The sequence below is a fragment of the Scardinius erythrophthalmus genome (assembly GCF_964197995.2).
Source record: "Scardinius erythrophthalmus genome assembly, chromosome: 19".
NCBI classification, from domain to species: domain Eukaryota; kingdom Metazoa; phylum Chordata; class Actinopteri; order Cypriniformes; family Leuciscidae; genus Scardinius; species Scardinius erythrophthalmus.
The window spans coordinates 23,287,062-23,359,150 of record NC_138239.1 but is presented as its reverse complement, the minus strand read 5'-3'; the positions used below and the strand labels follow the sequence as shown (position 1 = coordinate 23,359,150).

Below are 72,089 nucleotides of genomic sequence, written 5' to 3'. Positions count from 1 at the left end.
AACTATCCATTTCATAATGTGTAATTTGATCATGAATATCCTGGATTTCACTGAATTTTGTTACCTCTTTTGTTGCTTTATTTTGCTTTGACTGACTTAAAGTGAGTGGTCCAGTTATGCTCTCGCTGCAGACTGAGACGTACCTCAGGCGAGATGTGATGTCAGTGGTTCAGCTGAAATAAGAGAGGAGAAGACGACATCCTAGAAAATGAAGTGACAGGAAAGAAAGGTCATTCCCAGTGGATTGATATACTTGTGCTTTATTTAGGAAAGATCTATTGAAATGACAACAGTGGACTTCAGCTCAACTTCAGGGCGGTGATTCTAAATGTCATTGTAATATTGCTTTCTGCAGTTTAAGGAGCATAATTGAGTCCTGGAAACGGGAATGCTTCCGAGATTGTAATTACAACAGGGAATTTCTCATGAATTAAGACCTTAATTAATCAAATAGTTTAGCCCAATTAGTGACAAAAGCATGACAATACAAAAAAAAAAGGAAATAAATCAAAATACCATTTCAGGACACTACTTAACATGGTTCAAAATATCGTTCTTGCAAACATTTTGCCTTGTTCACGTCATTAATTAGTACAGAAACTGATTTGATCTCAAAAATAATTGTATTAAATTATCTCAACGTTTGTTGTCTTGCATTGATAAAAAGTAGTAAACTGTCCTCAAATGTGTGTTTATGTTTGCGTCAAATTTGTAGAACATGAGGAAATTTTAATGAGCGCTCAAACCTTTCAGCGTTTGCTTTTTCCCCAATTCCTCCTTTTTGATGTTTCACGATCAGTTTGTGAGATCACAGCCACATTAAATCTTCAAAGCTTTTCAATGTTTCCTATAGATGTTTAATCATTTCTTTCGAGCTATTTGAAGCCATAGTACTTGTGTGATATTCTTCTGAAATGTATGAGATTTTACTGTAGTGAGCAAATCAGGTGCAACCTGCTGGCTGAACCATCAGTCACCCTCAGATGGGTACTGCCTCTCATGCTGGCCTCAATTACCATCTGTTTAGAAAGGATGTCCAGGACTTGGTCATGCTGACATGCCATCTATACTATATGCGAGTGACATGACGTGACAAAACTAGCATGCTCCAGTTACAATCAAGTAGTGTGAAGTCAAACTGCTAAAGCACAGTCTAGGCAGCTGTGTCAATACAGTGTATCGGTAGTTTTGTTGTGTTGTCAAGCATTGCTCATGTAGATAAGTTCCTATAGGCAACAAGAAACCAATGAATATGTATGAAGTATGAATACTTTTTTGACTACTAAATGGATAAAAAAAAAATGCTGTTCTTTTGAACTTTCTATTCATCAAAGATTCTTTAAAAAAAATGTATTGGTATTGACACAAAAATATTGAGCAGCACAACTGTTTTGATGATAAGCAATACCTACATTTTAAATAAAATATATTAACATTGATCAAATAAATGCAGCCTTGGTGAGCATACTTCTTTTTATGAAAACATTTTCAAAAACATAAAATCTTTGAACAAAAGTTTATAGATCTATATGTAGTACTTGGTAAAACTGGGGGTTTTATTGTGTTTAACATATTGCATTTAGACATTTTCAATATACTTTGCTTGGATTTTTTTTTTTTTTTTTTTTTTGGTTGGATGGTTGAAGTGATTATGATGGCATTAACCTTTTTATGCCATTTAACAGCACATACATTGATATTGAATATTGACTAAGTTCTTAAATATATTGATATATCTCTTTCTAAATAATTAGTTCTGACTCTGTTTTAATTGTATAAATCACATTTGAAGCCATTGTAAACTGTTAGCAGTTAATCTATGTGCCTAACACCCCTTATTTATGGTAAATTTAATGTAATGCACGCACTCATTACTTTAGTTTAAAATAATGTTTTAATGCCTAGCTCATGACCATCTGCTGATTGTATAATGTACTGCTTGTACTGAAGTATGTTTATGCACCTCAATGTGAGCTTCTGTGTATATTTATAGTTTGCTTGCTGTGTTTTTGTGTCACGGTTGCCTCTGCCCATATTATAGACAGTTATGAGTCACTTCTCACTTCAATCTGAGAAATCATGATTCATTCAAGCTCTGTTTCAGCAACCTGTGCCCAAAATACTCTGGCATTGAGTCACCCCCTATCTTTGCACTGGAAAGTCTGCTTAGGAATGCCCTCATTGACTTGAGGAGTGATATTTCAGCTCTTTAGCTAACACCTCTTTGCCTTTCAATGAACAACTATATTTTGCATAACTGTAGTTTATTTAAATAGGCCTATGTGAACTGGCACAAGTGTATTTACTCACTCCATATTGACTATAAGGACTTTTCATTGGCATTTTGTGTCCAACTTGCATCGGGACCTGAAGCAGGGTAGATGTGAACGCAATCGTGAATGCATTGTGGGACATTTCCCACGGAGTACCAAAAAATAGCTTGCATTTTTTCAATGAGATCCATTCTTTCAAACACCATTTGTTCATGTCCTTTATCCAGGCTTGTGAATATGACAGTGACCCTCTGAAAGAGAGACAGCTAACCTTATTTTGAGCACAATAGTTCATTGTTGAAACTAATGATGTCATTGTTGAATCTCCTACTGGAAAATCCCCCCAAGATGAGCTCTTATCTGAGGTGTGTTGTGTCATTCTGCTTGGTTCTGTGTGGTTTTCTCTACTGACCTGCAGGTTTAAAAGCAATAGCCAGCAGGCAGCACTGCATCGCTGCTCCTGCAACCTGCCACGTCCTGCTACAGAAACCATGAGCTCATGGAATCTGCAGATAGCGGTTAGCCTATATATTTTACGAGGATATGCTCAAGTATTCATCAACTGTTCTCAGCACAAGAGCATCGGAGAGGCATAGAGAATCCTATCCAATAACTGTCATGGAAATTCATTGGTCAAGTTTTAGTAACTTGCTTTGGATACACGTTTTTAAAGAACGTTTAATCATATTAAAGTTGTTGACTCATAGTTTCTCTTTTTTCCGCATGGTAAACTATCTCACCATCTCGTAAGCTTTTATTTTTACAAGACAGCACTCATATTATTCTCAGAAAGCTCTTCGGTGGTTGGAACTGAAAGAAGAGCTGCTGTAATCAGGTCAGTATGAAATTAGGCCAGGCTTCTCTTGGTGGTCATAACGGCCATATTACCCCCTGAAGTAGGAGGCCTTGAATTATATGTACTTTTTAATTAATGTCTTGGTGATTGTGTGGAAAATGGGGTCACCGCGTTTGTGCTGTGTAATCAATTATTTAATGTTTTTACATGTGGGATCTAATGGACTTCTTTTCTTGAACTTAATTTTTGTTGAGTTTAAATTAGAAACACTAAAACACATTGCAAGTAATCGGACTTACTGTTTTGTCTGGCGGGCGATTAACTTTTTCATAAACTTATGGGTAGTTGACAAATAGCCAAGAAAAAGTACTTTTTTTGGAAAACATAACTTTTTAAGAAAAAATACATATATTTATGGAGTATGAAAACTGCAGTTTCAGAAAATAGTAGTGGTCACTCATTTTGTCAATGAATTCACATATTTTTTTCACGTTTTCACTCAACAGTACTGTAAATGTGTCCTATGGTGTGACATTTAAAAAGTACTAAGGAATTATATTAAATAACATAAAAAAATACTTGAGACAGAATTGTTCACATTATTAAAACATTATTTTCTTAAAGTGATATTTATTTTACATGAAAGTACTAATTAGAATCATTTTCACCATGGATAGATGGACTTGATAAACTTTTCCCTACGAATGTCAATAAAACTTTTTCGCCAACCTTACAAAACTGTTTGAAATTGTACCCATCTAAGAGGAGATATTATTGTAACTCCCTTAATGCCAAACTTGACTCTTTTTTTTAAAGATATTTTAAAATAAGTATATTTTTCTGTTGTTTTATGTTTGTCACACCATAGGACAAAACGTCACACTAAAGGACAAAGATAGTCATTGCATAAAAAGAGTCAGAATATATAGTGTTTATTGTAACAATAATAAAGGAGGACATTTGTTTTTTTGTTGAAACTTTATATATTCGTTTTAAAAGCTTCTTAAGGAGGTCTTGTCCTATGGTGTGACATCTGTGTCCTATGGTGTGACAGGCTAAAGTGTCACACCAAAGGACATTTTCTGTCGCACCAAAGGACATTTGAGCTTTTGTGGCAGTTAATAACCATGCTAATACTAGCTGAACTGTTATTAGCAATTGGCATGATACATTTGCATAATATTACATAGTCCTGCTGTTAAAAATACAAATTTTAATTAAAAAATTAAATTTAGGAGTGCCACACTAAAGGACAAAAAAAATAACTTCAGTGGTCTGAAAACATAGTTAAATATTTGAACAATTCTGAGAGAAATACTTGCCATGTGCACTGCTCATGGGCTTCATAGGGGTCTTCAGTCACATGACCTTGAATGGGGTCTTTCAACTAAATGTTGTTGTCCATGATATTGCCTTCTTAATATCATGTTATTGCATATCACCAAAGGACATTTTTTTCTGTGACAAACTTTATTAAATTTCTACACTTTTAGAAATGTATAGGAAAAGTGATGGCCACTTAGTGAAATAGACACTTGCACAATTATGCCAGGAGTGTTCATTAAGATGTTTAAACATTATTTTCTTTATTTCTAAAAGTTAATATTTATGAAATAATGTTGTCTACCGTCACACCATAGGACGATTTTGAGATTTGGCTCAAAGTTGTAAAAAAATAAAAAATAATTCAGGTATTTAAACAACAAATTTATGTAAAACAAGAAAATGTTTAACCATTTATAGTATTCTAAGTGATGAAAATGTCAAATAAATTATTTTTTATCTTCTGTGACGGTGAAAAAGTGTTGAATGTTGAAGTAGAGCTTTTATCAGAGCTTGTTTACGTGTCAAGTTGCAATACTGAACACAGGACCACATGGAAATGCCTAAAAAAAAAACTAAACCAACCGCGTTGACCTGACTGCATTAAATGCCTAGTGCTACAGTACACGGATTTATTCAGAATTACTAAACACAGCAACATACACATAATAGATAAATTGTTCTGAATTTGTACATTGTAGCCTACAGAATATCACAGAGCTTGTGTTTTAAAGCTAAACACTCACTGGAATGAATAATTCACTGAAAACTGTCCATCAAGTCACTATTTTCTCTGCCATCACTGATGAAATAAGCCTGTTTTCTTTAAATTAGCGCTGTTTTGGAATGATTGTTTGAATGTATTTGCTTACTGGATAATTGGACTAAAAACTTTCCCGGAGTGAAACCGAAGCGAAGTCGGGTTAAGGGGTTAGAATAGAAATGTCTGATACCATGGTTGCGTCTAAAATGCTTGCGCCATTTTAGATGCTCAGTGTGATAAACTCACGACTCCCAATATCATCTAACTGCATGAGGTAAATTACGTTAATGACGCAGTTTCGTGTGCTTCATTAAGTTATTTGCGTTAAATTATTTTAATTAAGGAATTACATTAACGTGTTAACATTGACAGCCCTATTAGGAATCTGAGCCATATGTCTCAGAATATCAGAGATACTTGTGAGTTCTTTTGACTTGAACCAATAAGAAACCACAAAGGAATACCCTAGAAACAACAAAGCAATGTGCATAAAAACACTCAGAACACACTAACACTATGGTGGCATGTTACTCCACTCGCATTTTCTTCAGAAAATTTGAAATGTAGTTTTTGAAAATATTTGTGCTGTAAATAAATGTCTAAAGTCTGTATGTAATAAATTCTGCTTATTTATTCAGATTTTTACATTTTATACAAGGGCGCGGGAAGATGTTTTAGGTTGGGGCGTGCTATTTTGTTTTTATGAGTCACCACTTTTGAATAAGAAACCATATCAAGTCTATAAAACTCGCCAAAACTCTGCGAAACACAAGTGTATCGGTGAGAACACTCATTTAAACAGCATAGCTACACACACGGACATTTGACTGCACATCACATTTTTGACATTAGCCTACTGATTCAATCGTAATGCAACGGACCGGTCTACGGGACATATACTAAGCCTTTAAATGAAAGGGTTATTGAACTGTTTACACTAAAAGAGCCTGCACAGCAACAGGAAATAGAAATGAACACAAAAAACCTTACACAAGACTGACGGTGGACTTGCGCTCAGGAGTAGTGCGGACAAATTCTTTCTATGGACAGACAATATGACATCACACTCTGCGCGTGTGTTTTAAAAAACATAATTTAACACATGAATAACACTTTTTTTTAATAGCCCACTTTTTACGAAATGCTAAAAATTAATAATTGTAAATGAAATTTGCTACCACATCCCTACTTCCCGCGCCCCGATTTCTATCTACATTTTATCTAATTAAGTGTGTACATGCTCATGACAGTATTTTCCATCAAATAAATTATTACTCCATAATATAAAGCCATATTGGTTTGGGCAGTGGATCTAGGTCGGGGAATTAGGGGCTTTTTTCTAATTATATTTCCATTCAGTCTGGAGGAATAGAAAGGGAATAGGCTAGTTCGGTAGTAGAGACCACAATGGTCTGTTTCCACAGCGACCATTACACCTAGTTTTGCACTTGAATGAGTTTACAGTGGATCACTTTTCTAAGAGTTGTTTTTTGATAACATATTTCATTGTACTGTTTGTGCAGCAATAACAATGCACCTTGAGCTCCATTGTGAAAACACTCATCTGTATTATAGTCATGGTTGTCTGACATAGTCATGCATCTATGTCGATGATGAAACATGCTGTAATTCCCTGTGTTTATTTGCATGGTACTTTTCTTTTTCAGAGCGGCATCTCTGAATGAATTGACATGGTGTTGATATCTCATTAGTGTGGGCAGAGCAAGCGAATGACAGCTGCTATCAGACATTTTTCTCTGTATGTGGCTCTGTATGTGATTTATTGGGAAATGTGTTAATGATTCACAAGCTGATGTTGAGATTACCAAAGCCAAGATGCAGAAATATGCTGTGAAAAATGCTGTGTTAGAGTGAGCAAATGCTATTCAACAGCTCATCTTCACTAGACTGGTTCAAAATAATTGGAATATCCCCCTTTCTAGTTCCTCCTTTCAACTTTTCAATACCTCTAGGATTGAACTGAATAACAGAGAGAAACCATATCTAGTTTTGTAGAATCGCTAAATCAATCTGGATCAGGTCTTCTATCATCCTCAAGGGGTTTATTTTGCATTATTAACAGGCTGACTGTAAATATTCTCAATTATGACATGACTGCTTATCAAATAATGTTGTTGAAATTCACGTACACTGTAAAAAATATATATATTTTGATTTATCACAAAAAAAAAATATTTTGTCAAATCAACGTAGATAATTTATGTGGCTCAGATAACAATATTTTGAGTTTCTGTTGATTAAACCAATCTCCATTGTACTAACTAAATTTTTTTTTAATTTCAATTTCAAAATTTAAGGCAACCAGGTTACTTGCTTTTTTAAGTTTGGCTAAACCACCAATATTTTTTTTACAGAGTTTTATCTTACTTATAGATTAGCTTTCGCTTAGAAAATAAAATAAATAGTACAATATAATTTCACAATATAAATGTATATGTATTAATCTGCAATCCAAGCTTATTATTTAGATTAGTTTAACATATTTAACTAATGTAACATTCTTTACATGTAATTTTAATGTAACACAAATTTTGTGTTATCTGTGTTTTCATTTTGGGTTTCTAACCATCATCAAAAGGTTTATGCTCACCATATAATCATAACTAATACTGAAAGTATTTTATATATAAATATATATAAAGTTTTGGGACAGTAAGATTTCTTTGTTATTGATGTTGAAAGAAATACACACTTGTTTAGAAAAAGTGACGTTAAAGACTTTTATGTTGATACATAAAATTACTACTCTTCGAAATTTCCCATAAATGAATTTCACTTAATGATGTTTGGATCTGATTATTTTGGAGGCCACAGAAGACATTTGGCTTCAAGTTGGTGTGAATGAAACTTTTTTTTTTTTTTTTTTTTTTTTTTAGCAATGGCAATGTTATCATCTTAAAAATGGTACCAGCAGGAATAGTGCAACAGAGGCTACCAAATTGCAACCTGGTCTTGCAAAATAGGCTCATATGCTTTTGCCATTATATGGCCATGCAGAGCCATCATTAGACTCCCTTGAGATGGCTACCCATATACCCTATTATACACTTACATTTGTTTACAGTTGGCAACACATTTTTGGCTTTCTATATGTAGCAACTGCCCTGTAAAGTAATCATCTATCCTTATTTATGAGCTTCAGTGTGCTTGTTTGACATATTCTGTCATTATTTTTGAGACCATTGCCCTTGTTAAAACATTTGCTGTTTATGTGCAACTACGGCCTCTTTGAAGCTCTACTAGCTGTCTTGTTACTTTGGGAAATCACATATCAAAGTTCTAATTATCAGTCCACTTTTGGAGCTGACACATGCTGCTAATTGGTCATCAGCTTGAATTGAGACATATCTGTGCACTTGCATCAGCAATTGTGATATAATTTTTTAAATGTTTGTGTTATGCATTCCTCCCTTGCAGCAGCTTTCGTCAAACTTGCAATTAATAATTTTTGAAACCTGAATAATGTGAAGAAGTCGCGTAACCCGTTTTGTCGATTTGCTTTGGTCCCCAGGCTCTGAGCAAGGGATGTCTACGGAGAAGCCTGAAGCTCCCATGTATGTGTATGAGTCGACGGTGCATTGTGCCAACATCCTCCTGTGCCTGAATGAACAGCGGAAGCAGGACGTCCTGTGTGATGTGACAGTACTGGTGGAGGGGAGGGAGATCCGTGCCCACAAGGCAGTGCTGGCAGCTTGTAGCCAGTATTTCTCCCTGCTGCTCAGGGGCCAGACCGAACATGAGCCGGTCATCAACCTGCCACAGAAGGTGAGTGTCCTCATTTGGCAGAGGTACAAAATCAGAATACATTAACAGCCGGCAAGGATACACCTAAATGACCTGCACTGCAAACCTCACAAACCTCACGTTTTTAAAAAAAAAATTTAAAGAAGCTTTCTATTCATCAAAGAATCTTGAAAAGAAAAATCCCACAAGAAAATTAAGCAGTGCGACATTGAGAGTAGTAATATTCTTATGAATAGTAATAGAAATATTCTTATGAACACCAAATCAGCATATTAGAATGATTTCTGAAGGATAATTTGATACTAGAGACTGGAGTAGGCTACTAATGAATGCTGAAAACTATTTCTGTTTTTCCTGTAATTTTGATTAAAAGATTTCTCTTTTAGGAATGTTGTGTTTCAACAACAAGTGTTTTATTGTGCTGATAGATAGAGCAGTCTGGCAGGAATGTGTCACTGGAGAAAACATGTTTCATCATCTGCAGCTTTGAGTTGATATAATTGCTTATGTTGTTGTGTTTGCCAGGAGTGTTAGCAGAGTTCCCTCTCCGAACTTCACTGTGCTTGATAAAGTATGATTTATTCATGGTTGATTCTCTGTGTTGTATACTTTAGGTGCTTTGCGATTTCAAAATCTCAAACTTGTATTACAATATCCCAGATATGTCAGAAGCCCCCCCATTTGCCTCTACTTATATATTAATTATCGTTCATCTTCAAAACACTTAATGTCAAATTGTATTCTGTAATGACCAGGAAATTGGCTTCATATCTCATTCTCTCCTCAGAGTCATGCTGAGCTGCTGCTCTCTTGCTTTATAGTGTGGAGTCTTTGCTTTCTGCTTTGTGTGTGTGTGTACATGCGTCCCTGCCTGCTGCCCTCATTAGGATTGCTGGTTATAACATTAAAGGAGTCTCATATGGCGCTTGGCTTCCATAAAGACATGCTTCTGCAGGCGGCAGCTGCTGATGCCAGCTGAAAATAGATCTACAGAATGCTCAGCATTTCTTCCCCCCCCCCCAAGCTTTTCTATTTATTAGCAGCTCTGGGAGGACTGACTGAATGTCTGGGGGAGTTGTATTTTCAGCAGGATGACTTTCTATTTTAAAGATGATGTTCTTGATGTAGTATCACTGCCCCGAGCATTCGTGGATACCTGCGAGAGCGATAGTGTGATTGAAAGTGATGAGAAGGGTGATTTATTTTTGGTCCTGACACTATGCGGTTCACTTCATTTTATTATATGACATAAAGCTTGTAAGACCTTGATAGGAAGCTCACACACTATATAGACACAGTTGCTATTTTTTTAAATTTGATTTGAGGATAAGCATTTTTGGTCATTTGTGGTCAAAACATGCCTTTTGACTGTGTAGCCTTTCTGAATATAAAGAAGATATCATGGGGTTCATAAAAGGGGGTTCATAAAAGGGGTTTCCTTCCTTACACTTTTTGAAATGCGGGTTTCAGTTGCAAAAAGATTACAAAAATCTTTTTTATTTTTTTATTTATATTTTACCGTTCAAAATTTTGGGGTCAGTACGATTTGTATTATTATTTATATTGAAAAGTTACACAGGAATAAATTACATTTTAATATATAAAAAATAGAAAACATTTATTTTAAATAGTAGTGATATTTCACAATACTACTTTTTAACTGTATTTGTCATCAAATAAATGCATCCATAAGAGACTTCTTTCAAAAACTTACTTACTTCACACTTTTGTGTGGTTGTCTATAAATATCAATCGATATTAATTTGTGTATGCTCATTTCCTTATTTTTTTACATTACACTTGTCATCATCCAACACTCACTTAATTGTTCAAAATGATAATTTAACTAGATGTACCGCATTGCGGTACAAAATATGACCGCCGCTCAGGCCTGCACTGGCTTTCCACAAAAATAAATGACGTGGAGTAATTTGGCTGTATTGCGTGTTTATGTATATACCTAAAAAAAGTAATAGTATGTGCATGTCTGTCTGTGTGTGTGTGTGTGTGTGTGTGTGTGTGTGTGTGTGTGTGTGTGTGTGTGTGTGTGTGTGTGTGTGTGTGTGTGTGCATGTGTGTGTGTTTGTGTATGTGTGTGTATGTGTATGTGTATGTGTATGTGTGTGTGTGTGTGTGTGTGTGTGTGTGTGTGTGTGTGTGTGTGTGTGTGTGTGTGTCTGTGCGTGTCTGTGCGTGTGTGTGTGTGTGTGTGTGTGTGTGTGTGTCTGTGCGTGTATGTATGTGTGCGTACATGTGTGCGCATGTGTGTTTGTGTGTGTGTGTCTGTGCATGTGGATTTGTATGTGTGTGTATGGGTGTGTGTCTGTGCGTGTGGATGTCAGTGTGTGTGCATGCTTGCGTTTGTTTGTATTCCTGCATGTGTGTGTGTGTGACAGTATCATCCTAAACCAGCAACCCTTCGCTCAACAGCACCATCTACAGGCCGATGAGTGTACAGTCGCTAAATGTGCACATAAATGAATTTATTTTATACCCCCCCCATGGATGAAATTCTACAAAACTTAGCAGAGGATACCCCCAGAGGATGTCAAGTTAATCATACACATGAAATATGGTGCAGTTCTGAACATCTCCACTGAAGATAGGGGCGATTAAAGCAGAATAATATTGCATTTTCATTTTTTATGGGAGGGGCGCAAATCACAAATGAGTGATTATGGGCTAGGTTGATGTGGGCCCTTAAGAGCAACATACCATAAAAATTTCTTCATCCTCGGTGCCACGGTTCAGGTAGTTATTTAGGAAAAACTGCATTTTTTGGGGTTTGGGGGGGCCCAGCACGGGGGGGGGAGTGGCCCCCGGGGACCAAACGAAATTTTTCTGTAGAAGTCTAGTGGGGCTACATGCCCACCAAATTTCATGTTCCCCGGTGCTTCGGTGTCCCTGGTATCGTTGACGAAAAATTTACGGGGGCCCCAGCGCGGGGGGGGAAGTGGCCCCCGGGGACCAAACAAAATTTTTCCGTAAAAGTCTAGTAGACCAACATACCATAAAAATTTCTTCATCCTCGTGCCACGGTTCAGGTAGTTATTTAGGAAAAACTGCATTTTTTTGGGTTTGGGGGGAGTGGCCCCCGGGGACCAAACGAAATTTTTCCGTAGAAGTCTAGTGGGGCTACTTGCCCATCAAATTTCATGTTTCCCCGGTGCTTCGGTGTCCCTGGTATCGTTGACGAAAGATTTACGGGGGCCCCAGCGCGGGGGGGTAAGTGGCCCCCAGGGACCAAACGAAATTTTTCCGTAAAAGTCTAGTAGACCAACATACCATAAAAATGTCTTCATCCTCGGTGCCACGGTTCAGGTAGTTATTTAGGAAAAACTGCATTTTTTGGGGGTTTGGGGGGGCCCAGCGCGGGGGGGGGAGTGGCCCCCGGGGACCAAACGAAATTTTTCCTTAGAAGTCTAGTGGGGCTACATGCCCACCAAATTTCATGTTCCCCGGTGCTTCGGTGTCCCTGGTATCGTTGACGAAAAATTTACGGGGGCCCCAGCGCGGGGGGGGGGGGAGTGGCCCCCGGGGACCAAACAAAATTTTTCCGTAAAAGTCTAGTAGACCAACATACCATAAAAATTTCTTCATCCTCGGTGCCACGGTTCAGGTAGTTATTTAGGAAAAACTGAATTTTTTTGGGTTTGGGGGGGCCCAACGCGGGGGGGAGTGGCTCCCGGGGACCAAACAAAATTTTTCCGTAGAAGTCTAGTGGGGCTACATGCCCACCAAATTTCATGTTCCCCGGTGCTTCGGTGTCCCTGGTATCGTTGACGAAAAATTTACGGGGTTCCCAGCGCGGGGGGGGAAGTGGCCCCCGGGGACCAAACGAAATTTTTCCGTAAAAGTCTAGTAGACCAACATACCATAAAAATGTCTTCATCCTCGGTGCCACGGTTCAGGTAGTTATTTAGGAAAAACTGCATTTTTTGGGGTTTGGGGGGGCCCAGCGCGGGGGGGGAGTGGCCCCCGGGGACCAAACGAAATTTTTCCTTAGAAGTCTAGTGGGGCTACATGTCCACCAAATTTCATGTTCCCCGGTGCTTCGGTGTCCCTGGTATCGTTGACGAAAAATTTACGGGGGCCCCAGCGCGGGGGGGGGGAAGTGGCCCCCGGGGACCAAACGAAATTTTTCCGTAAAAGTCTAGTAGACCAACATACCATAAAAATTTCTTCATCCTCGGTGCCACGGTTCAGGTAGTTATTTAGGAAAAACTGCATTTTTTGGGGTTTGGGGGGGCCCAGCGCGGGGGGGGGAGTGGCCCCCGGGGACCAAACGAAATTTTTCCTTAGAAGTCTAGTGGGGCTACATGCCCACCAAATTTCATGTTCCCCGGTGCTTCGGTGTCCCTGGTATCGTTGCCGAAAAATTTACGGGGGCCCCAGCGCGGGGGGGGAAGTGGCCCCCGGGGACCAAACGAAATTTTTCCGTAAAAGTCTAGTAGACCAACATACCATAAAAATTTCTTCATCCTCGGTGCCACGGTTCAGGTAGTTATTTAGGAAAAACTGCATTTTTTGGGGTTTGGGGGGGCTCAGCGCGGGGGGGGGAGTGGCCCCCGGGGACCAAACGAAATTTTTCCTTAGAAGTCTAGTGGGGCTACATGCCCACCAAATTTCATGTTCCCCGGTGCTTCGGTGTCCCTGGTATCGTTGACGAAAAATTTACGGGGGCCCCAGCGCGGGGGGGGAAGTGGCCCCCGGGGACCAAACGAAATTTTTCCGTAAAAGTCTAGTAGACCAACATACCATAAAAATTTCTTCATCCTCGGTGCCACGGTTCAGGTAGTTATTTAGGAAAAACTGCATTTTTTGGGGTTTGGGGGGGCCCAGCGCGGGGGGGGAGTGGCCCCCGGGGACCAAACGAAATTTTTCCTTAGAAGTCTAGTGGGGCTACAAGCCCACCAAATTTCATGTTCCCCGGTGCTTCGGTGTCCCTGGTATCGTTGACGAAAAATTCAGTAAGGTGACGGAAAAAAAAAAAAAAACAACTTTGACAATCCCTATATGACCGCTTTCGCTAGCTACGCTAGCGGCGGTCATAATAACAGTTAAATCTAATCTTTAGCAAATCTCAAAATTAACTTCTATTTTTCATACTGTACATTAGAATGTTATGATGACGAAGTTCATGTTTGCATTTAAAATCATTTTAGATTTTTGTGTTCTTTTTCATTTATTGTTTTAGACAATGTAGTATTAAAAAATATGTCTGCCATTAATTAGAAATAACATTGCATCTCTATTACTTTAAGGTCTTAAAGGTAAAACAGCATTTTGTAATTCTAAGGATCATAAAGAGGGTGAAGAATGTGTGGAAATGATGGCAGGAAACCTTGAGTAACAATATAAGTGGTCTTTGGGGAACAAATAAAATGTTACAAAAGTGTCTCTTTTGATTAAAATACTACTGAGGACCATGAAATATTGTATTGTTTTCTTTCTATAGATCACGGAGAAAGGCTTTGCCCCGCTGTTGCAGTTTGCTTACACAGCCAAGCTGCTACTCAACAGGGACAACATCCAGGATGTCATGTGCTGTGCAGAATTCCTGGGGATGCACAACCTCGAAGACTCCTGCTTCCACTTCCTACAGGCCCAGATGAAAGGTGAGATTGATGGCATGCACACCAGCCAGAGTCCCCCATCAGAGGACGTAAACGTGCGACCGAGTGACTCCAAACCTCCACTGTTCGGATCAAGGCTGCACCCTGAAACTGAGCAATTGAAAGTCACCGACAACCTCCATCTTCCAACCTTCGACCTCCCTCGTTATCCCAAATATAGAAAGTACCATCAGGTTCATGCTAAGCACAACTCAACCACCTCCTCACACAGCAGTACCTCAAGCTTTCTTGGCTCCTTGCAGGATACCGTCACCAGCAGCAATGCCCGGGGCCTGGATCTTTCAAAGGTGAAGGCAGAGCCAGCCAGTGGAGAAGTCTGTATACCACTAGAATTGTGTGAGTTGGAGCAGGATGGTCTGGGTAGGGGTAAAGGTTGTGAGATAGAGATGGACATGGAAATGGAGTTTGATGGAAGGCAACTTAGTTCAACACCTACTGAATTGCCTGTGAGCAAAAGTTCACCAGTGTGCCTACGCTCCCTTGTTAAAAAGGAAGTCACTTCTTCTAATCATTATCTTACCACTGATCTGCAACCTGCCAGCAAAACCTCTCCGTTTCGAGAACAAGAAGTTGCTCCTGGTGACTTCCAAAAGAATTATCAGGCTTTTGTTGGGGGACTTGATGTGATGTCTTCAAAGAAGGCTGAGAAATTAACTGATGGGGTGTCGTTTTCCTTCGAGAGGATCTGTTCGCAGGAAGCTGAACAGGAGAGTGACCGAAAAAGCGTCATCTTTTCCTCTCGGACCTCCCACCATCTGGTGGCACCTGCACACTCTTATCCGGGTGAGAGCTGTTTGGGACAGGAAACCCCGGAAGACCTATGGGCAGGTTCCAGCCAGTCATTCCCCTGCTCCCAAACACTGTCCCCTACTTCTGTCTCCCAAGAGCCCCCGTTGCCCTACCGCCGGCACCTAAAGAGCAGCTGTCCTGTGCCCATTAAAATGTGTCCCCGCTCGTCTCGTGCCGAAATTCACATCAGAACCTCCAGCTCTTGCTCTTCCTACTCCTACGCTGAGGATGGCAGTGGAGGATCTCCCTCCAGCCTGCCCCAGTTTGAGCTCTCTACCTCTCCTTGTTCCACCATGGCACGATGCCTGGCGCTCGAACACCGGGAGCATAGCACGTCGGGGACACCAAAGATCAAGTGCGAGAAGTCTTATGACACTAATTCCAGTGATGAATCTGGATCTTTTTCTGATGGAGATAGCGAATTGTTTCCCACCAAAGAGCGCAGTCAAGAGGTTGGTATACACTTTGGAAAAATTTGTTTCACTTCATTGATTCTTTTTTTATTTATAACATATTTTTATTGGAAAACTTGGAGGCTAACAAGAAATATTTTATTATATTTTAACTACTCTCCCCACCCACCCTCAGCATCCAAAAAATCAATTACACAGGTAAATAAGTTATTATACAAAGGCTTTTTTTCCAGAAAATGTAAAATAAGATCCCACATTTTATGGTAGTCTTTTAGTTTGCCCTTTATATACGGTAGGTTATTCTTTCCAATGCAATACAATGTGACAGATCTTTCAACCATTGATCAATGGATGGACCTTCTATGTTCTTCCAGTAAAATGCTACTAAACCTCTTACAAGAACTTTACAAATGCCAATAACTTTAGTGTGATAACCTGATAATGATAAACTTACAGGAACCCAAAGCACATATTTCAGGGGTCATTAGAATTGGTTTTGAGATAATTGAGGATATTAGTGGTGTCACTTTTGCCAGAATCGCTTTGTTGATTCTGTTTTCCAAATAATTAACAATAAATAGAATTTAAAACTTGTGGTGTAGTAGCACAATTAATCAAAATAAAACCAAATATATTTAATGTTTGTAACATTGCAATCACAATTTGTATCAGAAATAACGCAATTAGATTTTTTTTTTCATTCCCAAAAATTATGCAACCTTGTTGCAGTGGTTAGCGCACTTGCTGTCTACATTTGAGCTTTTGATAGGCACAAATGCAAATCTAATGCTTAATCCCATTAAAAAGCAAAATCTTCATGAATAAATACGAAAAATGTAATCATTGCAAAACATTCCCACATGATTCCCCAGCTTCTGAGATTGAGAATAAACCTGCAGGAACTTGGCAAACACTGGAGGGTTGCCATGGCAATAAGCTCTGAGCCATTCTTGTTCCTTAGGTCTCAATGACATAATTGTTCCTCCTCCTGACAACACTGACACATTGCCAGTTCAAGAATCTGTGTATGATAATTTGCTGTCTCATTCAAATCTCGTTTGATTTTTGAGGACCCAATTTGTCAGTTTACAAGTGACTACAGAGATAATGCATTTTTATGGGATTCTCAGATATATCCCAGATATTTACACAGCAGCATTATGAAACTGATAGCTTCAGATTCTACAATCTTATTGGATGACCTTTCTAAGCCACTGCAAAATGGCTGATACTGTATATTCACAGCTGTGACCAACAATTAGCTCTATATTAATGTGCCAAGTTTCTGCATTCCCAAAAATCTATAAAACAAGATAAATTTACTTAAAGCCAAACTGAATAAGATATACAAGTACTGCAAGATACATAATCAGATTACTGATTTCAAGGAATGAATAAAGTAATTAAATCTAACCGATGTGATTAGAACGTTCAGCGCACCAAACAGACTATATAAATTGACAATGTATTTTATTCATATCAGATACACATTGTGCAGGTTTGGTAACTATAAAATTGACTATTTCTTCTCCCAATTTTTATTTTATTTTGATGGCTGCAACAGACTCCAAAAAAGTTGGGACAGAGGCACTTTTTTTCACATCACCTTTCCTTTAATTACACTTCTTAAATGTTTATCAATTGAGGATACTAATTGTTGCAGTTTTGAATGAGGATGTTTTGCCCAATCTTGCCTGATATAAGACGGCTGCTCAACAGTCCGTGGTCATACATTTTCAATAGGAGACAGATCTGGACTGCAGGCAGGCAGTCAAGCACATCCCTTCTAGGGTGTAGAGTGTCTAGAAACCACTCTGTTGTAGCACGTGCAGAATGAGGCCTGGCATTGTCTTGCTTCCCGGGAAAGATGTCTCCACATCAGTGTTACCTTCACACATATGCAAGTCTCACATGCCGTTTGCACTGATGCATCCCCATATAATGACAGATGTTTGCTTTTGCATCAGTCATTGATGAAAGTCCCTTTCATCTTTGGGACTGAGAACTTGATGTCCGTTTTTTCACAAACACAAGTTGAAACGTGGACTCATCTGACCACAGCGCACATTTCCACTGTCTTTTAGACTCGGGCCCAGAGAACTCGGCAGCATCTCTGCATTGAACAGATGTTTCTCCTTGCGTAACAGAGATTTTAGTTGCACTTCTTAATGCAGTGGCAGACTGTGTTAAGTGGCAATAGTTTTCCAAAGTACTCCCAAGCACATGTTGCTTTATTTGACAATGGTTTCTCATGTAATGTGCGGGACTCTGAGGTCACGCACATTCAACAGAGGCTTCCTGCATTTCCCTATGCGGACTGAGATTTCTCTGGATTCCCTGAATCTTTTCACAATAATATGTATGGTAGATGATGAAAGACCTAAATACTTTGCAATCTTGCATTGAGAAATGTGATTTTTAAATTGTTTGGCAATTCTCTCTTGATATTTGGCACAAAGTGGTGAGCCGTGACCCATCTTTGCATGCAAACACTGAGTCTTTGGTGGATGCTTATTTTATACCAAAACACGTTACCTTCACCTATTACTAGTTTTTTTGCTAATTGTGGACTGTTTCAAAGCGGTTTAACTTGGATATTCTATAATCTTTTCACTTTTATTTGACCTCTGTCCCAACTTTTTTGGAGTGTGTTGTACATAATACAATTAATTTGGCCAGTGAAAACATTGGAATTGTTTTCTTTGTACTTTTATCAGTTAAATAAAGAGAATCAACAAATCGCAGATTCTTGATTTTATTACATTTTACAGATATATATAAATTACTGCACTGGCAGATAGATTTTTTTACATAGAAATAAAGTGCAAGGAAGATTGCAAGGTGCAGGAAGAGTGCAAGGTGCGCAAAACTTTTTCGGGTTTAACCCTTCATCAGTGCCATGTTTCTTCATGGTGCGGTCATTTACAAGCTTATTACCGTAATCAATATACCCATATAAAATTAATTACATGAATATCCTACATAATCATACATATACTGTACATTATAACAATCATCTACTGTATTCAAAACTTTGAAAATACTAAAGATATGACCATAAATATTCTTGTTTTCATTATTGAATATCACGAAAAAAGTACCATTTATAATATCAATACAAGAGTCACATAATTGGACATTGAAATGCATAATGGTTACATGATTTTTATTATATATCTCACTGTGTAAATCGACAGATGCACATTGCAACATTTATAGAAAACAATTGAGAGATAATTCCTCATTCATGTCCAAAGATTCCGGCATATTATATTGATTATGGTAATAAGCTTGTAAATGACCGCAGGTGTATGCTTGGAAACACATGACACTGATGAAGGTTTGAACCCGAAAACAGTTTGTGCACTTTTGCACTTTATTTGGCCTCTGGACAATACAATCTTGTGAGCTTTTGGGACAATTTTCTGATTTTCAATCATTAAAAAAAAAAAAAAAATCCACTAGTAGGACAAAATAAAGATATGTTCTCTGAAAACAAGTCTTAATGTCTTAAGGAGTGTTGCTTTTTAAGTAAATTTATCAAGTTTGGGGTGTTATTAGATTTTTTTTTAACTGGGAAATGATTTATTATCATAAATAATAATTAATTATTAATAATTTCCAATAACAATAAATGTCAACTATTTTATTATTGTAAGAATACAATAGTACATGTCCAAAACACTGATAATACCATGCTACTATTTGATGTTTTTTTATTTTTATTATTAGTCACAAATAAAAGGAAAATGAGGTTAAAACAAAATGCAAAATTTCAGCCCAATATAGTGTAGAAATCTCTGCCGAAACAATCTTTCTATAGCCGTCTTTATTCTGCCCTTCACTCAAAGCTCCCAGCTGCAGGTCCCCAGACAGAAGTGGGGCAGCGGCCCCCAGGCTCCCATCTGATGATGGGCCGCTTCACCTCACTGGCTAACAGATGAGCCCTACTTCACAGTACGAGTGTCTTCTCCCAGAAATGACCTGACTTCAGAGAGAAGGAGAGGAGAAAACATGCCTGTGCTGCTGGAAGCCTAATCTGTCATTCTAGCCTTATTACAGAGCTCTCTGTAGTAGAGTGGTTAAATATAGACCTCCATTTTACACAGACTGAGCAGTGGCACAAGGTCACAGCAGAGAGAGGGAGTATTCGTCATGGTGAACACTATGACGGACTCCCTCGGCAGTGTTATACATGTTAATATGCTGACATTCCTTCTTATTATCAGTGCTGAAAACAGTGGCGCTACTTAATATTTTCTGGAAACCGACCCCGTTTTTTTTTCAGTAAAATCTTACTGACCCCAAAACTTTTGAGTGGTAGTGTACCTACCTAAAATCTATTTTGACACAAAGAATCTGATATCGAATAATTTCATCGTCATTTAGCCTATGTGAAAATCTTTCAAGAATTTTACTAATAACTAATATATATTCTGATATTCTTCATGATAATTTCTTCCTAAAATTTTGTTTTTTATTTGAGTTTAAGTTTGCTCATTTTAGCCGACGAGGCCTTTACTATCAGTGCTCTGAACAAAAAATCATACAGGTTAGATGGCAGTGTCATCTAGTGGTGAAGCAACATATACTCTGTAACCTGTTTTGTAATTTGTTTATATTTGCTTTTTCTTGTATGTTAAGTAGCATATGTTGCAATAAATGCATCTAACTATAATGCTCTGTACACTTGCAGGTGAAACTGCCTTTCTCAGTCGACCAGATCACAGAGCTTCCACGCAACGACTTTCAGCTGATGATAAAGATGCATAAACTGACCACGGATCAGCTAGACTTCATCCACGACATGAGGCGCCGAGGTAAAAACCGCGTCGCAGCTCAGCGCTGCAGGAAAAGAAAGCTGGACTGCATCCAGAACCTGGAGCGTGAGATTCACAAACTGGTAGGCAACACCAGAAACAACCCTACAGTGTTTGCTTGCGCACACCACCAGAATCTCGATTTTTCTGTCCACCTTCATTACCGCGTGTGCTTCTCCTCCATTAGGTCTGCGAGAGACAGAAGCTCCTAACCGAACGTAGCCATTTGAAGACCTGCATGGGGGAGCTGTGGGAAAACTTCTCCTTTCTGTCTCAGGAGGTCTGCAGGGAGGAACAACGGAGTCCGGATCAGTCTCTATCTCTGTATAATCTACAACAAGACCCAGTTTTATCCGGTTCAACCGGTACAGACTTTAGAATCTCTCCCAGTCCCACCAGTATAGACATCACCCTCACCTCACATGGCAACGTGGTGTCGTCCCCTGACTGTCACACCATAGCTGAACCTTCACACCCACACCTTAGAGTGGACCGAGAGGCTGTGCCGCCCCAGGACACTGAACCCTCCCAGACGGGCAGCTCAAGTGTGACATTTGATTTTTGCCAGGAAATGACCGTGAAGTGTACGACAGAAGAGCTCCCTGAGAGGAACTGAGTCTGGTAAACTGCATTTTTATCTGTAGTATTTGTTCAATACATGTAAATGTTACTTTTTTATTTTCTTTTTTGCTAATGTTGTTTTATATTTTTCTTTTTTTAAATTTATTTTTAGGGAACTGTTCTGTTTTCATGGTGCACCTTATGTGTTTTTGCTTGTGTGTGCACATGGATGTGTTCTCATACATACTGTATAGGATGCTAAAATAATTTCTTGGTTTAATATCACTTTCCTTTCATTCATATATACAGTTCTCAGATTTATCTCAGGAATTTCAAACTTAGTTTTTGGTGGCAAGGCAACTTCAAATCAAGCAGAATATGCAAATATAATATTGAGTGTTTGAAAGTTGTTTGTACCTATTGTGCATTCAAGCATTCCTAATGTGCATAAAGAAAAAAACGAAATTGAATAACAGAGAAACTAAACAGATTCTCACCTGAATTTGCAAGAAGCCAAGCAATCTGTTTTTCAGCACTGAGAAATGAACATCTGATCTCTTTCTTTCTCTGCAAAATGTCAGAATAGATCATAAAGCAATCCAGTCAGGATTGACGATTAGCTGCCTATATATGATTGTCCCCTCAAATATTTTGTGATGGAGCACCATTTGATACGGTCCAGAGTTTTTCTACAGATTTTTTCGAAGCTCAGTTTTCTAGACTGTTAACATGTTTGATAAGGGATGTCTGTTGTATATAAAACTCTCATTAGTAAAACTCTCATTAATAAATTAACCATTCTGACCTTGTACATTTTGGCAGCTCACATTTAGATCTCTCTGATCTGTTTTGATTCCTTAAGGGCGTTACGCACATTATCCTTTTGCTGTTGTCAGATATCAAAGCAAATCAATATTATTTTTCTCTCTTATGTTTGGGTTATATATTTTAAGTGGGGTGGACCTTTATCATTTTGTAAATGTTAACAAATGTGTAAACTTAACCACGCTCTTACTTATTTTCCTGGTCCTAATGTTTTTACCATTAAAAGATTCCCATACATTCCCTTCAATTCAGTGTAATTCTAAAACTTTTACATGTTTGATTTAATAACATGAGGTGAAAGTTCAAGCCTTAAGGTGACAACAGTTGGAAAAATCTCATTGCTGCATTACATTGTTGTTGCTTTAAGTGACTCGCATTTATATCGTCACAATACTATAGTTCAAAGGTTAGATGGGGTATATGTTTTAATTAAGTATATTTACTTGAATTTATTGTGAACTGCATGACTTTAATGAGAGATAAGACATGATTAAAGCTGATTTTTTTTTTATATATTTTGTTCAAAAAATGATCGATCGATCTGATCGAACATGTCACATGTTAGCTTAAGTCTGTATTGGGCAAAAATCAAATAGATTTGGCCTTTAAAAAATCTCATATTGTCATGTGGGTTCATTTGTGCACCATAAACAACGACACTCAAATAATTGACTGTCAAGAATTCAAATATGACTTCATAATGTTTACAAATTACCAGATAAAATTTTATATATATATATAATATATATATATATATATTCTCATGACCTTTGAATTTGGATAAAGCATTTTATCGTGGCTTTGTTATATGATGCATCACAGTTGAATAGTTGTAATAAGGGCAAATATGAATCTTCATTATTAGTTTACATGCAGTAGGGAGAGTTTTGGACATTCACAGATCTACCTGTAAAATTGATATACCTCTCGTCTCGCAGAACTGGTTTACAACCTTTTTAAAAGACGTTTTACAATCATTTCTTTTATGTATATTTTGTATGTATTGTACATATTCTGTTTATAGTTACAGGTTTTGTGGGATTCTTTGAAAACATTTTTTTTTTTTTGCTTTCTCTTGTTAATCAAATCTTGAAAAGTTGTGACCTCAATGTTCATAATCTGTATTTGTTACATTCTTGAATGTGTCCACATTGAATTTGTCTACTAGGATATTAAATAAATTGCCAAGCATGTTTTATGCAGATTGAATGCATTTTGCATCATTTGCTCTGAGGAGTATAATATTTGCATGATCGGTATTCACCCTGAATTCAAACACAAACACTTTTGGAAATAAGAAAACTTTTATTTTCTTCATAATTTTATGTAAGAATCCATCAGCTTGCATCACATTTTATGGATGTAAGCTAAATGATTTAAAAATGTTCTTTTTTTGCCAGCTGTCTGAAGGTCTGAAGCTTTTATAAAGATGCACAGATGTCTTTTGGCTTCCATAATTAGACATGGAAAATAATTACACAATGCTTTACTGGTAAATTAAGGTGCTTACAATAAAAAAAAAAATGAATGGTATAAAACAGCACTGTTTATACCACAATAAAGCTGTGTTAAACCAGTGCTTTCCGAGCAGAGCAGACCAGAGTAAAACCATTTGTCGCTGATATCTCCATTCATTTCTGCTCATGAACGGCCTTGTTACATTCCTGTTGTCCTTCTCACTTTCACTTTTTCATGATGGAAGAGATATCCAAGAATACACTCTGTAAAAAAAGGACATTTTTTATATCAGTAAACAAATTAGGCACACATTTGAAAAATAATAATGTACAATTTATTATTGAGAATGATATTCATTATTATTGTTTTTTAGTGGATGATTTTTAGAATTTACTCAATTTCTTAATAGTTTCAACAGATTTTTTTTTTTTTTTTTGGTAATAACCACAAAATCAATCAATTGTACTGTTACAAAATAAATATGTAAATGGCATACATATATGCACAAAAAGTCATTCTGGATAAGAAAGCTTTTATATGCCTCTATATGACCAGCAGAGTGGTTGTGTGTCATTTGCGTCTACTTGCCATAGACATCCGTCGTCCACCCCCTGGTGGTGGGTTCATGGGCAGGTCGTTGAGGGAGCCCAGCTCGGACTCCGAACTCCTAGTGGAGGGACAGGACGGACTGCCGGACATGCTGTCCGAGGGCATACGGGCCATGAAACTGGCTTTTCTGTTTGGTGGACAAAAGTCACTCTCGGAGGACTCTAAAGCATCGCCCCCCAGGTCCGGCAAGCGGCTGGGCCTGTGCAGAGCGTTTCGAAGGCAGGCTGGTATTTCGGTATGACCCGAGTTAAAAGGCCTAACGTCCCTCTCTGATCCGTTACAGCTCCCTAGATGCTGGTCTCTGTTTTCCCGGTCCTCTAGCATCTCCATGGATGCCTGGGAGTGCAGTTCATGGATCATTCCCTGGCTGGGCTGGCGCATTTGGCGGGGTTGTTGGGTTATGCAGGACACCGGGAGGGTGGCCGCAGCGAAATTGTTGTGCCGCAGTATGTCGCTGCTCGAGCCGACGCAAGCGCTGTTTAAGAACAGCGGTGGGTCCATTTGCCCCTGCGGGATAAAAGTTTTCAACTGCGGGTTTTTGTGAGGCGACAAGTCCGTCATCACACACAGTTGCTGAATAGTCGAATGCTTGGGTTTGTAAAGACTGTCGTCCTCGACAAACTGGAGACCGCTTAGAGTCTGTTTAATTTTTTTCACCCCCAGGTGGGATATTTCCAAAAGGTTCAGGAACAACGAACCCCCTGCAATGACAATCATGAAAACCATGAAGATAGTCTTCTCCGTCGGCCTGGAGATGTAACAGTCCACGCTGTTCGGGCAAGGCACCCTCTCGCACTTGTACAAAGGATCCAGTCCCATGCCATATAAGATATACTGCCCCACAATGAACGCCACTTCCACCACTGATCTGGTAAGGATATGAATAATATATGTACGTAGCAAGGAGCCCCTCAGAGGAGCCTTCTTCACTTTCTTCTGCTCTTCTAGCTTCCTCAGTTCCTTCTCCAACTTCTTGTGCTCATCCAAGAGGGGTGCCGTCTCTTCCAGCTCGGCTCTTAGCTGGATTTTCCTCCTGTGCCTTTCTTTCTCCAAAGCCCTCAGCCTGTACAGAGCATGTCCCATGTACACCAGCGAAGGCGAGGAAACGAAAATGATCTGCAGTACCCAAAAGCGAATAAGCGATATCGGGAAAGCCTGGTCGTAGCAGACGTTCTTGCATCCCGGCTGATCCGTGTTGCAGATGAATTCGCTTTGCTCGTCCACCCAAACGTCCTCGGCCGCCACGCCGAGAACTAACATCCGGAATATGAACAGGATGGTCAGCCAGATTTTACCCACGATGGTGGAGTGAATATGAACCTCCTCTAAAATGCCCCCCAACAAGTTCCAGTCCCCCATCTTCACCGCAACATGTTCGTGCTTAGTATGAGACAAAAAAATATGAGGTTAGCCTACCGTTCAAGTTGGTCTATATTTTTTCTGCATTTATCTATTAGCCGTCATGCATGAGGCTTTTTGCATGGATCCGACATACAAAGGAAGGATGTTTGACATAAATCACAATTCTAAAAGACATGCACATGCAACAGCAAACTGGTCGTATTTAATTTAGCACAAAGTGATAGTTCAAAATGACATAACTAAGCGAATCAAAACATTATTTGCAAATCCAATCTAAAATGCACTTACATTTCAGTGGGATTTGCTGTCAAGTTTCCTTGGTATATAAACAAGCATGTTTTCCCCAACGAGGAAAATCATTCCTTCATTTTACAGCCATGGAGTTTGCACATTAAAACGCAGCCAGTCTCTCCGCATAATGTCGGCTACAGTGAATGTTCCCCACAGTTGTTGCATGCAGCGAGTTCACAGGATTTAGAAATTGATCAGAAACTGACAGGACAATGCCCCATGGCAGATCTTATCAAGCAATTGCTGAAAACAGCACCCCCACACACATAAAAAGTTGCCCGCGATGCCAACCAACCGAATGTCCCTCATGCAGTCAGTCAATACAATGTTCTGCCACACAAAATTTCATGATATTGCTCTCTAGTGAGCCATATTCATGCAATCCCACTCATTTTAGCTCAACTACCGGGTTGACTCAAACAACAATATGGGTCTCAAACTTTAGTAAGCATGCATATTCATCCTATTTAACCATTAATCGTATGTGTAATCTATAGTCAAGCCCAGTTTTAATAGCAAATTGCGTTTATTGTGCATGTCTCTCGTATGGAATTTTCAAAAGTTGATCTTTTTATCTGACCCAACACCTATAGCACAAAACCATACATGTGGAATGTATCAACTCCATATCACCATTTTCCTTTGTGTTCCCCTTTGAGTTTAGGCAGAAGCTTTCTGTGTTATTTACGTTTGCGAGCACTCAATGTCAAATGAAAGACCTTGCGCTCGATTGCATCAGGCCCCCCCACCCCACCCCCTCCTAAACTCAATCCCCCCCACCCCACCCCCTCCTAAACTCAATCCATCAATACTGCAGTGATTTGTTTAGCATGTACTTTTTTTTCTGGTTTTATGTGCCACAAATCTCATTAAAAGCATATTTGCACAATATTGTGCATTTACCCTATAAATCCAATAGAAATTGATTCAAAACAAAACAAAACATGGGTTTATACTGGAACAACAGGAGGGAACGTGGCAAGCCGTGATCCACCAATCAGCATGTGCACGTGATTTTGTTATCCTGATTCGTCCCTGTCCGAACCTCTCAGCTACTGCACAACTGGATCATTTCGCCGATCACACTACATGCTTCATAAAATGACCAGCCATCCCTCAGGGCCTTTAATTAGCTTTCCATCACATGCTGACAGAGTCAATGGGGGATTGATTTGATTTTCCCTTGCAGAAGCTTGAACTGCAAATGCCAGAAGTCACATCAGGGACGTTTCATTACATAATGAGTTAATACGGAACCAAGCGAACGGCGGAACACCATCTATTGGTCTTTGTTCTGTGGTGCTTCATTTGATCTAATTGCCTTGACTGGGGCCAAAATGTGCACAGTGAATTCTATGCATTTTTTGAGGAACTGTTTGTAGGATATTTCAATTGGGGGAAATTGTACTCAAAGTGCAAATGTGCAGAAATAGTCATATGTGCTGAAACCATATGTCCGCTGGTCATTTTTCTAAAATAAACCCTGACAGTCTTGCTCCATTGTGAAGGTGCGACTGTCTGTAAAAAAAAAATCACTTATATGGCTGCTCTTAAAATAAATAATAAAATGACACTCTCCAAGAAAATCTGTCCCTGGGGCAATACCCTTTCAAGAGCTAGTTTTTACTTCCACCTTTGTTCAACTTAACCCTAAACAGTGCCTATTATAGGGTACAATGGGTCTAAAGGCACACCTTAAGAAAATGTGCCTTTTACTACACCCATAATGTACAATTGCAGAAAAAGTATGTGTTTGTTAAAGATTGATGGAACAACAGATTTTGTGAGAAAATAAATCATAAAAGGGGTTTGTTTGTTTGTTTAAAAATCTTATAAATGTATGAGGTGCAAGGTGGGCCTTTTACCCCACACACAGAGTCATAGGCTCACCAGCATGGGGCAAAAGGCACAAAGTATTAATACAAATACTTTAGCTAAAGTAATATGTTTTTAATAATGTCTAAGTTAATACTTGTTCAAAATAATCCCTTTAGCAAAGTTTGTACTATTTTCTGTTTATTTTGATAAATAAAATAATACAGTTTGTTCAATAATAATCCTATATAATCATTAAAATGTTCTTTTTAAAAATACAAAACAAAAATTATTTTAATAAGATTCTGAAAGCATTGAATGAGATCCTATTATAATTTAACATTATTTACAGTAGTAACAATAAATATGTTATTTATATGATTAATATCATGTTTTAAATATAATGGTTTCATTATAAAGATGGTGATTATCTTTAAGGTGGAAACCCAACTTAATATAGGCTATGATATTTACCATCTGAATCTAACCACAAATGATTCTCATTTGTTATACTTAAATCTACAACATTTAAAAAAATATTAAATATTAGATCAATTTAGCACAGAATCAACTTTGCGTTGCTGCCTGCGATCGCGTAAAGGATCAGACAAATTTCCACGTGCATCTTAAAAAGCGGAATTTTGGGACAGTGCTGCGGCAAGGTTTTGTGTCAAAAAAATTAGCCGTTTGCGGAGTGGTTTAGAGGAGAATAAAATCAAATGTCCCTTTTACCGCGGTTTACCCCTTTTATGCTGTTAACCCATAGACACATAGGCCATCTTGCAACGGTCAATGTGTCGTCACTCACAGTAAGAATGAACAGTTTGTTGATGAACATACACTTGTTAAAGCTGATGGTGAGAAATTACAGTTGCAACATCTCATAATGTACCTCTAACTGAGTAGAGTATCACATAGAAACGTTCTGCTCAAGTCGTCCTTGCAGTGGAGGTTCAGGCTGAATTACTAGTTCTTCCAATGTTTCATCATCGGACTCGCACTCGGATTGATATGGTAAAATTGATGTCACTGTTACTGTCTTTACAGTGTGTACAATCACTGAGCTTTAGGAAGCCTCCGGAGCTGAAATTCAGTTATGGTAATGTGCGTTTAGCTTCCGACAAGCGCCGTAAGCGGTAGACCAATCGTAACAGACTGGGCTGTCTGGACAATCAGAGCAGCGCAGGCTCTCGGAAAGGAGAGATTTAGAGAGACTGATTCATCCAACAAGTCGTTTGAGAATCATTGAAAGATGTGCAATATACATTATGTGAAAATGAAAGTGTTTTTTGACCTTTGTTGCATGTAAACCTGCAAAACAAAATTAGGAACCTTTAAAATAGCATAATGGGGCACTTTAACTCAATACTTTACTAGTACTTTTAATGTTTTTTACTTTTACAACTTTTAGATGTGTGATAATTAAACTAGTGTTATACTTTCCGTGTGCGCGAGAGAGTGCATCATAGAGTTTTTCCAGCGCATGCGCAGTTGGTGCTTTTGCAAGGGCACTTGTCCGCATGGTCAAAAAAAATGGGAGGTACGAGGATGTCCACAAACAGCCTCCACGTACCTCCCATTTTTTGTGACCATGCGGACAAGTGCCCTTGCAAAAGCACCAACTGCGCATGCGCTGGAAAAACAACATTATATATAGAATTTAAATAGAGGCTGTGTGAAGAAGTCCGTCGCTACCTACACCTCTATAATCCGTCGTTAAAACAATACTAAGACAGCCAGATGTGCAATGATTCGTGGCGGAAAATTGTGTGTGTGGAAGCGTACACACCGTGTGTGTGGAACTGTACATGTCGATCTACTGCGAATGTGTGGAACATATCTGACGAGCGGACCCTAGCATACACATTCAGTTGTATAATACAAGTAGTCCATGTCCGAGCTGTCCGCAGTTGTCCGGGTATGCCTGCATAGCCTGAGCTTCTTCACGTCACCCCTGCTGAGCCTGAGCTTCTTCACGTTACCCCTGCCGAGCCTGAGCTTCTTCACGTCACGCCTGCAGAGCCTGAGCTTCTTCACAACACGCCTGCTGAGTCTGAGCTTCTTCACGTTACATCTGCAGAGCCTGAGCTTCTTCACGTCACCCCTGCTGAGTCTGAGCTTCTTCACGTCACGTCTGCAGAGTCTGAGCTTCTTCACGTCACCCCTGCTGAGCCTGAGCTTCTTCACGTTACCCCTGCCGAGCCTGAGCTTCTTCACGTCATGCCTGCCGAGCCTGAGCTTCTTCACGTCACGCCTGCAGAGCCTGAGCTTCTTCACAACACGCCTGCTGAGTCTGAGCTTCTTCACGTTACATCTGCTGAGCCTGAGCTTCTTCACGTTACGTCTGCAGAGCCTGAGCTTCTTCACGTCACGCCTGCTGAGCCTGAGCTTCTTCACGTCACGCCTGCTGAGCCTGAGCTTCTTCACGTCACCCCTGCTGAGCCTGAGCTTCTTCAAGTCACCCCTGCTGAGCCTGAGCTTCTTCACGTCATGCCTGCCGAGCCTGAGCTTCTTCACGTCAAGCCTGCCGAGTCTGAGCTTCTTCGCGTTATGTCTGCAGAGCCTGAGCTTCTTCACATCACCCCTGCCGAGCCTGAGCTTCTTCACGTTACGTCTGCAGAGCCTGAACTTCTTCACATCACCCCTGCCGAGCCTGAGCTTCTTCACGTCAAGCCTGCCAAGCCTGAGCTTCTTCACGTCACCCCTGCCGAGCCTGAGCTTCTTCACGTTACGTCTGCAGAGCCTGAGCTTCTTCACGTCACGCCTGCTGAGCCTGAGCTTCTTCACGTCATGCCTGCCAAGCCTGAGCTTCTTCACGTCAAGACTGCCGAGCCTGAGCTTCTTCATGTCAAGCCTGCCGAGCCTGAGCTTCTTCACGTTACGTCTGCAGAGCCTGAACTTCTTCACGTTACGCCTGCCGAGTCTGAGCTTCTTCACGTCACGTCTGCAGAGTCTGAGCTTCTTCACGTCACGTCTGCAGAACCTGAGCTTCTTCACGTCAAGCCTGCCAAGCCTGAGCTTCTTCACGTTACGTCTGCAGAGCCTGAACTTCTTCACGTTACGCCTGCCGAGCCTGAGCTTCTTCACGTCACGTCTGCAGAGTCTGAGCTTCTTCACGTCACGTCTGCAGAACCTGAGCTTCTTCACGTCAAGCCTGCCAAGCCTGAGCTTCTTCACGTCACCCCTGCTGAGCCTGAGCTTCTTCACGTCACCCCTGCCGAGCCTGAGCTTCTTCACGTTACGTCTGCAGAGCCTGAGCTTCTTCACGTCAAGCCTGCCAAGCCTGAGCTTCTTCACGTCACCCCTGCCGAGTCTGAGCTTCTTCGCGTTACGTCTGCAGAGTCTGAGCTTCTTCGCGTTACGTCTGCCGAGCCTGAGCTTCTTCACGTTACGTCTGCAGAGCCTGAGCCTCTTCACGACACGCCTATTGAGTCTGAGCTTCTTCACGTTACGCCTGCCGAGCCTGAGCTTCTTCACGTTACGTCTGCAGAGCCTGAGCTTCTTCACGACACGCCTACTGAGCCTGAGCTTCTTCACGTCACGTCTGCAGAGCCTGAGCTTCTTCACGACACGCCTACTGAGTCTGAGCTTCTTCACGTTACGCCTGCCGAGCCTGAGCTTCTTCACGTTACGTCTGCAGAGCCTGAGCTTCTTCACGACACGCCTACTGAGCCTGAGCTTCTTCACGTCACGTCTGCAGAGTCTGAGCTTCTTCACGTCACGTCTGCAGAACCTGAGCTTCTTCACGTCAAGCCTGCCAAGCCTGAGCTTCTTCACGTCACCCCTGCCGAGCCTGAGCTTCTTCACGTTACGTCTGCAGAGCCTGAGCTTCTTCACGTCAAGCCTGCCAAGCCTGAGCTTCTTCACGTCACCCCTGCCGAGTCTGAGCTTCTTCGCGTTACGTCTGCAGAGCCTGAGCTTCTTCACGACACGCCTACTGAGCCTGAGCTTCTTCACGTCACGTCTGCAGAGCCTGAGCTTCTTCACGACACGCCTACTGAGTCTGAGCTTCTTCACGTTACGCCTGCCGAGCCTGAGCTTCTTCACGTTACGTCTGCAGAGCCTGAGCTTCTTCACGACACGCCTACTGAGCCTGAGCTTCTTCACGTCACGTCTGCAGAGTCTGAGCTTCTTCACGTCACGTCTGCAGAACCTGAGCTTCTTCACGTCAAGCCTGCCAAGCCTGAGCTTCTTCACGTCACCCCTGCCGAGCCTGAGCTTCTTCACGTTACGTCTGCAGAGCCTGAGCTTCTTCACGTCAAGCCTGCCAAGCCTGAGCTTCTTCACGTCACCCCTGCCGAGTCTGAGCTTCTTCGCGTTACGTCTGCAGAGTCTGAGCTTCTTCGCGTTACGTCTGCCGAGCCTGAGCTTCTTCACGTTACGTCTGCAGAGCCTGAGCCTCTTCACGACACGCCTATTGAGTCTGAGCTTCTTCACGTTACGCCTGCTGAGCCTGAGCTTCTTCACGTCACGCCTGCTGAGCCTGAGCTTCTTCACGTCACCCCTGCTGAGCCTGAGCTTCTTCAAGTCACCCCTGCTGAGCCTGAGCTTCTTCACGTCATGCCTGCCGAGCCTGAGCTTCTTCACGTCAAGCCTGCCGAGTCTGAGCTTCTTCGCGTTATGTCTGCAGAGCCTGAGCTTCTTCACATCACCCCTGCCGAGCCTGAGCTTCTTCACGTTACGTCTGCAGAGCCTGAACTTCTTCACATCACCCCTGCCGAGCCTGAGCTTCTTCACGTCAAGCCTGCCAAGCCTGAGCTTCTTCACGTCACCCCTGCCGAGCCTGAGCTTCTTCACGTTACGTCTGCAGAGCCTGAGCTTCTTCACGTCACGCCTGCTGAGCCTGAGCTTCTTCACGTCATGCCTGCCAAGCCTGAGCTTCTTCACGTCAAGACTGCCGAGCCTGAGCTTCTTCATGTCAAGCCTGCCGAGCCTGAGCTTCTTCACGTTACGTCTGCAGAGCCTGAACTTCTTCACGTTACGCCTGCCGAGTCTGAGCTTCTTCACGTTACGCCTGCCGAGCCTGAGCTTCTTCACGTTACGTCTGCAGAGCCTGAGCTTCTTCACGACACGCCTACTGAGCCTGAGCTTCTTCACGTCACGTCTGCAGAGCCTGAGCTTCTTCACGACACGCCTACTGAGTCTGAGCTTCTTCACGTTACGCCTGCCGAGCCTGAGCTTCTTCACGTTACGTCTGCAGAGCCTGAGCTTCTTCACGACACGCCTACTGAGCCTGAGCTTCTTCACGTCACGTCTGCAGAGTCTGAGCTTCTTCACGTCACGTCTGCAGAACCTGAGCTTCTTCACGTCAAGCCTGCCAAGCCTGAGCTTCTTCACGTCACCCCTGCCGAGCCTGAGCTTCTTCACGTTACGTCTGCAGAGCCTGAGCTTCTTCACGTCAAGCCTGCCAAGCCTGAGCTTCTTCACGTCACCCCTGCCGAGTCTGAGCTTCTTCGCGTTACGTCTGCAGAGCCTGAGCTTCTTCACGACACGCCTACTGAGCCTGAGCTTCTTCACGTCACGTCTGCAGAGCCTGAGCTTCTTCACGACACGCCTACTGAGTCTGAGCTTCTTCACGTTACGCCTGCCGAGCCTGAGCTTCTTCACGTTACGTCTGCAGAGCCTGAGCTTCTTCACGACACGCCTACTGAGCCTGAGCTTCTTCACGTCACGTCTGCAGAGTCTGAGCTTCTTCACGTCACGTCTGCAGAACCTGAGCTTCTTCACGTCAAGCCTGCCAAGCCTGAGCTTCTTCACGTCACCCCTGCCGAGCCTGAGCTTCTTCACGTTACGTCTGCAGAGCCTGAGCTTCTTCACGTCAAGCCTGCCAAGCCTGAGCTTCTTCACGTCACCCCTGCCGAGTCTGAGCTTCTTCGCGTTACGTCTGCAGAGTCTGAGCTTCTTCGCGTTACGTCTGCCGAGCCTGAGCTTCTTCACGTTACGTCTGCAGAGCCTGAGCCTCTTCACGACACGCCTATTGAGTCTGAGCTTCTTCACGTTACGCCTGCCGAGCCTGAGCTTCTTCACGTTACGTCTGCAGAGCCTGAGCCTCTTCACGACACGCCTATTGAGTCTGAGCTTCTTCACGTTACGCCTGCCGAGCCTGAGCTTCTTCACGTTACGTCTGCAGAGCCTGAGCTTCTTCACGACACGCCTACTGAGCCTGAGCTTCTTCACGTCACGTCTGCAGAGCCTGAGCTTCTTCACGACACGCCTGCTGAGTCTGAGCTTCTTCACGTCACGCCTACTGAGTCTGAGCTTCTTCACGTCACGTCTGCAGAGCCTGAGCTTCTTCACGACACGCCTGCTGAGTCTGAGCTTCTTCACGACACGCCTACTGAGTCTGAGCTTCTTCACGACACGCCTACTGAGTCTGAGCTTCTTCACGACACGCCTACTGAGCCTGAGCTTCTTCACGTCACGTCTGCAGAGCCTGAGCTTCTTCACGACACGCCTGCTGAGTCTGAGCTTCTTCACGACACGCCTACTGAGTCTGAGCTTCTTCACGTTACGCCTGCCGAGCCTGAGCTTCTTCACGTTACGTCTGCAGAGCCTGAGCTTCTTCACGACACGCCTACTGAGCCTGAGCTTCTTCACGTCACGTCTGCAGAGCCTGAGCTTCTTCACGACACGCCTGCTGAGTCTGAGCTTCTTCACGTCACCCCTGCTGAGCCTGAGCTTCTTCACGTTACGTCTGCAGAACCTGAGCTTCTTCACAACACGCTTGCCGAGCCTGAGCTTCTTCACGTCACGCCTGCCGAGCCTGAGCTTCTTCACGACACGCCTGCTGAGTCTGAGCTTCTTCATGACACCTTAGCGTGCCTCATATTCACGTGCTTTGGACAGTCACAGAAACATTGTGCGTTTTATAAACAGTGGTTTTATAAACAGAGGTTTCAGCGTTTGAGGGGAAATGTCAAACGGAGTGAATAGACTGTGTCATTTCTACCTTTATAGTCCGAAAAGTCCATTCTGGATAAACTTGATAGTACAGTCGGCAATATGAGGATGCGCAATTTTAGAGCCTTTGTGTAAACATTTTGCGTGCAGCATTCATCCAATCAGTGACACTGACACTACAAATAAGGACGTTAACCCATGGTTTAGGAATGTAGTGTGAAAAGGCAGCTTATGAATTTATAAACTAAACCCAGGGGGAAATTATGAGCTTTGTGAAACTTGAATCAAGATAGCCCAGGATTCTGTTTACCCGGGGTTTAGAATGACCCAGGGCTAACTATTTAAAGTGTGAACATTAATTTAAAAAAATTATTGTATATATATTTTCCTTTATTTATTTTTTACTGCCAATTTAAATATTCAATAATAAAATTATTTAAATATGTAACAATGTAACAGCCTTTTGTTTTTGTTGTAGTGTAAAAGCATTTTGTCTTTGGGGCGGGAGTTTGAAATGCATGGCGGCAGTTAGATGGACGTCCACCATGCTGATAGATTACTTCACTCTGATTAATTTCAATCAATACAGACTCGTGCAGCCTTGATCTGTCTGTGTGGAGATAATGAGATTCCAGCACGCCAGCGGATATTTACCAAGGAGAGATTTTGGGTGTGAACGAGGTAACGAACAGAACAGTGAATAGCTTTCCCTTGAAAACATCTAAAAAAATAACGTTAGACTTTGAGAATTTTTTTGTTTGTTTGTTCAATATTGTCACATTTATTCATTTAGTCTAGCTTTACATGCAGCTTTACGAAAACAAGAAAATTATGCATTTTGGCCGTTGTTCAGCTGAAGTCAGTTAAAAGTTGTTTCAGTTGTGAAGATCATCAATTATTAAATTAGTTTATTTTCATTTATAAAGCAGTTCTGCAAAAAAGAAAAAAAAAAGATATAGGCTAATCATCCAGGGCTGCGTTTCCCAAAAGCATCGTAAACCTAAGAAGATCGTAAAAACGATCGTACGACTGATCTTAATATTACGGTCTGTTTCCCAAAAGCATCGTAATTTAAGTAGCACTTGAAAATTATTGTAGATCTACGGGTGCAGTCTGGACAACAGAAGATGGAGGCTGAGGCCTGGGAGGGTTGTTTGGAGGACTAGGAGATGTGCTGGGAGATGGCAAAGGAAACTGATAGTTCCTCTGAGCATGAAGGACCTGACTCAGGCTCAGGTTGAGTTACCCCTACTCCTCCATGGATGTCAATTCCACCACAAATGCCATCTGAAGCATCTGTGCCAAGTATTGACAAGGCATTTTATTCCTCTGCTGTGAGAAGGGAGGACTCATTGGGCCCACCACCTCCTGATTTATTAAATGTTGTCCTCCGCAGTGCCCTTTTCCTTTTAGAAAGGCTGGAAAAGTACTGACACTTCTTCCTGACCTCCTTCCATGAATATGCCCCTATTTGCAGTCAGATTTCTAGCAAAATCCTCCTAGATTTTTTGTTTTTGTTTATTTGTTTGACTTAAAGTCCGCGTGAACCAGAAGTTGCAAACGACTTTTCTCCAGTGTTGTGACGTATTTCCCAGTGAAAAGGAATATTGAAGCGAGGGCAGGGTTTTACTCTAGCACTCCTCCCCTCCATCTCTCGCTCATAGCAAACTAACGGTTTGAGGGGAGTGGTTAAGCGTTTGCGTTTCCCAAACCAAGTCCTCAAACCTACGTCATCAGGGAAGGTCCTGTGCGTTCTATTATTGTCAACGAACCGACTCGGACCTCGGATATGACGTCACTTCAACGCTTCAAGCGTTCTGGTATGTTTTGCGCGTCCGAGTCGGAGAAAAACATGGACGCCACCCGGAAAGCTATTGCTATGTAGCTCTGGCCGAGTACCAGGCGCTCCAAAATAAGTAGCACTATGTGCTTCACCTAGTAACTAGTTTACCTTCTGTTAGCAACGCTAGCCACGTTAGTAACACCTGTTTGAAACAAGGCTTCATTCAATATTGCACTCACAACAAGACCGATTCCCACACCCACAGGCAGTGATACGGACGCAGTAGACGAGTGATTAAAATTTAAATTTAAACAACCAAAGCGGTACACAAACAATGAAAACAAGTCACACAGGGCGCAGCCATCTTGGATTCTGTCTCGGAATTCTTGCTCAGTGTCCTCACGGTTGTCCAAACTTCCGAGCGGCAAAATCCGAGGAAAGGGGGCGTGTTGGTGCGTGTTGCTAGGCAACGTCTGTCTTTCTAGTCGGAACTCCGACACAGATAAATAATAGAACGCAGCATAAGTTTTGCGCGTCCGAGTCGGAGAAAAACATGGACGCCACCCGGAAAGCTGTTGCTATGTAGCTCTGGCCGAGTACCAGGCGCTCCAAAATAAGTAGCACTATGTGCTTCACCTAGTAACTAGTTTACCTTCTGTTAGCAACGCTAGCCACGTTAGTAACACCTGTTTGAAACAAGGCTTCATTCAATATATTGCACTCACAACAAGACCGATTCCCACACCCACAGGCAGTGATACGGACGCAGCAGACGAGTGATTAAAATTTAAACAACGTAATTTAAACAACCAAAGCGGTACACAAACAATGAAAACAAGTCACACAGGGCGCAGCCATCTTGGATTCCGTCTCGGAATTCTTGCTCAGTGTCCTCACGGTTGTCCAAACTTCCGAGCGCAAAATCCGAGGAAAGGGGGCGTGTTGGTGCGTGTTGCTAGGCAACGTCTGTCTTTCTAGTCGGAACTCCGACACAGATAAATAATAGAACGCAGCATTAAATGCAGAGGGGAGGGGCATTTTCAGATTTTGATTAAAGATTACGAAGCCAAAAAATATTTTTGTGTGGATTGACTTGCATGGATGAATTGTTCACCACAAAACGATCAATTTAGGCAAAGTAAATATGGTCAATTTTTATTTCATGTGGACTTTAAAACCTGCTGAAAATAATATGTTTGTATAGCTCCACCTCCTCTAAAATGACTCTTTCTGAAAAATGTCTTTTCTTTATTTATTTTTTTTGGTTTAGCCAATTTGCTGGTGTCTCTACCCGTAGGTTTGTGCTTTACTGCTTTTATAGATTTCAAAATACAAGCGTGTGCTACAATTATGAGCCATTCTCGTAATGCCCAGAATGTAGTCTAGGATGTAGTGTAACAACGAATTATTATTTTTTCCGAAGTGTTGACAACTTACTACCAACAAAATATTAGTGCATTCCTGGAACTTGTTTTGGCTCGAGGTCATGGTGCACAGAACCCTAGGTTGATTTTACTCTGAACCATCCCTTTAAATCATGTATAATATTGTTGAATATTAAGTGTCCCCAACTAAGCAAGCCAGAGGAGACAGTGGCAAGGAACCCAAACTCCATCAGGTGACAGAATGGAGAAAAAAAAATCTTGGGAGAAACCAGGCTCAGTCGGGGGTCCAGTTCTCCTCTGGTCAACGAACAAACACGGTGTGATTATGATTCAGGCTGCATCACAAGTCAGAATTCAGATCAGGATCGGTAGCATTCAAATATTCATCCATATTGTCTTGTACTTGAGTTTCAAAGTATTAAATCATTTTCAACCTCAGATTTATTATGGACACAATCATTAATCATTTAGTGGAAAAGATATAAATTCTTAATGAAAAGTAGGCTATGAAACGATGAGATTCAATGATGAAATCCTACACTATACTAAATAGGATGATTATGCATTCGACTCATTAGACCCCTGCAAAACAGAAATGTGGTGCTGAGGTCATGGTGGGTCATGACCTGTGTGTTATACAACATTTGACTCGACAAACTTTTAATAGCTTTCACATGTATCATCAATCATGACCAAAAATACTGCATTCTTTGAAACATTTCTTTTTATTCTCAAGTTAAACTGATATCAATGCAATTTAATTACAACATTTTAATTACATTTTGTCTGTACAGGGACACAGACTGAAGAACTGAACAATATATCATACTTACAACAAGTAGCCTATCTAACTAATAGTAATTCTACCTATAGGGTAAAAAAAAAAGACTTTACTATTCATCTGGTCATTACTAATTGATTGACTGGAACAAAGCATATTTCTATTTCCTAATTCACAATATTGCAATCCACACAAGCTCCATATTGTTGGAGTGAAGATAATTTAGTCACATTTAAAGTAATAGAATTATGTAATATGTAGTAATACAAATGTGAAAATTCTGTTCTTTTTACGCACCCTGATGTGGTGCAGTATAATATATATATATATATATATTATACACACACACACACACACACACACACACACTACTGTTTAGGGTCGGTAAATTTATGGGGGTAAAAGTAGGCTATTTTATGGTCATCCAGGAAATACAGTACAAACAGTAATATTGTGAAGTATTATTATGATTTAAAATAACTTTTCTATTTTTCTGTATTTTAAATGTAATTAATAAATAGATAATAATAATTTGTTACTGTGATGATAAAGCTGATTTTTCAGCATCATTACTCCAGTCTTTAGTGTCACATGATCCTTCAGAAATCATTCTAATATACTGATTTAATGTTCAATATTTAATACTTATATTATTTATATTGTTATATTATTTGTATGTTTTTACCTATGTATTTTTTTTTGATAGACCAGACCTTTCATTGTATAGAAAATAGGGCTGTCAAAAGATTAATCGCGATTAATCGCATCCAAAATAAAAGTTTGTGTTTAAATAATATATGTGTGTGTGTACTGTGTATAATTAAATTTGTATATATAAATACACACACATGCTTGTATATATTTAAGAAAAATGTGTCATTTATATATAAAAAAATATATTTATATATAATAAAAATTATATATAAATATATACAGTATATGTATGCAAATATTTCTTAAATATATACATGCATGTGTGTGTATTTATATATACAAAATAATTATACAGAGTACACACACATATATTATGTAAACACAAACTTTTATTTTGGATGCGATTAATCGCAATTAATCTTTTGACAGCCCTAATAGAAAACTAAATTATGAAATGCCAGCTATATAAATTTGTATACACTTTCTTTATTGCTCCAGAGAAGAACATTATACAGTATATGTATGCAAATATTTCTTAAATATATACATGCATGTGTGTGTATTTATATATACAAAATAATTATACAGAGTACACACACATATATTATGTAAACACAAACTTTTATTTTGGATGCGATTAATCGCGATTAATCTTTTGACAGCCCTAATAGAAAACTAAATTATGAAATGCCAGCTATATAAATTTGTATACACTTTCTTTATTCCTCCAGAGAAGAACATTTGGTTTCCCAGAATGCATTACATGTGAACTTCCTGTGGGATGTGGCCAATCTTTATCAACCCTGTTTGAAAGATAGTGAGTAAACGATGAAAGAATTTTAGGCTACAATATATTAGATACACTATATACACTTTATTAGATACACTGTACTAACTCAAATAAGTACTGAGTAATATTAATGAACTATATCTACTTAATCCATAGTTACAGTTAGGGTTTGGTTTAGGGTTAGTTACTTGTAATTATTTTGTAATTATACAATTTATTAAGCATAATTTACTATAGTAAGTACATGTATTAACGAAAAAGGAAAAATTAAAAAGTCTTATACATTTAAAAGAGTTTTGCATTCCTGTTTTTTACTGTACGATTCAACTTTGAAGTTTACTCCGCTACAGTTTACAAAGCTCTAATCTTGTTTATATTGCCACAACTGTTGGAATTGAATCCAGGCATGTGGGCATTGTACCGTACGAGTCAAGAGTTGGTTTTAGTGTTAGTGCGAAGCCTCTGTAGCTCTTCCTCCAGGGTGATGATCTTCTCCATAAGACTGGCTCTATCCTGCAGAGCTTTCTGTTCCGACACCTTCTGCGCTTCCAGGATCTTCCTCTCATACCAGCGCTCCAGCTGCGTGGAGACCGTCTCAAAGAAACGCTGCGTCACCTCCATGGCGTGCAAGTTTGCCCGGTCTTGAGTGAAGCTGGCCTCCGCAGGCCGCTGGGAAAACACCTCCAGGGTCTTCATGGTGCCGTGCTGCTGGGTTTGAGCGTGATGTGCTTTGATCCTATCTTTCAGGTGCCTGCCGTGTTTCCAGGCCGGGCCGAGCGCTGCTTCTGTGTCGCTGTCGTTGAATCGCTTGCTGGATGTGGACAGGCTACTGCTGGCATCCCCCTTGTCTGACCTGGACTCTGAGACCTCAACCTCCTGCAGTTCTGCTCGATGCCACTTGGGGTCAGCAGTCGCCAGCTTCCGTGAAAGAGGTTTGTGTTTGACCATGGAAGGAGCTGCCAGGTTAAGATAATCTGTGTGAATATGGAAAGATTTTAGTCACACAAATTATTCATTTATTTGGGCTCTTAATAAATTTGGCTAATTTAAACATCTTATTTTAAATATCTTACTTTAGAGTACAGCATATTACAAAACACTGAAAAAATCCTTTCAAGTTTAATGCTTAAAGTGAACATGAAATCAAAAATGAACCCTGTTTCTGGCCTTTATGAACATTATTTTCATCAAAAACAACTTCGGCTGATGTCACCAATCCCTCTAATTTTTTTCAACCCCTCCCCTCTAACAACTTCTCAATCAATTTCTGATGGACAAAATCAAATACCGGTCAAAAGTTTGGAAACATTACTATTTTTAATGTTTTTGAAAGAAGTCTCTTATGCTAATCAAGCCTGAATTTATTTGATCAAAACTGGAGAAAAAAACAGTAAAATTGTGAAATATTATTACAATTTAAAATAAGGGTTTTCTATTTTATTATACTGTAAAATATAATTTATTTCTGTGATGCGATGCTGAATTTTCATGAGCCATTACAGTCTTTGGTGTCACATTATCCTTCAGAAATCATTCTATGCTGATTTATTATCAATGTGCAGCTTAAAATTTTTTTATAACCTGAATTACATTTTTCAGGATTCTTTGATGATTAAAAAGATAAAAGAACAGAATTTATTTAAAATATAAAGCTTTTGTATACAATAACGTTCAAAAGTTTGGGGTCAGTAATTTTTTCTTCTTTCTTTTTTTGAAAGAAATTAATACTTTTATTCAGCAAGGATGTGTTAAATTGATAAAAAGTGATTAAAAAGTGATAGTAAAGTAAAGATTTGGAATAAATGCTGTTCTTTTTAACTTTTTATTCATCAATGAATCCTGAAAAAAGTATCACAGGTTCTAAAAAATATTAAGCAGCACAACTTAGTTTCCAACATTGATAATAGCTGAGTATCAAATCAGCATGAATTATTTCTGAAGGATCATGTGACACTGAAGACTGGAGTAATGATGCTGAAAATTCAGCTTTGAATCACAGAAATCATATTTTAAAGTATATTAAAATAGAAAACCCCTCTTTTAAATTGTAATAATATTTCACAATATACAGTAACTGTTATTCCTGTATTTTTGATTAAATAAATGCAGGCTGGATGAGTATAAGAGACTTTAAAAAAAAAAAAATTAGTAATGTTCCCAAACTTTATAAAGTTAATAATGTATAAAAACTTTCAACTTTTTTTCTCCTGCACTATATATATATATATATATATATATATATATACACACACACAATTAACAAAAAAATGCATTGTAGATAAATTCTCTTTTATATGATCTTAATATACAATGCAATTCTTAGGTAAATGTACAACTTGTTTCAAGGATGTTTAGATATTTTACTGGAGATAATGATACTGATAAAAAAATATGCTTTTTTCCAAAGCACTGTTTTTAAACCTGAAGAACCATTCAGCTTCATCTCAAAGTAACTCCTCCCAAGTGTGTCCCCAAACTCCAGACTTTTCACATCGATGTTAGGAGCTGGTCCTGGGCTGGGTAACACATTGACGTAGGTGGCCAGTGAGCTGGAGCTCTCCTCAGAGGCGAGTGACAGCAGCGGGAGACCCTCGGGGTCTGAGTCCAGCAGAGAGTGATCGGCCGACGGAGAGCGCAGGAGTTTGTAGTACTGTGTGTCCGCAGGCATTCGCACCTCAAGATCCTGAATCTTAGACATGCACCAGCTTTTTACAGCGTTGGTAGCAGCTGCCTGCTTGAAAGAGAAAAACAGAGCAACATCAGCTTGATTAATCATGTCTAGACTGATGCGATGGTGTGGTCTTGCATCTCTTCTTTAGAGCTGATGTACCTGTTTTCTCTCGCCCTCCATGCGTTCCAGTGTGGCCCTCTGATTGATTCGATAATGACACTCCATCCTCTCGGCTGACACGCGCTCCTGCGTGAGTTTCTCAAACACTTTAATCTGAACAGGAAGAGATATGAGTTTCTAATACTCATGTTTTCAGTGGCATTGGTTTCAGAAGTGTTTTTCCAATTTATTTTATCCATAGGGATAACAAAGAAATCTACAATAAAGAACCATGCACCAAAACTGATCAAGTCTTCCTAAATCCTAGATATTAAATGGTACTAGTTATATTAATCAAATTCTTTTAAATCAATTTCAAACAATTCCAAATCACAAGTTGTTTTTTTTACACTATTGTTCAAAAGTTTGGTATCAGTAAGATTTTCTTTTTAAAGACATTCATACTTGCATTAAATTGATCAAATGTAACAGTAAAGACATTATAATTTATAATGATACAAATAAATGCTGTTTTTTTTTACTTTCTATTCATCAAAGAATCACAGTTCCACAAAAACATTGATATTAATAAGAAATGTTTCTTGAGCACTAAATCATCATATTAGAATGATTTCTGAAGGATCATGTGACACTGAAGACTGAAAATTCAGCTTTACCATCACAGGAATAAATTACATTTGAAAATATGTAAGAATAAAAAAACAGCTAATATTTCACAATATTACAGTTTTTACTGTATTTTTGGATTAAATAAATATAGCTTTTGGTGAGTAAAACAATCTTACCAAATGATAGCAGGTGAGTTACAAAGGAAAATGTAAAAGACAAACCTGATGCTTGTGTTTTTGCTCTATTCTGCCGAGCCTGCAGTTCATCTCCTCTTGGACGGTGTGAATTTCTGACCTCATCTCCATCTTTGTGGCTTTCAGCTTTTTCTCCAGCGTTTTAATCAGGGGCTTACAATGACAGTCACTTGCAGGAGCCTGTTTGCACACAGTCACTGGTTAAGAGGTTTAAAACAAACACTGCACTATTGCACTAATGTAGTGTTTACCTGCTTTATCTGTCCATCTCTGTCTCTGTATAGTGTATAAAGCTGATAGGCTTTTCCCGGAGTTTGATCTTCTTCCTGAACAGAGCTGGGGCTGCTGTGTTTCACTCTCTGGGATGGAGATCCTCTCTCATGGAGCTGATACTCTCTCCGGGACACATGTTCCAACTTTTTTAATAGATAAAAAATAGTTATTATTAGAATTATTGAGATTCATTTTATTAATATTAAAATAACAGATAGCTTAAATCAATATTTCATGTTTATTTCTTAAGTTATTAAGCCATCTAATGCACAAAATACTGTATAATCAGCATGTCAGCATTGCAAAATAATGCCCTTTTTATCATTTTCTTTATTATTACTTTACATCATCCCTTATGAAATATTATAGTATTCAATATTATAATAGGTATTACCGTAATTACTAATGATATTAATTTAATATCACTACCTTCCGTCTTGGACTCCTGATCTTTCTCCTCGTGCTGGGGCTCAGAGTTGCTGTTTTCCGTTCAGGTTGTGTCCTGTGAAACACTTGATCACTGTTGTTCGTGTCTTCAACCACTTCTGTACAGTCCTGCACAATGATGGCAGTGCTTAGCGTGAGAGGGATTTTTAGGCGAAACAATCACATGACCTCCTGATCTCTTCTAGGGTTATGGAAGCTTAGTAAGTCAAGTGACATTTTCTTTTCTTTGGCCCCTAGACCCCAATCATATTACAAATGATGAATCTGCGGCAGGGCAGATGTCATTCTAGATGGGTGAATCTTATCTGAATGTTCCACCTTCTGTCGGGACGCTTGATCTCTGGGAAGGGACTGAGTTCTCCTCTGTGCCCGCAACACGTCTCTTCTTTTTCTCACTGTCTTTCCACGAGCAAACCTCTGGACCTGAACAGAGAGACACAATTTGAGTTAGAGAAGCTATTGGTAGAATAATGTTTGGATGGTTTAAGATAGTTCAGTTAGCTCCTGCTGGTAGATGGAGTAACTACACCATTTGAAGGCACAAAGCGTCTTTTTCCATTGATGGCCATTCAAAAGTAAGCGTGTATTCTGACTAAATAAAAATGATTCGCAAGCTAAGGGTACATTTACACGACAACGATATGCTTAAAACAGAGAGATTTTTCCTTTGAGTTTTTTCGCGTACAGACGACACCATTGCCAAAACGATCCGCGAAAACGACTAAAAACGCTGTATTCTGCTGTCAGGCCATAAGATGGCGATGAAACACTATAGACTGAACACGTAATATGCATGTGCATGACGTCATCAACCTCACAGATTCACATTTTTGTTGTTTACACGGAGACCGATTTCAAAAACTTGCACTTTGAAACCCATTTTCAAAAGTTTGCGTTTTCAGGAACCTAAAACACTGTTGTCGTGTAAATGAATGGCCAAAATGCATAAAAAGTTTTAAAATTTTAGTTGCCTTGTGTATTTAAGCCCTCAGTTAATGAAAATAGGAGAACACGTAGGAGAAATTGAGTCAAAACTACAAACAATAACAGATAGAGAACTAATTAGTTTTCAAAACTATCTCAAAACTCCCAGCTTACAATTTGTAGTTACAAGCTCTATGAGAACGTGAACACTTTTTACAAGTTGAAATCTCATAATTATGGGAATTACGACATGGTGTGATCATGTCGTAATTCAGGTGGCGGCGCGTGACTGTGTTTATGAGTGAGTCATTTGAATCATTAGTCAACACGATTTGTTCAAAAATGAATCAAGAGACTGCCTTTATAAGTCACTGAATCATTCATTAAAGGGATAGTTCATTTTGAAATTAAATTTTGGTATGTTTTAGCTAACCTCAAGGACATCCAAGATATAGGTGTCTTTTTTTCCGCAGTAGTTTCAATTTTGATATTTTTAGGTCAAACCGTTCTTGTCTGTCAGTCATTTAATGCAGGTCTGTGGTCACTGTCTCAAAGAGCATGCACAGGGTCCAAATTAAAACAATTCCCCATCGTGACACAACCACGTCCAAGTGATCTGAGGGCGCGGGCGCTTCCTGCTGTGTGACGTGTACGCAGACTGGTGCATAGATATATACACTAGATGTCGCCTTGGCTACGGCAGTTCATTGGAACGAATGTCTTTAATGCGAAATCTAGTGTATATACATCTATGCACCAGTCTGCGCACACGTCACACAGCAGGAAGCGCCCGCGCCCTCAGATCACTTGGACGTGGCTGTGTTACAAGAGGTAAAAACGATATAAATACTGTTCGTTTTCTCACACAAACCGCTCATTTCGTGTCTTAGGCCATCAATGTGTACTTACGATGGGGAATTGTTTAATTTAGACGATGGGGAATTGTTTAATTTGGACGATGGGGAATTGTTTTAATTTGGACTCTGTGCATGCTCTTTGAGACAGTGACCATAGACCTGCATGATATGACTGTCAGACAAGAACGGTTTGACCTAAAAATATCAAAATTGAAACTACTGCGGAAAAAAGACACCTACATCTTGGATGCCCTTGAGGTAAGCTAAAACATACTAAAATTTAATTTCAAAGTGAACTATCCCTTTAAAGGGATTTGTTCAATAGCGCTGATTTACTCAGGAGCGAATCAAGTGTTCATGTAACGCTTCGCTAAAATGAGTATGTCTGATGGGACAATGAACTGGTTCTAAATGAAAAATCTCTCAATGTAAATAACATTGCTTACCTGGCTGGATTTTGCAAGAAGAATAGCCAAATCTCTGTTGTTATGGTCTTGGGCTTTATCAAGAGCAGTGTGGCCTGTCTGTTGATAGATTAGTTGACATTTAACAGCAATTTACAGTCGGCTAAACGCCATGGTCAAGGGCAAAATATTGATAGCTAAGCTGTAGAATCATTCAGCCCCAAACACCCCTATTACAACTAACTTTAATAATGACCCTACAATATTCAGGCATATCATGAGATAACACGACTTACATTGTTTCTGATGTTTGTGTCAGCTCCTGCTTCTAGTAACAGATTTACAGCTTTCTTGTGATTTAGAGAAGCAGCGACATGGAGCGCAGTGTCTCCTATCTGAAAAATATGAAGTTTTTCCCTAAAGATTATGACCAAAACATCTGTAATCGTGTATGGAATTAATAGGAGAAAACTGCTGTAATCTAAACCACAATCTTAAAACAGACAAAAAAATTTCATTGTTTGTTAATTTGTCTCTGAATTTTTCAACGTGTGCCAATTTCTTATGGTTTGTTGAAGTACAATATAATACATCCTCCATAAATCATTATGTAGTTTTGTTATCTTTTGATAGCTTATAGAATAATTGCCAATTAACTTAATAAAAAACTAGGACATAACAAATGAACCACATTTGTGCTGGATCCAAAACAATCAGAATGAGGATCTGACCTGGTTTTTCTCAGCCATAGAGCAGAAAGAACCCAAGAGGATCTTAATCATGGCCAAGTGATTGTAGCGTGCAGAAACGTGTAAACATGTGTCACCTGCCTGAAAGGAAAGAAAAGATTCCTCTTCTTATTCAGTTTTTAAAAATTTGCAATTTATATATAATCGTTAAAACATTTTTTTTTATGATTTTAAAAGAGTGCACATGCATTGTTCTTGCTGTCAGGCATAGCTCCGCCAAGCAGTAGCACTCGAGCGCTCTGGGAATGTCCATTCTGACAGGCTAGATGTAGAGGAGTGTTTCCTGCCTTAAAATGAAATAGTAATACAAAATAAATCACTGCATAGAAGTGGACTGCATAATGACCATTGATCAAAATTTTCTGAGTTTAACAGAACATCTCTGGTGTTCAAAATGTTGAGTTTTTGATATGGTTGGATCATATCTGTTTGCTTTCAGTTGATCTACAGTAAACTTTTAGTGGATACTGTATATGCATTAGAAAATTATTTGTGTCCCTGGACCACAAAACCACTCACATGGGTAAATTTTCTGAAATTGAGATTTATACATCACCTGAAAGCAGAATATATAAGCTTTCCATTGATGTATGGTTTGTTAGCATAGGACAATATTTGGCCGAGATAAAACTATTTGAAAATCTGGAATCTGAGGGTGCAAAAAAATCGAAACATTGAGAAAAATGGCCTTCAAAGTTGTCCGTTTATGTTCGCGATTTGCTGCATCCACTCACAAAAATAAATGTTTTATATCTTTATGGTAGGAAATTTACAAAATATCTTCATGGAACATGATCTTTACTCAATATCCTAATGATTTTTGGCATAAAAGAAAAATCGATAATTTTGACCCATACAATGGGTACAATGTGGCTATTGCCACAAATATACCCGTGCGACATGTGACTGGTTTTGTGATCCAGGGTCACATTTTCCTGGAAAATAGACAGGGGCACATTTTTGTTTTCTGTATTCTGAAACACTTTGTAGAATGAGAATGTCCCTTTAAATGCATATGTCTTTTGTTATGTTATAAGTAAGTTAGCAGAAGATTCTTTGGGAACACTTTATTTTGGTGGCATGTACTTACTATAGTAATAACAGTAAATTATGCATAATTACAAGTAACTAACCCTAAACCAAACCCTAACCCTATCCGTAACTCTATAGTAAGTGCATGTAGTTAATTAATATTACTCAGTACTTATTTGAGTAATTACAGTAACTACATAACCTTAAAATAAAGTGTAACCGTTCCTTTTGTTGTCTAAATGAAAAACCAATAAAACTGGCTTTTTTAATTTTTCAACTTCCTGTTTAAAATGTAAATACATAAACACAGGAAAGAAATTTCAGCTTTTCAAAATATTCCTTGGGATTTTTAAAGACGCTCAAGAAAAATGACCCTTTTTAATAGAAAGTCTGGTTTAAACCTAAGTTAAAAGGAAAATAATACACAGGAAATCTACTTACTTTGTTCTTCACTTGGACATCGGCACCAGCTTTGACCAGTAGCTTTACACATGCACTGAAGCCATGCCATGATACCTCATGCAAAGCAGTGTTTCCTTCCTGATGAAAGAAAATTAGATTCTATAGCACGGATTTTACCACAAATAAATCGTTTTTCATGTAGGTTAAAGCGACTCCAGCACAATAACGTACTATAGTCTGGATTTTTACGTAGATCTGACAGGTTAATTTACAGCTAGCAAGATTTATGCATGATTTAGAACAACATGCCATAGTTCTGATATTACAATATTCATAATGCAACCATTTTTGAATTGCAAATGAACAGACCTTGTCTTGTAGATCAAGTGCACAGCCTCCATGGATGAGGGCAGAGATGGCGTCACGGTTTCCCACAACAGCTGCCCGGTGCAGGGCTGTTTGATGACCCTGGAAAAAAGAAAAACACAAACTTATTGTGGTTAACATTTAGCACGGTTGTGTGGCCGACCGTATATCCCATCTGCTTAAAAGCCACCAGAGGCCCATTCAAACTTTGCTAGAAGACTGCAAATTGTGGCCTTAGCAAAAAACAAATCTTAAGAATATGGGCTTAAGTAGTCTTATCATTCGCTCAAGGGAATAATGGTTGACACAGACACAAAAAGAGAAGCAAAAGAGATAGACCATGAGTTTACATCTTCCAGGCCGCCTTGGTAACCGCTGACCGCCCCCCTGAAGAGCGAGCTCTGCCTCCGAGGGACCGTTAAGTGAGATCAGGTGAGCAGGACTGCAAACGTCCTGTGGAAAACAAGTCACGCATGCTCACGTGAAAAGAAATCATACGCAGATGTGCCACAATCCCGCACGCAGGATTGAGAGTGTACGACCAGCTGTCTTTACTGACATTAAAAGAGTCACATGGGTAATCCCTTGCACAGGAACAGAGAGGGATTCATTGTAGTCTTTCCTTTAGGTTTTGCACATGGGCAAGAGGGAATATTTCTGGATAAGCATGAAACTATGATTTAAGCTCTTGTTTTGATTTCAGGTCTGTCTCCGGACATTATGCGTGTGCCAATATGCTCCTCTTTTTTAGTTAAATTGGGACAAAACAAGAATTGTTTTTCCCCCCGCAAAATTTTCCTATCTCGTCAACACAGTGGGATAATAATGTCATGGAAAATATTTATAATAAATAATCAGCAAATGAAACCTTTGACAAACTAATCATCAGAAGGTTGACTTTGATATTAGAACTTTATAAATATAAATGAAACAAATATTGTATTGATATTTTTTTTTATAAATATAGCTTGATGATATTTTGTTGTTATTGTTAACTAAAACTTTTAAAAATCATTTTCATTAACTGAAATAAAAATTTAATATAGATTTTAGATGGAAAAACTTGAAGTTAAACTGAAATAAGTATAAGTACTATAATTAATTAAAATTAAAATGTAAAAATAAAGGCAAATTCAAAATATTAATAAATACTAAAATATGTATTAAAGTATTAATTAATGGGCATACTAAATATTAATATGGCACATGGAAAATGGCACATTTTTGTCCCATGCCTCAATAAGTATCTCTCAGAAAAGAGCATGTGATGATCTCATTCTCTCACTGAAAAGAGATCTGGATTGCACACAGTAACATTACAGCATTAGAGAGATTTTCTCTGAAGTCTGGTGAAAACAGCTTAAAATATGCATTGAACAAAGGACACATTAAAAGCCTGGACCAAATGTGCTGTGAGCAAGATTTTAGTCTCAGAGTCCTACGAGCTACAGCTGGAGCAGTAGGACAGATGGAGACGAGCTCTGCTGTCTCTTTTAGTCATATATATATATATACACTACTGTTGTATGCTGCTTAACAGTTCATGAAGTTAATGAATGCAATGCCACTCATAAACTCTTTTAGGCTAGCTCATGAATTTTGAGATCACACTGCACTGAAACAAGCTTTGTTCTTAAATATTAAAATTATTTAGGTTAAAGGAGAACTCCGGTCAGTTTTAACATTGAGCTAATTTTTTTGTAAATTTGGAGTGCTGTCAGCACAGAGAACAACGACAAAAATCGGTGTTGCCTACACCATGTTATCCTCTTTTTAAAATTTGCACCCTGTTGACTTCAATGGGGCAAGTTTTAAACCTGCTTTTAGCCTCTTAACATCCTTGATGTGTCATTACAAGTGCAGAGCTAATGTGAGTGATTCCTTCAGAGTGATCACGGGTGAATCTGACTGCAGTAGATGTGAAAGATATGTATAAAAATGATGTTATTTCAGCCAGCGCACATACCTGTATTTACATCCTGTTTTCGGTCGAAGTCCATAGTAATCGATTGTCGAGTTCACACGCATAGGTTTAGTTACCTATGATCACGCGCGTGAACTCGACAATCGATCGACCGAAAACAGGATGTAAATACAGGTATGTGCGCTGGCTGAATAAACATCATTTTTATTCATATCTTTCACATCTACTGCAGTCAGATTCACCCGTGTTCACTCTGAAGGAATCACTCACATTGGCTGTGCACTTGTAATGACACATCAAGGATGTTAAGAGGCTAAAAGCAGGTTTAAAACTTGCCCCATTGAAGTCAACAGGGTGCAAATTTTAAAAAGAGGATAACGTGGCGTAGGCAACATTGATTTTTGTCGTTGTTCTCTGTATTGACAGCACTCCAAATGTACAAAAAAATGAGCTCAATGTTAAAATTGACCGGAGTTCTCCTTTAACAGGCTGGTCTTAAGTTGTTCAAATTGGAAGTATAGCTCACAAATTTAATTAATACATCACTTTTATAGTACACTTTTAATACTCTTTACCCACATGCATACTGACAGAAGTCTCTACCTACTTCTTGAGCACAACTAATATTTTGTGCATCTCGCAGTCAGTACTGTTTCTACTTGGATATATCATATTGAGACTTATGCATTAACGTATACTTTAATATTTGTCAAATAAAATCACTTTAAGCAAAGTAAAGCAGGTATTTGAAGGAGGTATGCACTCACATAAAACAGATAAGTCTGGATGTCAAGGAGACAGAGATGTCAATGTCTCTCAACATCTCACAGATCTTAGAATAACTAGCTCTCAACACAGCACTTCTGTATTAATGACATTCTACTATGTATCTCCTTTGAAGTCATCATGAAGTATGTAAAAGCAACATCTGGGAGTTTAAAGTGGGTTGAATGCAATACAGCAATTCTGGATTTGTGTGCTTTGCTCGTGCAGTTTTTGTTTCAAGGCCGTACTCACTGTTTCATGAATATTGCATTACTCCGTCCACAGGGAAATTATACATATTAAGATAACACAAAGATTAAAAGTGTTTGCAGGGTATAGGGTGGATCAGTATTAGGTGCTGTATCATAAAATAATTAACAAGAAGATACAATCTCTGCTCAAAGAATTTCCTTTGGCAACTTACACATCCAAGGAACATTTGAATTCTGCTTCAGGTAAAATCTATGTGAATCAAGTAATGCTTCAGCATATATTGTGGTTCTTTCAGTATAAGCATAGTCTATTTTATATGGAAATTGAAATCAGAACAGATGTACAGCTCCTGTCATTGCAGTTCCAGCCTTTCTGCTTATAGCCCGATCCCTGTGGATCATTTCTAAGCTGATCTTGTAGGCTACTGTATATAATGATCAACTGACCTCAAAGCTTAAATTGAACCCCACTCTGCTAAGAGCAAAAAGAAATATAGCACATATTCAAATCGGGCTGTTGAAATCACTCATCTGGCTGTCACTGTAAGAAACAACAGCATATTGTATACATTAAATATCTATGTGTTTAATAAATTATTTCTATAAGCTCCTAATATATCAGTGCAATATAGTTATGAAATAGTTTGTTTAGCTTAATATGTCTACATATAGGCATTACAATGTTTCAAATAATAAAGAATTTACTTTAGATTGAATAATCAACATAAGAACTAAAACTAACTAAAAAGGTAATCAAAGATGACTTAACAGTCATAATAAAATGAATAAATTACCTTTTTAGAGTTTCCGTTGGGTCAGAGCAGGACTGGTTCCACAGCATTAGTGTCTGAGAAAGCAGAGGCCAGAGTTCATATACTTACAGCAGTGCTAAACACACTAAACATCTGTACTACCCTACACCAGCTAACCATACTCACCCGGCTGCTGTCCCAGAGGAAATTCCCAACATCAGCTGCAGTCTGCTGGCTTTTGTGGCGGTACAGAAGCAGAAATCATGTGAGGCTATGACAGCGAGCTTTCAAGAGATGATGGGCTGAAGTTCAGTCTGGAGTCTCTCACTGTGCATAATGTTATAGGCTACCTTATTGTCCAGCTCTCTGATGCAATTGTCTTTATTCCGCATTAGGCAGTTCATTGAGTATTCCCTTTTTTTTTGGTTGTAGCCTAAGGCTCACATTGGAATATCAGGACAAAGTATATTTTGCTACCCTAAATTCAAATTCAATTCGAATTACGGAATTAAATTCGAATTTAAAAAGAATTCTCTATTTAGTTCTCAATGACACATACTCATGATCAAGCCTACGGTGTACAATAATAAAGTTGGAGACTTGAGAAGTTTTACTCCCAACAGAAAGAGAGCTAAATTAGAAGATTAACGAATTAGGCTAATCTTAATAACAATTATGGTAATAATTATATAGATTTTCAATAGTGAACCGGAAGAGAGAATGAAACTCTATCGTCTCTCATAAACGTGCTTGAATATTCTCCATAAATAGTTATTGAGCGCGACATCGCAGCGCCATCCAGCGGCTTGCACAGATGGACAGCTCAAAATCAAATAACAGGCCAAATCTCCATCTGTCCTTGGCTTTTAAATATTTGGTTTCTGAAATAATAAAAAAGTAGATAATTTCGACTAGCATCTAGTTTAAAAATAGATAGATAGATAGATAGATAGATAGATAGATAGATAGATAGATAGATAGATAGATAGATAGATAGATAGATAGATAGATAGATAGATAGATAGATAGATAGATAGATAGATAGATAGAATATTATTTAGGCTATATTTACTAATACTTAGTATAGTAATATAATAAATTAACGTAAACTATTAAATTTTTTTAATATTAATAATACTAAAATACTAAATACATAAAATTTAAAATGTCATCAAACATTAAATGTATATATTAATATAAATTACAGTAGGCTAGGCTATTATCATTATTGTTGTGTTATTATACATTAAATTATATATTATTCATTTTTTATATATTATTATAATGTTTGTTTTGCCATTTGGTGTACTTTATTATTTCTGTGTAAAATAATAAAATAACAACATTAATAACGAGAAAAAGAAACTATTATTGGCGAAGTTTACTAAACAAGTGTGAACAAAAAACTACATCTCCCGAGATCCACAGTGACAGCCATCGTCGGAGTCCATGCATGGCATGTTTGTTTGGGGAAGGGAGGCGTCTGTCCTCTCACAAAGTTCTTCTGCTCTGCAACTCTTGCTTCATTCTGAGATGACGGTGATGAATTGTCACAATGTGCTGTGATTCCTCACGCAGGCGGTCTGCTGTGTGTGTGTGTGTGTGAGGGGGGAGGTGAAAGTTCACCATGGCTTGGCCATATCAGGTGACAATGTGGAAAAGTTTGGCTGCCTCCTCAGATAAAATTTCTCAAACTCTGATAATGACAAGCGAAAGGAACTACAATGAAGTGGACGGAGAAAACGAAGCGCTGTCGTTCGTATATTATGACGACGACGATGATTTCGACACATTCACTGACGGGGACGGAGACTGCGGCTGTGATGAAGGAGGTTAGAGGATAGAATTAATTTTGCACTCATAAATAAGGGTTCATCTATATTTTACATGTTTCTAAACGGGCGCAAACAAAGTGTAATTCCATTACAAAAAGATGGTAACAGTAATTCCCTCTAAAATACAACAGTTAGTCACTACAAGTCACAGAACTGTGGTTCCTTGATGTTATTAGCCACCAAATGTAATAAATAAATAAATATTAAACAAGAAATACTCAATTAAATATTCTGTAAGCTTTTTACAATGTTTGAGATTATATTTAAATGTCTTATGGTTTTAAAAGTAGGCCTAACGTTACCAACAATAGTTTCAGCAACTAACAGTTAGTGTGTTGTTGGAAACTTTGGTTGGTAAATATTTATGAGGGATTTATTAATAAGTTGTGGTAACTTGATATTATATATTTAAATTCAATTCTGCAGGCTTCTTACACTATTTGAGATCCTATTAAAATGTATTATGGTTTTAAAAGTATAATAACTGGTTACTACTGTAAGGTGTTTTGGTAACGATTCATAAGAGATTTATTAAAAAGGGGGATGTGTTACTGCATTAAAACTATGGTGATTTGGCATTAGCCACCATATCATAAAAAAGATTAGCTACTTGAAACAGTGATATGGTTTTAAAAGTTGCAACAAACTGTAGTAGCCTAACTAAATTGGTACTACTAATTGGAGGAAATAATATGGTAAATATTTACAAGGGGTTTATTAATGAGGGCACACATTTCTTACCTTGCCTTACTTGTCTTACCTGTATGTTATATAAGTTTGTGTATGGATTTGTGTGATTCAGTTTGGCTATTTGATCTTTATGGAAGCTTCGCGTCTGGCGGTTCTTAGATAGCACTGACTATTTGATGTGCATTTTACATCTGGAAGACGTATTTTTAAGAGTGTTTGCTCATCTGCAATACGTCTATAGGACGTTTCCTGTCAGATGTCAAATAGACGTTTAGAAGATGTCTTTAAGATGTAATGATTTAGAATGTATGTTAAACTGACATCTTCTAAACGTCTATTTGACATCTGACAGGAAACGTACTAGACGTATTGCAGATGAGCAAACACTCTTAAAGATACGTCTTCCAGATGTAAAATGCACATCAAATAGTCGGTGCTATCTGTCGGTGCTATCTGGAGCAATTGCCTCCATGTCGTGCTTTGAAATCGTTTAACGCACAGCTAGCCGTGGTTTATCCTGCTTATACCATGGTAATTTGCCAGCATTGTCAAGTTAAATCTGTCATTGGTATTTGTAGCGCTAAATTTGAATGAAAGGACTAAAATGAAGGTCACTGTTATGTACGTCAGCTAGGCTATCGTTAGATCTAACATTCTGCCTGCTTTAAATCAGACACAGAGATAAAGTAGTGTGGTATGGTTATGTTTATTTGATTTAATTATAATATTTATTTGAATGAATTAGCCTATAGAGAGAGAGAGAGATGTGTGTTAATTACCTGCGTCTGTGCAGCGTCAAAAATGAAGCTGTGTTTAATTACAACCTCCTTATAATGTAGAGATTCAGCAGCAAAGTACATTTATTAACAATAAATGTCGCAGGGCAGCGTTGACAACTAGTTTCTGTGGCCCTGTTTTTGTTTTTGCGCAGCGCTATCTTCAATCAGAGTTGCCAGCTCTGCATAACAAAACCAGCCCGATTGCTATTCAAAAAAAGGAATCAAAGCCAAAACTAGCTCGCTTCTTCAACCCGTGAGAACAGTGTGAAAGTAGCCCATTTCTGCAGGAAAACCACTGTCTGTGAGTGATATATGTGTGTGTGCGCTTCAGTAAAAACAGTGCAGTAATATAGAACAGTGATTAGACTTGGAACTACCCTTGCATTCAATTTTTTTACCGTTTTAACAATCAGAGTCGAGTGTTCAGACAGACCATGGTATAATTTAACTTCATGCTTCAACTTACAAGATTTCTTAGAAACCAGTTTGATTTTTAAGCTAAGCATTTCTTATGTTTCATTCCATTGTTTCTACACACAACTTTAGATGCAAACGATGATTGTCAGCTCAGTCAGCTGAAGCTTTCTTGGACTTTCCTGGAACTGGACCCGTTTAACAAACACAAACACACTGCTACTCCTCACTATGTAGTGCCCCTGTTAGACACTTCGATAAACACTGCAGGCTGTATTTTGAGACTAGAAGTGTCCCTCAGTCTCACCAAATGCAGTTGACATTCCTCAGCTGAGAGCTAGCAAGGTCACAGTCTTCAAATCATCTGCAGCATGTGATATGAAGGAGTGGAATGCCAGTGTAGGCTGTGCCCACAACTCCACACTCATGCCCTCTACCAGTCATCCTGCTGATATGATTTAAACTGATGGGATTAGTATGCCATTTCTCTTTTCACTTCTTAGCCATACATGCCTAATTGAGAGTGTATGAACATGTCCCCAGCAGATGTCATTAACGGCAGTTTGTGTCAACGTTCATGCCTCTTTTAAATGTTAAATTATTGTGCAATGATGCAGAATGATACTGTTTTGAAATTAAATAAATATGACAATTATTCTAATGCCGCCTTTAATCTTTATATAAGATGTTTTATGTCAAAACATTCATGGTTTCGGCTACATACATACAGAAAAAAAAAACATGTTTAGCCATAATTTTTGTTATCCTTACATGCAGCTCTTTTTTAGGTGTACTTTCATTTTGGACTAGTTATTATCATTTTGAATACATGACTTTCAGTCAAATACTTTCTGTAGGCTATAGTACACATAACCAATGTCAATCTTTTCTCTGACTAAAGATAACCTTAAGTGATGCCGGTAACCATAGTGACAAGAAAATTGCAGACTTATCAGTAACTTCCTAAATATCAAGGCTTTGTGTAGTTTTTTTGAAGATTTAATTTTTTTAGTAACCTTTTTTGAGTAATACACTCCAGCTGTTGTCATTCTTCAAATATTTGGTTATAGATAACCAATCTCGCTCTATAAGCACAGATTAGTGATTGACAGCAAAATCTCATTCTATAGGCTACATCAGTGACATGACAGACAATTAGCTGTTAAAGGGATAGTTCACCCAAAAATGAAACTTAAAGGGATAGTTCACTTTGAAATTAAATTTTGGTATGTTTTAGCTTACCTCAAGGGCATCCAAGATGTAGGTGTCTTTTTTTCCGCAGTAGTTTCAATTTTGATATTTTTAAGTCAAACCGTTCTTGTCTGACAGTCATATAATGCAGATCTATGGTCACTATCTGAAAGAGCATGCAAATTCAAACAATTCCCCATCATCCAAATTAAACAATTCCCCATCGTAAGAACACATTGATGGCCTAAGACACGAAACGAGCGGTTTGTGTGAGAAAACGAACAGTATTTATATCGTTTTTAGCTCTTATACACAGCCACGTCCAAGTGATCTGAGGGCGCGCGCGCATCCTAGTGTGTGACGTGTACGCAGACTGGTGCATAGATATATACACTAGATGTCGCCTTGGCTACGGCAGTTCATTGGAACGAATGTCTTTAAGGCGACATCTAGTGTATGTGTATTACGATGGGGAATTGTTTAATTTGGACGATGGGGGATTGTTTTAATTTGGACTCTGTGCTTGCTCTTTGAGACAGTGACCATAGACCTGCATTATACGACTGACAGACAAGAACGTGAACTATCCCTTTAAACACAAAAGAAGATATTTTAAAGAATGTTGGTAACAAGACAGTTTATGGTCAGCATTGACTTGCATAGTATTTCTTTTTTCCTACTATGGAAGTCAATGGGCGCCATTACCTGTTTGATTACCAACATTCTTTGAAATATCTTCTTTTGTGTTCAGCAGAAGAAAGAAACTCGTACAGGTTTGGAATAACATGAGGGTGAGTCTGTTCATGCCATACCCAAAACCCAACTCACTACCACATTTCCTGGAAATATAAGGTTGTCACTCTTATTCCAATCAGAACTGTGTATAAAAAGGGACATATAGCATTACAGAACAAAACCGACAATACTATGCATACTATAGTGACAACATAAATTAGTAAACAAACATATACTGCATTTACCAATAGAAATCAATTGTAACAACGTAAAATGCTTTACTGTCACTTTTGGTCATTTTCATGCATCCTCGCTAAATAAAAAGTTTTAAAATAAATAAACCTTACTGACCTCAAACTTTTGAACATTTGTAGTATAGCGGTCACTAGCAGTTCATTATGGCTCAGTTTAGTTGTTTGAATTCTGCCTTTGGTTTACCATTAACCAGAAATAACCTGCATGTTTATGATGCATATTCTCAAGCAGTGTTCCTGTGTTTGGCTGTTGTACAGTGCTGGGGTTCAGTGATCCGTTCAGCGGTGAGGTGAAACCTCGGATCCTGCTCATGGGCCTGAGGCGAAGTGGCAAGTCTTCCATTCAGAAAGTTGTGTTCCACAAGATGTCACCCAACGAGACTCTGTTTCTGGAGAGCACCAATAAGATTTGTCGAGAGGATGTTTCCAACAGTTCCTTTGTCAGCTTCCAAATCTGGGACTTTCCTGGTCAGATTGATTTCTTCGACCCCACATTCGACTATGAGATGATATTTCGTGGCACAGGGGCTCTCATCTTTGTCATAGACTCTCAGGTGAAATATCTATCTATCTATCTATCTATCTATCTATCTATCTATCTATCTATCTATCTATCTATCTATCTATCTATCTATCTATCTATCTATCTATCTATCTATCTATCTGTTTGTCTATTTGTCTGTCTCTTTCTATCTGTTTGTCTGTCTGTTTCTATCTGTCTGTCTATCTATATGTATGTCTGTCTGTCTGTCTGTCTTTCTATTTTTATCTGTCTGCCTGTCTATCTATCCATCCATATTCATCTATCTATCTATCTATCTATCTATCTATCTATCTATCTATCTATCTATCTATCTATCTATCTATCTATCTATCTATCTATCTATCTATCTATCTATCTATCTATCTATCTATCTATCTATCTATCTATCTATCTATCTATCTATCTATCTATCTATCTATCTATCCATCCATCCATAGTCATCTGTCTGTCTGTCTATCTATCTATCTGTGTCTGTCTTTCTATTTTTATCTGTCTGCCTGTCTATCTATCCATCCATATCTATCTATCTATCTATCTATCTATCTATCTATCTATCTATCTATCTATCTATCTATCTATCTATCTATCTATCTATCTATCTATCTATCTATCTATCTATCTATCTATCTATCTATCTATCTATCTATCCATCCATCCATAGTCATCTGTCTGTCTGTCTATCTATCTATCTGTGTCTGTCTGTCTCTTTCTATCTGTCTGTCTATCTATCTATCTATCTATCTATCTATCTATCTATCTATCTATCTATCTATCTATCTATCTATCTATCTATCTATCTATCTATCTATCTATCTATCTGTTTGTCTGTCTGTCTGTCTGTCTGTCAATTCAAAATAGCTTTATTGGCATGACTGTACATAATACAATATTGCCAAAGCTTGGAATACATAGAATAATTATAAATACATCAAAATAATAAAATATTATAACATAACTTACATTTAAATGTACAAATTAAATTAATTGTACAAATTTAAAGTGTAACAAATTAAAATGTGTGAACATTTGATACCACACAGTGTTTTAACATACACACACCACCAGGGTTGGGGAGTAACGGAATACATGTAACAGCGTTATGTAATCAGGATACAAAAATCCAATAACTGTAATCCGTTACAGTTACGTCAAAAAACGTTGTAATCAGATTATAGTTACATTTTGAAAAAAAGGGGGAATACTTTCAGGATTACAATGGTTTCATTTGAAACTAAATAAATAAGTATTTTGGCATAATAACACTATATTAAGCGCTGCTTGATTATACAGTAGTTCCTGGTTCTGTTGCCAGTAATGACTCACGTGTGCCACGCGCTGGTGCATGCGCAAATAACAGCTTTCTACAATCTCCTCAGACGCAGACTGAATCACTGCTGTTAGTAGAAACGATGCTGCCTGCGGGTAAAATCGCTTTTAATTCATGGAAATTCCGCTGCTGTTTAGTAGAAATTAGGAGAGTAGCTTTTTTAGTACCCAAAATGTCCTTTCTTAATCTTTTCTCACGTAACGGGATGTTCGCTGTCTAGGACGGTAACGTAGGGGAACTCCTGCCAACGCCCCAAGTTCAGTCAGGCAAATTAAAAAAGATCACGGCTTTAGTCAACATGTAAGCCTATTTTAAAATAAACTATTTTACACAACTAAATGTTGTGTTTTTATTTTTTAGTTAAAAATTAGTTAAAAATAAAACAAAATAATCTGTAATACCATACATTAGCCACTAGATGTCTGTATAGCCCTTTACATAAATATATATATATTCAGGCCTGTGTGTATATTTTGCAAATATTGTACACTGGACCAAATCCTTAATAAATAAAAGTTTTTTATTTATTTATTTTTTTTATAATATTTCTTTTTGCTTGACTTTATTTATATATGTGACCTTGAAGTAATCCAAAAGTAATCAGTTACATTACTTTCATATTATAGTACTTGGATTACGTTACTGAATACTTTTTTTAGGAAGTAATTTGTAACTGTAACGGAATACATTTTTAAAGTAACCCTCCCAAGCCTGCACACCACACACACACACACACACACATTACTGAGGGTCACTGTGGTGGACAGTTGGGAAACACACACATTCACCTGCTGTCTCTCAGGCTGTGGCACACACACACACACACACACACACACACACACACATTACTGAGGGTCACTGTGGTGGACAGTTGGGAAACACACACATTCACCTGCTGTCTCTCAGGCTGTGGCACACACACACACACACACACACACACACACACACACACACACACACACACACACACACACACACACACACACACACACACACACACACACACACTCATATCTGGCAACCAGTGCTGCTGTCTGTCCCTCTCTTAGTATGATCTTTATCTGATCTACTTCAGTCATGGGTGTAAAGTTCTTTATTAATTTTGTGAATTTGTTTATGTAGAGGTCTCTGATTAAACTGTATTTGTGACAGTGAAGGAGGAAGTGCGTCTCTGTCTCGATCTCTCCTGTCCTACAGTGAACACACACCCTTTGCTCTCAGGGTAACCAGCTCTTTCTGTGTCTGCCGGTCTCGATGGCTTGGCTGTGTTCACTCAGCCTGTACTTGCTCAGGATCCTCACACACTGGAGATATTCTTCCAATTCATAATTTGATTTCAGAGTTCAATAGAATTGTAATTTACTTTGTGTTTTAGTTTCCTGATCCCAATGTTCCAGATATGTATTTTTAGACTTTGATAATTTGGTTTATTTTGATGTTTGTGTGAGAAGCAGTGCTGATCTGAGACTGGTTAGTGTTAGTAGAGTTAGTCAGGTCAGTAAGTCTCAGAACCAGTTGACTTGCTTTAAAATGTTCTGTCTGTCTAAAAATCTGTCTGTCTGTCTTAAAAACACACTATAATGTCTTCCTGTACAGGATGATTATGTGGAGGCTCTGAGTAGACTTCACCTCACTGTGACAAGAGCCTACAAGGTCAATCCAGACATCAACTTTGAGGTGTTCATCCACAAGGTGGATGGGCTGTCAGATGACCACAAGATTGAGAAACAGAGGGACATACACAAACGAGCCAATGATGATCTAGCCGATGCCGGTTTAGAAAGAATACACTTAAGGTTTGTATTATAACTGCTCAGATATTGTGGCAGTTTTAAAAATGTCTTCAGATGTTGGAATTATGATGTGAAATTTATTATTTCTTTCAGTTTCTACTTGACGAGCATCTATGATCATTCAATCTTTGAGGCTTTCAGTAAAGTTGTGCAGAAACTCATCCCTCAACTTCCCACCCTTGAGAATCTGCTTAACATTTTCATATCTGTGAGTAGCTGAACATCTTTTATTTCTCTGTGTGGCCTACCTCACTAGTTTTAATATCTTGGTTTCACTTATTTTCAGCATTGATAAATCTTATCAGGGATGAATCTATTATCAGTACTTAGTGTTGAATTAAAGGCACACTATGACGTTTCCGTTTTTCTCAAACAGCGACCCCTAGAGTCGCTGTGGATTACTTGTATTTAACGTGACTGTCGTAAATACCACTCGAGCAGAGTCGTCTCTGCACTCTTCAGACCGCGCTTTCTTCGTTTTCTTCGTCGACTCTGCCATGATTCACGTCTGAAATGCGTGCTAGTGTCTTCCATAGAGGCTGCTTCATATGTTGTTGATGTATGTGACGTCAGGCTGCAAAGCAAGTCGTGATTCTCTCGAGATTTGTCGGGGCGCCACCCCTTAAACTTGCATTGCTGGTTTTACCAGCGGCGTCCCCCGTCCCCCCAGCTTTGCTATCGGGATGATTCTCCCTACTACGAGTTCGTTTACCATCGAAATGATTTCGAAGCTGTTATATTAAGGTACAAATCTTGCATAGTGTGCCTTTAATTATGTTCTTTCTCAATGACTGTTATTATCATTAAGACCTTAGAAATTTTTTGTAATATATATGTATTTTTTGTGTGCATGAACTGAGGTAGCAAGAATTGACCAATTATGACGTCATTGAAGTCTTATTTAGAATTAAAAAGAGATACACTAATTATAACTTGCAAAGTGGTTTCAGTATCATGCAAGAACATGTCAAAATAAATGATGTATTTGATGTTTTTTGGCAAACATTTTCACGTATAGACGCATAACCAGAAAGCATAATTCTGTTGAGCATTACAGTATATATGGTCACATTCATCCATTAGCATGGGTACATTTGCACTGCTCTGTGATTTGCCGCTTGAAGTGAAGTACAATGGAAAAAATATTCAACATGATTATTACAAAACCCATTATTATTTATTATGATCTCTCTCAAACGTAATATAATTTCATGGTTCTCGTGTTTCACATTTTTATGTTGATCAGAAAAGCAATTACATTTAGCAGAATCATAAATACTTGAGCAGTTCGCCAGCTGGTGGCAGCAGAGGGTAAATTGACATGGTAAAAAGACTATGCTATAGAAGTATGAACAATTTATAGATTTGACAAAAGCTGAACAATTTATAGATTTGACATTATGGAGATTGAAATCTCTTAACCATTTGCTTATGCATTGTTATATTAATCTGCTTTTTATGCATTGTCTAGTTTGATAGATTGATTCACGTCCTTGATCTCTGTCCCTACACTGTGAAAATATTTTATTAAAATTATTTACATAGACTGTTGTCAAAGTTTTTATTTTAAAGAAATTATTACTTTTATTCATCAAGGATGCATTAAATTGATCAAAAGTTACAGTAAAGACATTTATAATGTTTCAAACGTTTTCTAGATTAAATTTCTGTTCTTTTGAACTTTCTATTCATTAAATAATCCTAAAAGAAAAATTATATCATGGTTTCCACAAAAATATTTAGCGGCACAACTGTTTTCAACATTGTTAATAATAAGAAATATTTTTTTAGCACACAATCAGCATATTGGAATGATTTCTGAAGCATCGTGTGACTGAAGACTGCAGAAAATTCAGCTAAATTGTAATAATTATTTGCAATATTACTTGTATTTCTGATCAAGTAAATGCAGCCTGAGACCATAAAATATCTTACTTTTGAATGAGATGAACGATGTAGCTATTTAAAATATTATACAAATTATTTCATTTTATTTTTAAGGATTTAACTGCAATTTAAAACCTACCGTGATTCTTTTACAAACTTAAAAACATCAGTCACAAAAGTCACATTTTATCTTGGGAAGAGGATTTTTAGTCTTCCAACAGCTTTTATAGAATTAAATGCATTTTCTAACAACAGTACTTGCAATTCAGTTGATTACTTGGTTGCGTAATTCATTTCCACTTCAAAGTGTTCTAAGATATGATGTCCTGTTCCACTGCATTTCTTCTTAAGAATAACTGCTGACCCCTAACCCGGCCCTGTGCTCTCATTGCAGAATTCAGGGATTGAAAAGGCTTTTCTCTTTGATGTGGTTAGTAAGATTTACATAGCAACCGACAGCAGCCCTGTGGACATGCAGACCTACGAGTTGTGCTGTGACATGATAGATGTGGTTATCGACATCTCGTGCATCTATGGGTGAGTGACACCAAAATTCCCCACCATCTCAATCCCATACAGTTCCCTCCACAATCACAATACACTATGTAACACGTTCTCATCCCATAGACATGAAGCAGCATGGCAAGCCTTGCACTTTCCCTCACTATAATTCTTTTTTGCCACGCATCTAAAAATACACACAAACATTCTACATGCAACAACTTTGTTTCCCTATAGCCATTGCTGGCTGTGATTAAATCTTTCGTGGATTAGCAGAATATAACTCTGGGATGTGTAAACACTGGCTTTAAACATTGGAAGGGCAGAGAGTTACACCTCCAGCACCATCGACCCTATTTGTCCTGTAATTTGACGGGACACCGCGGTCTTAATGGGTACAGGAACGCGGGCCTGACCCGGGGCCGCACAGCTGTCGGTTTCGCAGTGGCTTGCAAGAGCAGATGGGCCACCTCAGCACTATTCCATGAATTGGGGAGCAGACAGTACTGTTAACCCTGCAAATTTTAGCTTTAGTTGGTAACTGAGAGGCATGGAGTGGTTATGTTCAGTTCGGCCCATTTTTGCATGCCTGCTTGTGGGCTAATCTGTAGAATATGACTTTTATTTATATTTGTACATTAGTCGAGCTGCTGTGGAATTAATTTCCACCAGCCGGCTTGTTTATTACTCATTGAAATTAATAAGCTACTTATTTTTTCCCCTATTCATCGTGTTCGCATTGATCCGTGCTCTCAGTATCAGGAAGCTTCAAATTACACGCTTTATTATGTCATCTCAATTTGCTCATCATCTTTTCTGTGCTTTTCTTTTTTGTGTGAAAAATATTTCTATATTTGTAATATCCATGCATAATAGCATAAAATTGTTTGGTTTGAAAAACGGGATTATGACAGGGCATCTGTTCATTTTGATAATTATGATATGAATCAACATCTGTTCCACACAGATACAATTTCACTTTTTTTTTTTCAACTGTAGTCTGTTCTTTAGCTAAATTGGGAAAGGGAGCCGCCCGTCCTCAGAGGAAGCCGCCCGTCAGGGAACGTGTTCATTACGGACTCATTATTGAAGGAAAAGTGAAAAAAAAAAAAAAAAACGAAAAAATGCATGTAATGTCTCTGGAACTGCTGAACACAAGGAAGACATGATGAGAAATGGTTTTGTTTTTGTTTGTGATTTGTTTTAATTGTCCTTTTATATATACACAGATTGACTGGAGATGAGGCAGGAACTCCATATGATAAAGACTCCATGGCCATAATCCACTTGAACAACACTACGGTCATGTACCTAAAAGAGGTCACCAAGTTTCTTGCCCTGGTGTGTTTCCTCAGGGAAGAGAGTTTTGAGAGGAAAGGTGAGCTTTCTGGACAACGAGGAAATATGTTTGGTGTAATATTATTGTTTAAATATGCCATTTTCCATTTAGGGGAGACCAGGGCTAGTTGTCACATGGAGAAGAAGTCTTAGTGTCTAAGGCTGCTTTCACACTGGCAGTTTAGATCGGAACGGGGCACAGTTCGCATAAAAAAAAAAAAAAAATCACTAATGTGAAAGCCGTCATGTGGACCCGGGTGCACACTCGGGTACCGAACCCGAGACTACCTGGAGGAGGTGGTCTGGGTTCGGTTGCACTCGAACCGTGCCACGGTTCGTGTGAATGTGAAAGCAACACGGACTCGGGTGCGCACTTGTTCAGGAAGTAAAAACACAATATATTGACTTGAGTTCTGTTTTATACACCGAGCACGTTTGCGTTGACGTAAGATGCACGCAAACGCACCAGGGTTGAGTGCGAAACCAGACCAGCGCTGTGAGGGGCGCCAGGAACAATCGCGCTCGGGCTCGGACCGCAGCAAACGAGCCCAGTGTAAAAGCACTCTCAGTAACATTGAGATTTTGAGTCCAATGATAAAAGTGGTTGTTTTCTTTAGCAGTTTTAGTTTTAATCAATTAGTTCAAATTCCTCTTAGCCATATGGCTCGTGACTTTTTTGTGAGTTGAATAATAATTTTATTATATATTTAACTGTATAAATATTATTATTAAATACTTTAAATTAGGGCTGGGGGAATTAACGCGTTAATCTTTGCGATTAATTTGAAATGTTTAACGCGTTAAAAAAAATAACGCAATTAACGCAGCACTTTTTTTTTGCCTCGTTTTAATGATTTCCTGACGCGGCTGCTATTGAAAAAAACGAAATATGCCGTCCCGCCTCTCCGTGTTCGGCGATTAGGTTTCATTCTCGCGCAGCTTTCATGAGCGGGTCTTTTCCGCTCCGTGTGTGCGCCGCGCTCTGTGTTCCGTGTGTGTGTGTGTGTGTCGGCGGCTCTGTCGTTAACGGCCCAGCGGCGCGCTCTCCCTTCCGTGTATGTGTGTGTCACGTGTGTATGTGTGTGTGTGTCGGCGGCTCTGTCCTCAACGGCCCAAACGCTTCAATCATGTACCGAGCACTGGAAAAGTAAAGTCCACTCAAATAACGTGAAATTTCTCAGTAGACTTCTGTTTGCTGAGCTGGTATAGCCATGCTGGGCAGCAATGGTAAAATGACCTGCTCTGATCACATGCTCTGGTTTGTAGGACTATATTTTATTTTGAGAATTAGTAAAAAAAAAAAATAATAATAATTATAATAATAATCTGTTAAATTGATTATGTTGATTGTTATTGAAAAAGAATAATATATTGATATATTGATGTTTAATATTTTAATATAGGGCTATTTTCTGTTCCTTTTTTTCCCTGTGTTGTTTAATTAGGTGATTCTAAGTTAAAAGGAATAGTTCACTTTAAAATGAAAATTCTGTCATCATATACTCACCCTCATGTTGTTTCAAACCTGTATGAATTTCTTTCTTCTGCTGAACAGAAAGGAAGATATTTAGAAGAATGTCAGTAACCAGACAGTTTCTGGGTCCCATTGACTTCCATAGTAGGAAAAATATATACTATGGAAGTCAATGGTACCAGAAACTGTCTGGTTACTGACATTCTTCTAAATATCTTCCTTTCTGTTCAGCAGAAGAAAGAAATTCATACAGGTTTGAAACAACATGAGGGTGAGTATATGATGACAGAATTTTCATTTTAAAGTGAACTATTCCTTTAAATATTGATGATTACAAGCTTGGGGGAAACGCAATTAATTGCAATTAATTACAGAAATTGTGCAATTAATTAGTTTTTTTTTTTTAATCGATTCCCAGCCCTACTTTAAATATTATTTAACTGTTTAAATGTAGCTGAAAAGCCTGTTTAATTGCTTAATGGCAGGTTTTCATTCTCATGATCATATACACTACCGTTCAAAAGTTTAGGGTGTGTATGATTTTTTTAATGTTTTTTAAAAGAAGTCTCTTGTGAAATACTATTACAGTTTATACAAACTGTTTTCAATTTTAGTATATTTTATGTAATTTATTCATGTGATGACAAAGCTGATTTTTCAGTAGCCTTTACTCCCATCTTTAGTGTCACATGATCCATCAGAAATAATTCAGATGTGCTGATTTGGTGTCTGTTAAGTAAGGGATAATGTATAGCGAGGCGGTTGTTATAGCGAATAACAACCCCGACAGGCTGAACGGGACCCGGATGCGAAGCGGAGGGGTGTTGAATCAGCCTGAAGGGGTTGTATTCGCTATAACAACCGCCTCGCTATACAATATCCCGCTTATTACATGGCTACCTACAAAATAAATAAATAATTTGACACAAAGGAGTTTATTGATTTAAAAACGATTGTATTGCTTCCGCTAAAGAAAATAGTCCATTCCGCGTCCATAGCAACGCTCTGTTTTTCATGGCAACGGTGTGTTATAGTTCGCAGCGGTCTGTTATCAAGAAATAACAGACCGCATTCTACATTGGAATTCAACCAAGCCATGTAATAATGTCTGTTATGTCACATTTGATCAATTTAAAGTAAAAATCTCAATTTCTTTAAAATAAATTATCCCAAACTTTTAAACTTAAAAAATAACAAATAATTGTCAATAAACAGTTGATTCCTATTGTGACAAGTTGCCACGTGTAGTGGCATTCTCCAATAGCAGTTAAAATTAATTGAACTGAGGATTTGCTTTCCTTAGCAATGATGGTAGAAATGTGATTGTATGTAGATGTTATGAAACCAAGCACAAACTGGCTTTTAAAAAAGTAAAACAGAAATACTCACTGGAGTAAAAAGTGACAGCAAGCCCCTGTCTCCAGTTATCAATAGCTATACTTTTTACTGCTCCACCAATATCCATTCTTTAAAGGGATAGGACATGTACAAGTTTTTTTCTTCTTCTGTTGAACACAAAAGAAGATATTTTGAAGAAATTTGGTAATAAAACAGTTGATGGAAGCCATTGACTTCCATTGCAAGAAAAAAATACTATGGAAGTCAGTGGCTACCATCAACTGTCCGGTTACCAACATTCTTTTGTGTTCAACAGAACAAAGAAACTCATACTCACTTAATGGTGAGTAATTGATGACAGAATTAATTTTTTGGGGGTAAACTATCCCTTTAGTGTCATAAAATGTGACAGCTGATAGGAAAACTAGCATGGCCTATATATATTTTAACAATTCCTTCATGCAGTACATACAGATTAAGCTGAGACAACTGGAATAACCTATAGATCAGCTTTTACTAAAAGCTGTTTGGCAATTACAGCTACAGTATATTTGTCTTAAATTGGTCAAAAAAGAAGCTGCTGGGGTAAGCTGCATTCACAGAGAATGGGATAATTAGTGAAATCCTTGGGTGGCTAATGAAGTTTGAAATATTAATGCTAGGAAATACTAAGGGGGTTAGGGAGAGTATCTTGAGAAATCATATTAGTCAGTGGGGAAAACAAGGCATATTACATAGGCGTGGATTTGTTCAGAGGAAACCTACAGCACTTCTTTGATGACATAACTTAGCATTTAAAGAGAGTCATAGTAGTATATACATTATAATTATTTATTCACGCTAATAGATCTTTAACGGAACTGATTTTTTTTTGCCAGAGGCTATTTTACACTAATTTAAAACAGAAGTATTTAGATTTTATACTATACAAATACTGGCAGATAATATTTGCACCTCAATGCAAATTTTTATTTCTAAATGCTCAAATCATGGCAAAAAAATCTGCATTTTTCAGTCTGGACCAGCCAGTGTGCATGTGCAGTCATTAAGCGCGTGTTTCAGAACACTGCAGCTGTCTTTAAAAGCTCTTTTTGCTATAGAAACAGTCAGTGACTATGACTTTACCCATTTTTAATGTAGAAAGTGGGACTTATTCCGCCATATTGCACATTGCACTTTCTCCCATTCATAGGATGTGTCCCAATTCAAAGGCTGCATCCTTCGAAGGACTCGGACTTTGAAGGTCACGCCTTCAAAGGCCGCGAAGGTCAGACTTAGCATTATTAAATGGGACGGTCTAGCCTATGGAGGACTAGTCTTGTCCCCTAGCAACTGTGACAGCTGTCATTGACTGACCCTAAAGTTTGTACTGAAAGTTATATTAAACTGTCTGAAAACAAAACAGGGTTCACAAACTGTCTAAATATATTCACTATGGTCCATTTCTGTATATAATAAAGAGTATAAACTAGATTGCATAATCGCATCTTAGTAAGATATATCAACATTTGACCCCTTTAAAATGCTTTTTTTTATTTTTACATTTATATTATTATATATTTGAGTAAGTTGAAACTCAATAATTGCATTTAAAAGTGTAATTCGGCAATTTCTCTCAAAAAATCCTGTCGTCACTGGCGCGCAATAAATTATGGGGTAGGCAAGGCCTCGTATGATCCATCTGTTGTATTATACTCATATTACTATTGCTATATCCAAATTCAGAGGTTGCATCCTTTGAAAGATACATTCAATGCGGCACGACGTTTCACGGGAAAACGAAGGACGAGTTTGAAGGATCCTTCGAATTGGGACAGCCTTCGTCGTGCCGCATTGAATGCATCTTTCAAAGGATGCAGCCTCTGAATTTGGATATAGCAATAGTAATATGAGTATATGAAAATGATAATGTAATATGTAAATATAATATGAATACCATCTTTATATGCCTTAAGTCTTTGGTTAAACTGACTATTTCATAATTTGAGAGTTCATAAAGCCAGTTGGCACCCATCAAGTGGTACTGAATATTGAACACTTGCTTTCATAATATAGCTGCATGTAGGTGTTAGTAAATGTTTAATGTATATATTTTTTTTCATTCTCTGGATCAAAGCTAAATGACATCTCTTGTTATGTGTGTCAGTCTTAATTCAAAGTGCATTTATGCAGTGGTCTAATTTGGGATTGGTTCGAACGACTTTCCTACCGCAGGATAGTTACACTTCTCTTTGCTCACACAGGACTTATCGACTACAATTTCCACTGTTTCAAGAAAGCCATAGAGGAGGTGTTTGACGTGCGCTTGAAAGTGCAGAGGAGTCGGAAGCTTCTGAGCCAGAGGAGGTGGAGCAGACAGACCGTGCCAAACGGGACTCAGGTGCATCCTCATTGAAGAGCATTGAAAGCCGTCCAGCTTGTTACAGTGACTCGAGTGTGAAGGATTCACACAGACTTTGCTTGAGCTCTGAGTCTTTTTCTGGGCCACTTACTGCTCTTCAGCAATCCAAAAGGGCAATACAGACTGATTTGTGCATTAAATATCTTGCACGTCTAGCTTAGCCATCCATGTTTTACTTTTAACTGTTCACAAAGAACACACTTTTTTTTTTTTTTTTCAATTATATTTTTTACTGAAAAAAAAAAAAATCAATTGTGCTACTGTTTCCCACAAAATACATGGTAAAAGCCATTTCCAAAGTCACTAAATCAAGATATTTCTCCTATATGTACAGTAAGGCACAAACATGTAATTTAACTTCTATATGCACTATAAAAGAAGAAAGAAATTTAATTGCTCAATTTAAACAGAATTTCCCCCTTTTAATTTAGAATTATTCATATTTATCAACGCCCCTGCTGACGTTTTTTACTTTGTCATTTGTTCATGGTTAAATGGCTGTTCAGTATCATAAATATTTTGCTTTATTAACTTAAAATTGTAATTTATGTTTGTCAGAAACTTCTTTAGGGCCACTTACTGCTCTTCAGCAATCTAAAATGAAAATACAGACTGTGTTGTGCATTAAATATCTTGCACATCTAACTTAGCCATCCATGTTTTAACTGTTTGCAAATAATAATAATACATTTTATTTATAAGAATTCAAAAATGCAACATTTTGTATTTACTGGCTTATTTAATGGCTTAAAATAAAAAATTACTTTCCTATTTTAATTCATAATTATTTATGTTTATTACCCCGCGGATGATTTTTGATCCGATTTAATCTTTTGAATTTTTTTGTTTATTTACTTGAAGTTGTAAAGTGTATCAGAAACTTTAAGTTAAAGAAGCAAATGATTGGTGGTTTTGCGTATATCAGTGGTTCTCAATTAAGGGGCCGGGACCCACTAGGGGGCCTCAGCAAACTTCCAAGGGGCTTAAAATAATATATATTAATATGTTATTATTAACATCATTGAAGTCACCATGAAATTAAAATAGCCAGTTCCTATTTTTTTATGGGATATTCCAGTATTTATCCTTCTTGCA

General features: G+C 38.6%; 4 protein-coding genes across 6 annotated transcripts in view; 2 read left to right on the top strand and 2 right to left on the bottom strand.

Annotated features, from left to right (window-relative positions):
• bach2a (BTB and CNC homology 1, basic leucine zipper transcription factor 2a) overlaps positions 1-22,209 on the top strand; it is a 28,359-nt gene extending 6,150 nt beyond the window's left edge. Inside the window, exons 1-5 of one of the 3 annotated variants that reach the window (XM_081347128.1) lie at positions 3,013-3,108; positions 8,688-8,941; positions 14,379-15,797; positions 20,455-20,661; positions 20,766-21,310. In XM_081347128.1, the coding sequence (XP_081203254.1) occupies positions 8,702-8,941; positions 14,379-15,797; positions 20,455-20,661; positions 20,766-21,194 (2,295 nt within the window). In that variant the 5' untranslated portion in view covers positions 3,013-3,108; positions 8,688-8,701 and the 3' untranslated portion in view covers positions 21,195-21,310. Of the gene's footprint in view, positions 1-3,012; positions 3,109-8,687; positions 8,942-14,378; positions 15,798-20,454; positions 20,662-20,765 lie in introns of those variants that run through there. The other 2 variants (XM_081347126.1, XM_081347127.1) reach the window with 2 other exon arrangements.
• A 1,437-nt stretch (positions 22,210-23,646) lies between these two features.
• On the bottom strand, positions 23,647-25,390 carry gja10a (gap junction protein alpha 10 a; the record flags this gene model as incomplete). The annotated part of the gene is made up of 2 exons (XM_081347137.1): positions 23,647-23,685; positions 24,011-25,390. 2 exons carry the CDS (start codon positions 25,388-25,390, stop codon positions 23,647-23,649), a joined length of 1,419 nt encoding a protein of 472 aa, XP_081203263.1.
• A 14,831-nt stretch (positions 25,391-40,221) lies between these two features.
• ankrd6a (ankyrin repeat domain 6a) lies at positions 40,222-52,885 on the bottom strand (the record flags this gene model as incomplete). Its single annotated transcript, XM_081347824.1, has 15 exons — positions 40,222-40,766; positions 42,214-42,526; positions 42,623-42,736; positions 43,414-43,566; positions 43,638-43,802; positions 44,089-44,214; positions 44,425-44,529; positions 46,334-46,411; positions 46,588-46,686; positions 47,023-47,117; positions 47,225-47,327; positions 48,514-48,612; positions 48,844-48,942; positions 49,180-49,293; positions 52,844-52,885. 15 exons carry the CDS (start codon positions 52,883-52,885, stop codon positions 40,222-40,224), a joined length of 2,250 nt encoding a protein of 749 aa, XP_081203950.1.
• Positions 52,886-53,889: 1,004 nt separating this feature from the next.
• Positions 53,890-71,769, top strand: rragd (ras-related GTP binding D). The gene is made up of 7 exons (XM_081347145.1): positions 53,890-54,325; positions 58,650-58,945; positions 61,859-62,058; positions 62,149-62,263; positions 64,337-64,479; positions 65,673-65,821; positions 70,837-71,769. Exons 1-7 carry the CDS (start codon positions 54,121-54,123, stop codon positions 70,986-70,988), a joined length of 1,260 nt encoding a protein of 419 aa, XP_081203271.1. The 5' UTR covers positions 53,890-54,120; the 3' UTR covers positions 70,989-71,769.
• The last annotated feature ends 320 nt before the right edge of the window (positions 71,770-72,089 follow it).

What these genes read in the sequence shown, in the direction of transcription:
- rragd (XM_081347145.1), top strand. Translation starts at nt 54,121, where the DNA reads ATGGCTTGGCCATATCAGGTGACAATGTGGAAAAGTTTGGCTGCCTCC. An exon ending in TGCTTAACATTTTCATATCT is followed by an intron (nt 62,264 to 64,336) that starts GTGAGTAGCTGA and finishes CTCTCATTGCAG; the next exon opens with AATTCAGGGATTGAAAAGGC. An exon ending in GACATCTCGTGCATCTATGG is followed by an intron (nt 64,480 to 65,672) that starts GTGAGTGACACC and finishes ATATATACACAG; the next exon opens with ATTGACTGGAGATGAGGCAG.